The sequence below is a fragment of the Engystomops pustulosus genome, chromosome 3, assembly GCF_040894005.1.
Source record: "Engystomops pustulosus chromosome 3, aEngPut4.maternal, whole genome shotgun sequence".
In the NCBI taxonomy this organism is placed as follows: Eukaryota; Metazoa; Chordata; class Amphibia; order Anura; family Leptodactylidae; genus Engystomops; species Engystomops pustulosus.
The window spans coordinates 145,406,831-145,478,919 of record NC_092413.1 but is presented as its reverse complement, the minus strand read 5'-3'; the positions used below and the strand labels follow the sequence as shown (position 1 = coordinate 145,478,919).

General features: G+C 41.6%; 1 protein-coding gene across 1 annotated transcript; it reads right to left on the bottom strand.

Annotated features, from left to right (window-relative positions):
- Positions 1-37,924: 37,924 nt before the first annotated feature.
- On the bottom strand, positions 37,925-54,825 carry B3GNT7 (UDP-GlcNAc:betaGal beta-1,3-N-acetylglucosaminyltransferase 7). Its single transcript, XM_072142453.1, has 2 exons — positions 54,653-54,825; positions 37,925-40,226 (listed from the first exon to the last, which is right to left on the bottom strand). Exons 1-2 carry the CDS (start codon positions 54,661-54,663, stop codon positions 39,044-39,046), a joined length of 1,194 nt encoding a protein of 397 aa, XP_071998554.1. The 5' UTR covers positions 54,664-54,825; the 3' UTR covers positions 37,925-39,043.
- Between the last annotated feature and the right edge of the window lie 17,264 nt (positions 54,826-72,089).

The following is a 72,089-nucleotide window of genomic DNA, read 5'->3' as shown; positions in this document are numbered from 1 at the left end:
ACCAGCCAGAGCCGAGAGCTAAACTGGAGATACTTGAAAATGGCTTCCAGCAACGTTTACTATCTAATCGGAGGGAACTGAAGAGGATCTGCAAGGAAGAATGACAGAGGATCCCCACACCCAGGAGTCAAAAACTTGTTGCATCATTCCCAAGAAGACTCATGGCCGTACTAGCTCAAAAGGTGCTTCTACTCAATACTGAGCAAAGGGTCTGAATACTGACTATGTGATATTTCAGTTTTTCTTGTTTAAGAATTTAGCAAAAATATATTTTTTTCTGTCACAATGGGGTGAAATGGGGAGTGTACATTAATTAGTATTAGTATTACAGAGAACACTACCTTTGAATTCTTTACCTAAAGATATGAAACAATTTCTTTAACCTCTTGGCGCTCAGCGTTCGATATATCAGACACTGAGCTCAGTGACTTAGCGCTCAGCGTCCAATATATCGGATGATTCCGGTTCAGCTCTAGATCTGAGCCAAACCGGCATCGGGACACACGGGTGCTGGCTATAACTAATAGCCGACAACCCAGTGTAACACACGGTCAGAGTGAGCTCCAATCACGGTTGTTTAACCTGTTAAATGCCGCTGTCAACGTGACCGTGGCATTTACCATGTCTTTGGGGGTCTTTCCTCCACAATCGCCCCCCCGGCACTGATTTCGGGGGCGCTGATCATTGCTATGGCAGCCCTAACAGATGGCGTCTATGACATCATCTTAAAGGCCCAGTGTCGGCCTATGCATTTGCATAGGCTGACACTACTAATACCCTGCAATACATCAGTATTGCAGAGTATTATCATGAACAAGCAATCAGATGAATAAAGTAATAAATCAATAAAAATGCCCATAAGCCCCATAACATGTAAAAAGATATATAACACTAAAAAAAAGGTCTAAATCATAAACCAAACTCCACATATATAGTATCACCGCGTCAGTAACAACCTCTAGAATAAAAATAAATAAAAATTAAAAGATAAATAATAAATAATAAACCTGTTAAAAACCCGCCAAAAAAATGTTTTACCTATTGATTCACACAAGAAATGCAATAAAAAGTGATCAAAAACATATGTACTCCAGAATTATACAACATGTCCCACAAAAAACAAGCCATCAACCAGCTCCATAGTCAAAAAAGTAAAAATGTTATGCCACTTTGAAGACGGCAATGCAAAAATGATTTTTCCCCACATTAGGTTTTATTTTGCAAATTTAGTAAAATGTAAGAAAAAATATGATATACATAACATGATTATTAGGCTATATGGTGAACACGAAAAAAAAAAAATTTAAAAATCCAGTACAGAATTGATGCTTTTCTACTCCTGCCCTCTTTTTATCTTTTGGAAATGTGTAAATTTTAGGGCTAAATGAGCGTATAACCAACAAAATTTGACCATTCTAAATTTCACCTCCATTTTGATGTAATCTCAAGGGGTTAACAATCCTCCTAAAAGCTGTTTCTGATAGTTTGAGGGGTGCATATTTGAAAATGGGTTGGTTATATAGGGGGTTTTGATGTAAAATATGTAAAATTTCATTCAAAACAGTATTTATCCCCAAAATAGTCAATTCTGAAAATACGGAAAATCGATATTCGATTTGTGAGCCGCGTGACATCAAAGTAAATTATCCAGACATTTAAAAAATTCTGAAAATGTAAAGTAGACATATTGGAAATGTTATTCAGCAACTTATTTATTTAGGTGGTAAATCTATCTGCCTGAAAACGCAGTAATTTCGAAAATGGCAAATTTAAAAGAAAAATCATCATTTTTTCTTTTTTTGTAAATAAACGAAAAACTCAACAGCCAAAATTTACCACTAAAATGAAGTACAACATGTGAGGAAAAAACAATCTCAGAATCGCTTTGATAAGTAACAGTGTTCAAAAGTTATTACCATATAAAGCGACGCATGTCAGAATCCAAAAAATGGGGCTGAGCCTTAAGCTGTAAACTGACTGTGTCCTTAAGGAGTTAAAGTTATTCTTCAGGCAATACATGTGTATTGCAGTGTAAAGGCTTGGACAAGCGATTGGATGATTGGATGAACGCTTGTTCAAGCCTAGAAGTAGAAAATGTAAAAAAAAGTTAAAAAACCAAAAGTAAAAATAAGCCCTCAACTAGACTTGTCAACTGAAAAATACAAAAGTTATTCCCCTAAAAAGTTGGGGATAGTAAAAACAACGTAATTTTCTCCAATATTGGTTTTGCTCAGTAAAATTGAACAAAGATAAGAAAATCTATATGAATTTCAAAAAGGTAAGTGAACGCAGCACATCCTTAAAACAATGTTGACTTTTATTCGAATTTCTTTAAAACATCACAGGTGGTAGAAGTATCGCCTACGCGTTTCGAGCACGTCCGTGCTCTTAGTCATGGCATATATTCTACTGAACAAGTAAAACATTTAAAACCATCAACCACCAATCACCGTAGAGGAGGTGTGTGCACATACGTAGTGAATGACGTCACAGGGAGTGAATACTTCCCGCGGCGTCATCACAGGGATGTCATCTCCTAAATAAACAATATATTCAAGTTGCAACATTGTATAACAAGAAACGTTATTCTTAGCTGGAGGCATGATTATCAATACGAGGGAACATTAAAGAACAAAATATATAAAAAGATTATTTACCAGAAAATACACTAGAAACATATCAGAAAATGACATATGCAAAAAACATGTCAGAAAACAACATGTACAGGAGAAACTATATATGCATCTCTATGTCCTTTTGTGCAAACAAAATGGAAAAGGGGATGAATGGAAGAAAATACCTTTTTAATGGGGGGAATCGGAAGATGAATGTATGTCCTAATAAAAGAAAGAAAGATCCGATTTTAAATTCAAACCTGAAGGGGCCCTTGTGGCTAGCTTGAAAATCCACAACGCCTCACATTTTAAGAGAACACTGCGCATGTCCCCTCCTCTCTTTCCTCTGTGGATTTTTTCCAAGCCAAATAAACGGAATGAGGAGACATCTCCTGTATGAACAGTGGCAAAATGCCTGGATGCTCCCGACATGTTATATTCTATATTTTTGGAGCAGTCCCGTAGATGCTCCGCAATCCGTGTCTTTAATTTTCTTGTGGTACATCCTAAATAGGACAAATTGCAGGTTTCACATGTTATTACTAGAGATGAGCGAGCACTAAAATGCTCGGGTGCTCGTTATTCGAGACGAACTTTTCCAGATGCTCGAGTGCTCGTCTCGAGTAACGAGCCCTATTGAAGTCAATGGGAGACCCGAGCATTTTTCAAAGGGACCATGGTTCAGGAATAAAATGTGTTATTTAATTGAAAAAGAATGTCTTCTGATAAGTTAGCAGATGTATGCAAACATCTGCAATCTATTCTTCACTGTTCCGTGCGTATATTATCTCCCGACAAGTTAACAGATGTGAAGGATAGAATAAAAACAGTGAACACAGGATCATTTAAGTGAAAAACGCAGTGAAAAACACAGTGAAGAATAGATTACAGATGTTCTGCACATCTGCTTACTTGGCGGGGTGATACGCTGTCCCGGGATCCGCTCCTCTTCTTCCACTGAAGTCTCCCCGTGCTGCCCGATGTCTGTCTCCCCCGTGCTGCCCGATGTCTGTCTCCCCCGTGCTGCCCGATGTCTGTCTCCCCCGTGTTGCCCGATGTCTGTCTCCCCCGTGCTGCCCGATGTCTGTCTCCCCCGTGCTGCCCGATGTCTGTCTCCCCCATGTTGCCCGATGTCTGTCTCCCCCGTGCTGCCCGATTTCTGTTTCCCCCGTGCTGCCCGATGTCTGTCTCCCTGCTGCTTGATGTCTCCCCGCTGCCTGATGTCTCCCTGCTGCTTGATGTCTCCCTGCTGCCGTTCCGCGCATATCTTCCGACAAGTAAGCAGATGTGCCGAACATCTGTAATCTATTCTTCACTGTGTTCTTCACTGTCTTTTTCACTTAAATGATCCTGTGTTCACTGTGTTCACTGTTTTTATTCTATTCTTCATTGTTCTTCACTGTGTTTTTTTAATTAAATGCTCGATCTCAAGCAGGGGAAATACTTGTCCGAGCAACGAGCCGTTTCGAGTACCTTAATACTCGAACGAGCATCAAGCTCGGACGAGTATACTCGCTCATCTCTAGTTATTACATAAACTAAAAATGTAGTGTCACAGTTGATAAAAGTTTTAATCAAATGTGGTCTCACATCAACATTGAGTGGTAAAGAAACTGTATGCTTGGCATATTGACATACATTACAACGTGCAGACCCACAGCGATAAAAACCCCTTGTACTTAGCCAAGTTCTCTTGTTATCATTATTGGTATAATTCTGAAAAAGGCTAGGGGATAATTTTGTACCTAAAGTGGGACCTTTTCTGGAAATAAAATTGCAACCATTTTTGAGTATTGAGTTCAATCTCTCATCTTGGTATAGAATTGGAAGGTTCTTTTTTAGGATTCTTATTATTTGGGGAAAATCAACACTATACTGTGTTGAAAAGGTAACCTTAGAATAGAAAATCTATATAATAATCGTACTGAACCAGAGAATAAAGATAAAATATTATTTTTATGTTATGGCGAGCAGGGAAAAAAAAGTGCTAAAAATCCAAAATAAAAATGGATAATTTTGTTTGTATCCCCCTTGAAATAGTTAATAAAATTTCATCAATAAGATATAAACCCCCAAAATGAATTAACTATACTTGTATCTCACTCCTGTATAGTGTGTACATTGTGACAAAACAAATCTGCTGTGAATAGCGCTGCTTTGATCCCATGCCCGGCCGTGTGCTCATACAGCAGGTTACCACCACATATGGGGTGCTGATACATTTGGGAGAAATTGGGCATCAAACTTTCCAAAGCATTTTATCATTTTAGTCATTATGAAAGTGTCATTTTTGGCCTAAATTAATTTAAAAGAAAAAAAAAAAGTCAAAAGTTTCTAAATCGCACTTCCATTTTGTTTTAACCCATACGTTGAGGGGTGTAGTTTCTATAGTGGGGTAATTTATGTGGTTTTACTATTATTTAGTAAAATAAGAGGAAACATAAAATATCATCTCAACATGAAGCAGACATTCCGTAATTATTAGCTATCTATCTTTTTGGGTAGTTTTACTTTCTGTCTGGAAAGCAGAAAATTAAGAATTTTTAAGAACTTTTGCCAAATTTTTTTTCGGAATGCAAAACTTATCACTTAAATTTTACAACTAACTGGCGTTGATGATAAGGGTTTAACAACATTGTTAGAAATAATTGGTTGCCATGTGCAACTAGAACAGTATTGCTCTCAGACTCTTTGATAAATCACACCCATTCATAAAGAACTACCTACAACTTCAAAAAAACAAGTTATTGACGTAATGATATGGCCCCTACATAGCCCCAATTTCCACAAAGCCCTAATCTCCACATCACAGAGTTTGCCTGGAATTACATGGTGAGACACAGCAATTCACAAAGTCTGCATTCACAAACATTAGTTCTTCAGGATTCTTAGAATAACTATCATTCCAAGTTCCTTCAAAAACTGTGTGCAAGTATACCAAGAAGGATTGATGCTAGCTAACTCCTTGTGAATTGTATTTTGTTTATACCCCTTTTTTTGCCCTCCAGGGGTTCAATTGGCGGATATTCACATAGGCCCTATATGAAGATCCGCCATCAGTCTTTAAAAAAAATCTTCTTCTCCCCATGGCACCGTCTTCTCCTTTTCCTGTCTGGGTACATACACTATGATGCGGTTGGGTGACGTCATAGTGTGTGCGCGCGCCTCATAGGCGGAAAGAGGTGGTGACGGAGCCGCGAGGAGAAAAAGCCAGAGGAGAGTATAGAGGGTTTTTTTTCCAAGATGGTCCTGCTGTGGATATTTCATTAATAGGGGAGGAATCTCTTCCGTGGACATTATGTAAATAGGGAGGTCTGCTGTATAAATGTAAAGGGGGGCATCTGCTGTGGACATTTCATTAGAGGGGGCATCTGCTATGGACATTTCATTAAATAGGGCATCTACTGTGGACATTTCATTAGAGAGGGCATCTGATGTAAACATTTCATTAAAAGGGGCATCTTCTGCGGACATTTCTGTAAAGGTGACATCTGCTATGGACGTTTCTTTAACCCCATAGCACAATAAGACGCACCCTTATGTCTTGCTGCGCATGGGGGAGTATGAAGAGGACTCACGGGCTGAGCCCTCTTCATACTCACCGGGCATTTGCTTGCACCGATCGCAGGTGTTAACCTTTTGATCACCGCCGGCAAAGCTGCCATCTTGGCTCCGATCGTCACTCCCCGTGATGTCACCGGGGAGCGGCGATCCGTTGTCATGACAGCCTCGGATCACACTGCATTTAGAATTTTTTTCCCGCTTCCCAGTACACGGCATGAGATATTTAATACCATCACTATTGCACTAGTGCAATTTGTTATGCAGAAAATAAGACATAACACAGCTCTGTACATTGAAAAATAAAAAAGTTATAGATTTTTGAAGGTGGGGAGTGAAAAATAAAAACGCAAAAACGAAAAAAGGGCCTGGTCCTTAAGGGGTTAATGGGGGCTCTGCTGTGGACATTACATTAAACGAGGCATCTGCTGTGGACATTTAATTAAAAGGGGGGCTCTGCTGTTGAAATTTATTTAAAGGGATGCTCTACTGTAGACATTTCTTTAAAGGAAAGCTATGCTGTGGACATTTCTTTAAAGGGGGGCTCTGCTGATAACATAACATTAAAGAGGAACTCTGCTGTGGACATTTCTGTAAAGGGGGCTTTGCTGTGGACTTTTTATAAAAGGCAAACTCTGTTGTGGGCATTTCATTAAATGGGGAATCTTCTGTTGACATTTCATTAAAGGGGTCATCTGCTGTGGACATTTCATTAAAGTGGGCATCTATTGTGGACATTTCATTAAAGGGTGGCTCTACTGTGGATATTTTATTAAAGGGAGTCTCTGCTGTGGACATTTAATTAACCCCTTAAGGACGCAGCCATTTTGTAGTTTAAGGCTCAGTCACATTTTTTGTATTCTGACATGCGTCTCTTTATATGGTTCTAACTTTTGAACTCTGTTACATATCAAAGCGATTCTGAGATAATTTATTCCTCACATGTTGCACTTCATTTTAGTGGTAAATTTTGGCTGATAAGTTTTGTGTTTATTTACAAACAAAAAAATGATGAATTTTTTGAAAAATTTGCCATTTTCGAAAGTCGAAATCATCGTGTTTTCAGGCAGATAGATTTACCACATAAATAATTTGCTGACTTCTTTACATTTCTTCTTTACATTTTCATAATTTTTTAAATGTCTGGATAATTTCTTTTGATGTCACACGGCTTACAAATAGATTATCGATTTTCCATATTTTCAGAATTTACTATTTTGGGATAAATACTGTTTTAAATGAAATTTTACATATTCAACATTAAAACCACCCTATATAACCAACCCATTTTCAAATCTGCACCCCTCAAACTCAGAAACAGCTTTTAGGAGGATTGGTAACCCCTTGAGATCTTGATAGTAATTGAATCAAAATGGAGGTGAAATTTAGAATGGTCAAATTTTGTTGGTTATACGTTCATATACGGTTGGTTATACATTCCTAAAAATTTACACATTTCCAAAAGATAAAAAGAGAAAACCCATCTAAAAATATGTTATGCAATTTCTCCCGAGTACAGAGACCCCCCGCATGTGCCCGTTACTTGTTTTATGGTCACACAGCGAGGTGAGAAGGGAAGGAGCACCCTACAGCTGCCAGGATTTTAGTTTCCTCATTGGCCCCTTTTGCAGGCTATAAAATTGTAGCTGTGATGTGATGGCATTTTTTTTGCGGGAGGAGATGCTTTTTCCAGTGTTACCATTTTGGGGTTTTTCCGTGTTCACCGTATAGCCTAATAATTATGTTATCTTTATTCTATGGGTCAATACGATTACGGGGATACCAGACTTGAATATTATTTCTTATGTTATGGTTGATGGCTTGTTTTTTGTGGAACATGTTGTACTTTGCAATAGTATCATTCTGGAGTACATATATTTTGTTGATCACTTTTTATAGCATTTTTTGTGGGATTCAATAGGTAAAAATCATAATTTTGGCAGGTTTTTAAAGTTTTTTTTACGGCGTTCATCGTACGGGTTCAATAATTATTTAATTTTATTCTATGGATTGTTACGGACCCGGTGATACTATATACACTCACCGGCCACTTTATTAGGTACACCATGCTAGTAACGGGTTGGACCCCCTTTTGCCTTCAGAACTGCCTCAATTCTTCGTGGCATAGATTCAACAAGGTGCTGGAAGCATTCCTCAGAGATTTTGGTCCATATTGACATGATGGCATCACACAGTTGCCGCAGATTTGTCGGCTGCACATCCATGATGTGAATCTCCCGTTCCACCACATCCCAGAGATGCTCTATTGGATTGAGATCTGGTGACTGTGGAGGCCATTTGATTACAGTGAACTCATTGTCATGTTCAAGAAACCAGTCTGAGATGATTCCAGCTTTATGACATGGCGCATTATCCTGCTGAAAGTAGCCATCAGATGTTGGGTACATTGTGGTCATAAAGGGATGGACATGGTCAGCAACAATACTCAGGTAGGCTGTGGCGTTGCAACGATGCTCAATTGGTACCAAGGGGCCCAAAGAGTGCCAAGAAAATATTCCCCACACCATGACACCACCACCAGCCTGAACCGTTGATACAAGGCAGGATGGATCCATGCTTTCATGTTGTTGACGCCAAATTCTGACCCTACCATCCGAGTGTCGCAGCAGAAATCGAGACTCATCAGACCAGGCAACGTTTTTCCAATCTTCTACTGTCCAATTTCGATGAGCTTGTGCAAATTGTAGCCTCAGTTTCCTGTTCTTAGCTGAAAGGAGTGGCACCCGGTGTGGTCTTCTGCTGCTGTAGCCCATCTGCCTCAAAGTTCGAGGTACTGTGCGTTCAGACATGCTCTTCTGCCTACCTTGGTTGTAACGGGTGGCAATTTGAGTCACTGTTGCCTTTCTATCAGCTCGAACCAGTCTGCCCATTCTCCTCTGACCTCTAGCCCACAGAACAGCCGCTCACTGGATGTTTTTTCTTTTTCGGACCATTCTCTGTAAACCCTAGAGATGGTTGTGCGTGAAAATCCCAGTAGATCAGCAGTTTCTGAAATACTCAGACCAGCCCCTCTGGCATCAACAACCATGCCACGTTCAAAGGCACTCAAATCACCTTTCTTCCCCATACTGATGCTCGGTTTGAACTGCAGGAGATTGTCTTGACCATGTCTACATGCCTAAATGCACTGAGTTGCCGCCATGTGATTGGCTGATTAGAAATTAAGTGTTAACGAGCAGTTGGACAGGTGTACCTAATAAAGTGGCCGGTGAGTGTATATGTGGGGTTTATGTTATGATTTAGACTTTTTTGAGAGTTATATGTCTCTTTATATGTTTTGGGGCTTCTGGGCATTTTTTATTGATTTATAAACTTATTTTTTATTGAATAACATTTTTTTTTTACTATTTCCACCATGGTGGAAAAGCAATCATCTGATTTCATAGGCTGACACTGTGCCTTCAAGATGACGGACCCCAGAGATGCCATAGCAACAATCGGCGCCCCTGAAAATGGCGCGGAGGGGGCGATCATAGGGGAAAGACCCCCAAAGGCATGTTAAATGCTTTCCTAGGGCTTATACTCAAGTCAATAACTTTTCCCAGTTTTTGGGGGGTAAAATTTGGAGCTTTGGCTTGGGGAGTTCAGCTTTATAGAGCACAGATGCTAGGCTAGCCAGGTGCAGCAGTGCAACCATTGGCTTTACTAAATAGATAGGTTATAAGAGCGATTGAAGTTCATTATTAAATTATCTTTGGGAACAGTACAAGATTAAGGATATAGAGTATTGTATGTAGAGGATATAGAGTAGTACTTAAGTCCTAACACCCTGGCACATTGGTTTGCACGCTGGGGGCGATCCCTAGTCGTGTGGACAGCGCAATGTCATGGGACATTTAATCCGCCACTGCAGGTGTTCTACACTTTTATCTTTTTATATGTAATATGTATGGTATCCAGGTTTTCTGTATCTTTGTTTCCAGATGTTTGCTGTCCAGAAAGTTGTTGGGTTTATATAAAATTATAAAAACTGAAAAATAAAGAGTTGAAAAAAAGGATTGATGCTGTGTTAATGGAATGCGTTCATTTGTCCTATGTCCTATGCTGCAGCATTTTTTCCCACCTAAAGCTTCAGTACAGTACTGTATAAGGACAGTTTTAAGCTACATACATTTACATGCATCGAGTAGGCATAATTTATAAGTGAATTAACCCCTTAACAACACTTGTTGAAATAGCACAAGACACCGTTGTTAAGATGTATGTTGATGGCTTACGGTCTGCACTCTATTCATACACATGTCTCATTATACAGCAAATACCCACCATTAATACCGTGAGTAAAGCCACTTGTGGCACTTGAATGCCGGTGGAACAACCCCATTACTACCAGGCCTGAATTTGACACTGCCACAGACCTACAAAAACAGTAAAAAAATAAATAAAAAGTAAAAAAATTAAAACAAACGCTAAAGTTCAAACCACCCTACTTTCCTGATCTATCAAAACATAAAAATAACTGCTCCAGTAAGTGAAAACGCGTGAATGGCTAAATAAAAACATTTTTCTCCATTTTGTATAAAGCATAAGCACATGAAAATGTTAATTATAAAAGTCAAAAGCTTATACAGTCTTCAAAATGGTAGCAATGAAAAAGGCCTGTTTAAAATATGGCACCTTGCACAGGTGTTTACACTCAAGTATGAAAAAGTTAAAGAAAACAAAGAAATTGAATTTTTGAACAAAAGATTTAAAAAATGTTTAAAAGTATTAATAAAACATAATAAAAACCTATATACATGGTATCTCTGTGATCATACCAGTCAAAAGAATAAGTGGGACATTCTTATGTTAAATATACACAAAAAACAAACCCTCATAAATCTCACTAATGGAAATTTAAAAAGCTGTGGATTTTAAAAGGATGAGAGCAAAAAACTAAACTGCAAGGGGTTCATACACTTGCCCTACTAACAAAAGAATTGGAGTTTTTACGACAAAGAATGTCACAGTTGCCAGTCACTTTATCTCCTTTATGTTGCAATCTTTGGTAACTTGTTACAAGATGATCACACATACCTTTGAATCTATTAGTCCTGAATGACTAAAGTGACAGCATTAGAGAAAAAACGGGTTTTATCACTTGTAATCCCTTAACACCAGGATGTGCTTAATACCTTGACATTATTAACTGCCTTACTCAGGAATCTGAGAATTATGCAACTACATGACCCTAAATACTCCTGAATCACATGGTAATGAACCATAAAAAGCTATCTTAAATACGATATATGGGGGAAGAAAATAATTGACTCAATTAACTTTCTGGTCCAACTGCACAGAAAGTGAAGCTTTTTTTTTCTGTCTCAGCACACTATGGGGCTCATTTTCTAAGGGTCGCACTTTTGTCGGACTTTCCTTCTTTTTCGGGATTTGTACGGCTTGGACAGGTATTTAAGAAATGTCTGCTCTGGCATTGTGTCGTCCTCAATCATTTTTTGTCGCAGCTGCGCTGGCTTCCATGCGACGCCCATGGGGGGGGGGGGGGGTGACGTCGGATGATCCAACTGATTCAGACTGAGTGCAGGATTTAACTTTCAAATTGTGTTGCAAGCCCATGCACTTACATTCACCACTAAAAAGGTGAACTCCATCGGACCTGAGCAGGGAAGACAATGCACTTTCAATGAACTCCGTCTGAGGAAGTCACCGAATAGGTGACGATACACATGGGGTCTGCTTATCTCCCTCTCTCTCTGACCATGCCTGCTCGCCTCCCGCATATGGCTTTATGGATTCAGCCCGGTTATTGTATATGTTAGGCTTGTGGGAAACACTGCAATAGGGCTCTTTTTGCACAGGTCACTTTTTTGCCTGATTCATTGGGGCACATTTACTAAGGGTCCGCAGACCGCATTACCGACTATTTCTGATTTGCGCTGCATTTAACAGGGGTTTTTGGCACACGCGCCAACATTCATGCAACAAATTGTGAGCTGTGGCCGTTGGAGAACCCGACTGATTCGGACTAAGCGCGCAATTTAAAATTCAAATTGTGTTGCAAGACATGCATTCACATGTATATACCGGGAAGAAGATGGTGATCTCTGGCGGACCTCAGCGGGGAAGCGACACATGCAGGATCTTGGTGAATCACGCCGGACTTCACCCTTGTCGGACAGTCCGGATCGCGACAGGACCGGGTAAATGTGCCCCATTGTGTTTTTTTCGCATTGGAGCCATATCTTGTTATTTAATGTTTATGAATTATTGTATCACTACTATTAAGGCAGATTGAGACAGGGAGTCCAGCGCATATTTTTGCCCTTGGCACCTATGTACACCCCTTTGGGTGTACTTTTTAAGTGTTTTTATTTTATTGTTCTCCTGTGGTTATTGTTTGTCTCACTTTTGATATAAAAATAAACTGGACATTGTGGGGCAGATTTATCAAGTGTCTGAAAGTCAGAATATTTCCAGTTGCCCATGGCAACCAATCACTGCTCAGCTTTCACTTTACCAGTGCTCATGAATATTTCAAAGGGGAGCTGTGATTGGTTGCCATGGGCAACTGGAAATATTCTGACTTTCAGACACTTGATAAATCTGCCCCGTAATGTCCAGTTTATCTAGATCCAACTGTTGGTCTATATAAGTGTTATGGGATGTGTGGACGTTTCATCATTATTTCACATTGGTAGTGCCTGTCTTTACTTAACATCCCTATTAACACCCACTTATTCCCCTCTGCCACTCAGCTTTTATCACTAACTACCTCTCTAGGACTCTCACAACTCTCTGATTCTCCTACTCACCAGGAGGGAAACATTCTTGATTTGGTCTTTGCCCGACTCTCTACAGTTTCTGACTCTATCTTTCCTCTCTCAGACCATAACCTTCCCTCATTTGCTGTAAATAGCATTTCCCCAGTTAAGTTACTGCTGTCCCCCATCTCCTCTCTCTTCTGTCCTTACCTAGCTCCTGGCACCACAGAGGTCAGCAACCCTGGCACATGCCACAAACCCATTTTCTTTGGCAATGCTGTAAGAGTGCCAAACGTCTGTAGAGAAAGTTAGGCAGCTCTGCAGACTTTCTCCACTTCCATTTATGCAACAGACAACTCAGCCCTTCACATGGCCAAACAGGTCTACTTCACAAATCACATATCCTCTCTGGGGAATGTCCTTCCCCAGACTGTCAAACCAATACCCAACCCCCAAGGTTTCAAACATGTTGTTAAAACCAATTTCTGTAGGCAAGTCTTTCACACTAACTAACCGCGTGAAATTTCAACTCTCTTTTCTAATCAATCCTGTGTCTTCCTCCCGTCTGTTATCCGCTAAACACCAGATTCCAGGCTTCTTTGCAGTCCCATTGACCTTGGATTTTGTAGATAATATGGTGGCTGATTCAAGAAACAGCATGTTCATGACAATAATAGGAATGCTAAGCTAGCTTAGACTAATAAGTTGTATTCTCTTTCACAATATGGTTTTACTCTTAAAAGATCATTTCAAAGGAATTCAACCGCATAAAAAACATACAAATACTCATTCTCATTCATCTTGACCCCGGCGCTGTCCTTTGCTCTTCTTGATACACCAGGATCACCTAGAAAAGAAAGTTATAATTAGCAGCACAGAGCACAGGGAAAAGATGTCCAGTGCTCAGGACTGCTAAGCAAGCACGTCTCGTGTGATGTCACCTTGCTCTCTCTTGCTCCTAGCATGGGAGAGGGAGGTGACGAGGTTGAGCATAATTAGCAGCCTGGAGCACCGGACATCTTGTCCCCGCGCTCCTTCCGGCATACTGTAACTTTCTTTTCTATGTGATCCTGGCATGATTAGCGATGGACAGCAGGGGTTAGCATTTGTATGGGTTTTTTTATGTTTTCATGTGGTTGATTTCCTTTACGCTTTTATAGTTTTTTATGTACCTAGTGTTGTCCAACTTACAAACTCTCTATATTCTAGGACCGACAGGGGAAATTTTATTTAAGATCTCAGAAATAATAGGGATGTTCTTATTTTTATGTCATGTATTTTTATTGTTCTTATCTTAATGTCTGGTCATGGCAACCAAATTTCACTTTGGGGATAATAAGTAAATGAAATAAATAGTTTATTTATTTAACCTGTCTGATAAAATGAATTCTATCATCAAATTTTGAGTCACTTACAGAAGCATTTGGGCTCTGGCTTCACACGCTTTTATATGACCACCCTCTAGAGCACTTATTTAAACTCCACCCCACTGCCCCAAACCCACTGTCTGCTGAAATCCTGTGTCTGTCAACTTCAATTGTCACTGGGTTGCTATAGCAGTGCATTGCTGAAACTGGCGGAGTGTGTAGATGGTTAAAAAGTGCTCTAGAGAGGGTGTGTAATAGCCTGTGAAGCCAGAGCACCTCACAGTGTTTGATACATTTCATTTACCATATTTTTAGGCCTATAAGGCGCACTGGAGTATAAGGCGCACCTCTAATAAATGCCTGCTAAGACATCTAGGTTCATATATAAGGCGCACTGGAGTATAAGGCGCAGGATCAAATGCAGTACCTAAAAATGAACAGCAGGTGGCAGACCTGTGCACAGTTCAAGCCAGCTACACTTCCCGGGAAACTTGTCTTCAGCGTGTCAGAGAGCTCCGATCTCAGAGGTATGGGCTGCTGGGGGTTAATGCAGGGTGATGCAGCAGCGGTCTCCCTCTGCCCCTTCTCCTTCCCTCCTCAGCCAGGGTGTTATTCCTGTGGGGTTCCCTGTGGCTCCTTCTCTTTCCCCTGTTACAGGGCTGTCAGGTATGGGCAGGGCCGCTTCTGCCATGAGGCGAGGTGAAGTCCCCGCCTCAGGCGGCAGATAACGGACCGCATTTAAGAGCGGCATTTTGCCGCTGATAGCACGGACTTGCCAATGGCTGGCAGGTCCGTACCACCTGCAAAATAAATTACATCGCCGCCTTTAAGGCGGCGACATAATTTATAGGCAGAGCGCTGCAGCACATCCCGCCTGTGCGCACCGCTCTGCAGGACACAGGTCGGCGTGATGACGTCACCACGTGCCGACCTGTGTCCCTTTACAGAGCGGCTGCTGGCTGGAGAAGACGAGGGAGCTGCGTGGGAGCACAGCACTGAATGGTGAGTGCAGTAGGGAGATCGGTAGAACATCCTCTCATCACGATGTGTATCCTCAGGACACACATCGTGATGAGACCATGTGTAATCACTGCTTTCGCCAGCAGTAGCTTCACCCTCCGGGAGTATAAGTCCCCCGGAGGCTGAAGGCTGAAGGACCTTTGGTGATGTCATGGTCACATGACCTGCCAAGGAAAGCAGTGACCACACAGCGAGAGCTGCATCTGTGAGGTGAGGTGAGGGGGGAGACATGACAGGGGAGGGGGAGAACATGTGGGGCTGTGTGAGCACATTACTTAGTGGTGGGGGCTGTGTGAGGCACATTACTTACTGGGGGGCTGTGTGAGGCACATTACTTACTGGGGGGCTGTGTGAGGCACATTACTTACTGGGGGGCTGTGAGGCACATTACTTACTGGGGGGGCTGTGTGAGGCACATTACTTACTGGGGGGCTGTGTGAGGCACATTTCTTACTGGGGGGCTGTGTGTGAGGCACATTACTTACTGGGGGGCTGTGTGAGGCACATTTCTTACTGGGGGGCTGTGTGTGAGGCACATTACTTACTGGGGGGGCTGTGTGAGGCACATTACTTAGTGGGGGGCTGTGTGAGGCACATTACTTAGTGGGGGGCTGTGTGAGGCACATTACTTAGTGGGGGGCTGTGTGAGGCACATTACTTAGTGGGGGGACTGTGTGTGAGGCACATTACTTAGTGGGGGGCTGTGTGTGAGGCACATTACTTACTGGGGGACTGTGTGAGGCACATTACTTAGTGGGGGGCTGTGTGAGGCACATTACTTACTGGGGGGCTGTGTGAGGCACATTACTTACTGGGGGGCTGTGTGAGGCACATTACTTACTGGGGGGCTGTGTGAGGCACATTACTTACTGGGGGGCTGTGTGAGGCACATTACTTACTGGGGGGCTGTGTGAGGCACATTACTTACTGGGGGGACTGTGTGTGAGGCACATTACTTACTGGGGGGCTGTGTGAGGCACATTATTTACTGGGGGGCTGTGTGAGGCACATTACTTAGTGTGGGGCTGTGTGAGGCACATTACTTACTGGGGGGCTGTGTGAGGCACATTACTTACTGGGGGGCTGTGTGTGAGGCACATTACTTACTGGGGGCTGTGTGTGAGGCACATTACTTACTGGGGGGCTGTGTGAGGCACATTAATTAGTGGGGGGCTGTGTGAGGCACATTACTTAGTGGGGGGCTGTGTGTGAGGCACATTACTTAGTGGGGGGCTGTGTGAGGCACATTACTTACTGGGGGGGCTGTGTGAGGCACATTATTTCCTGGGGGGCTGTGTGAGGCACATTACTTAGTGGGGGGCTGTGTGAGGCACATTACTTAGTGGGGGGCTGTGTGAGGCACATTACTTAGTGGGGGGCTGTGTGAGGCACATTACTTAGTGGGGGGCTGTGTGAGGCACATTACTTAGTGGGGGGCTGTGTGAGGCACATTACTTACTGGGGGGCTGTGTGTGAGGCACATTACTTACTGGGGGGCTGTGTGAGGACTTTACTGGGGGGCTGTGTGAGGCACATTACTTAGTGGGGGGCTGTGTGAGGCACATTACTTAGTGGTGGGCTGTGTGAGGCACATTACTTAGTGGTGGGCTGTGTGAGGCACATTACTTACTGGGGGGCTGTGTGAGGCACATTACTTAGTGGGGGGCTGTGTGAGGCACATTACTTACTGGGGGGCTGTGTGATGCACATTACTTACTGGGGGGCTGTGTGTGAGGCATATTACTTACTGGGGGACTTTGTGGGCACATTACTTAGTGGGGGGCTGTGTGAGGCACATTACTTACTGGGGGGCTGTGTGAGGCACATTACTTAGTGGGGGGCTGTGTGAGGCACATTACTTAGTGGGGGGCTGTGTGAGGCACATTACTTACTGGGGGGCTGTGTGAGGCACATTACTTACTGGGGGGCTGTGTGAGGCACATTACTTACTGGGGGGCTGTGTGAGGCACATTACTTACTGGGGGGCTGTGTGAGGCACATTACTTACTGGGGGGCTGTGTGAGGCACATTACTTACTGGCGGGGCTGTGTGAGGCACATTATTTCCTGGGGGGCTGTGTGAGGCACATTACTTAGTGGGGGGCTGTGTGAGGCACATTACTTACTGGGGGGCTGTGTGAGGCACATTACTTACTGGGGGGACTGTGTGTGAGGCACATTACTTACTGGGGGGACTGTGTGTGAGGCACATTACTTACTGGGGGGCTGTGTGAGGCACATTACTTACTGGGGGGACTGTGTGTGAGGCACATTACTTACTGGGGGGCTGTGTGAGGCACATTATTTACTGGGGGGCTGTGTAAGGCACATTACTTAGTGGGGGGCTGTGTGAGGCACATTACTTACTGGGGGGCTGTGTGAGGCACATTACTTACTGGGGGCTGTGTGTGAGGCACATTACTTAGTGGGGGGCTGTGTGAGGCACATTACTTAGTGGGGGGCTGTGTGAGGCACATTACTTAGTGGGGGGCTGTGTGAGGCACATTACTTAGTGGGGGGCTGTGTGAGGCACATTACTTAGTGGTGGGCTGTGTGAGGCACATTACTTAGTGGTGGGCTGTGTGAGGCACATTACTTAGTGGGGGGCTGTGTGAGGCACATTACTTAGTGGTGGGGGCTGTGTGAGGCACATTACTTAGTGGGGGCTGTGTGAGGCACATTTCTTACTGGGGGGGCTGTGTGAGGCACATTTCTTACTGGGGGGCTGTGTGTGAGGCACATTACTTAGTGGGGGGCTGTGTGTGAGGCACATTACTTACTGGGGGGCTGTGTGAGGCACATTACTTACTGGGGGGGCTGTGTGAGGCACATTTCTTACTGGGGGGCTGTGTGTGAGGCACATTACTTACTGGGGGGGCTGTGTGAGGCACATTACTTAGTGGGGGGCTGTGTGTGAGGCACATTACTTACTGGGGGGCTGTGTGTGAGGCACATTACTTAGTGGGGGGCTGTGTGAGGCACATTACTTAGTGGTGGGGGCTGTGTGAGGCACATTACTTAGTGGGGGGCTGTGTGAGGCACATTTCTTACTGGGGGGGCTGTGTGAGGCACATTTCTTACTGGGGGGCTGTGTGTGAGGCACATTACTTACTGGGGGGCTGTGTGTGAGGCACATTACTTACTGGGGGGCTGTGTGTGAGGCACATTACTTACTGGGGGGCTGTGTGTGAGGCACATTACTTAGTGGGGGACTGTGTGTGAGGCACATTACTTAGTGGGGGGCTGTGTGAGGCACATTACTTACTGGGGGGCTGTGTGTGAGGCACATTACTTACTGGAGGGCTATGTGGGGCACATTACATACTGGGGGGCTGTGTGTGAAGCACATTACTTAGTGGGGGGCTGTGTGAGGCACATTACTTACTGGGGGGCTGTGTGTGAGGCACATTACTTACTGGAGGGCTATGTGGGGCACATTACTTACTGGGGGGCTGTGTGTGAGGACATTACTTACTGGGGGGCTGTGTGTGGGGCACATTACTTACTGGGGGTGTGTGTGGGGCACATTTCTTACTGGGGGGCTGAGTGAGGCACATTACTTACTGGGGGGCTGTGTGAGGCACATTACTTACTGGGGGGCTGTGTGAGGCACATTACTTACTGGGGGGCTGTGTGGGGCACATTACTTACTGGGGGACTGTGTGAGGCACATTACTTAGTGGGGGGCTGTGTGGGGCACATTATTTACTGGGGGGCTGTGTGAGGCACATTACTTACTGGGGGGCTGTGTGTGAGGCACATTACTTAGTGGAGGGCTGTGTGAGGCACATTACTTAGTGGGGGGCTGTGTGTGAGGCACATTACTTAGTGGGGGGCTGTGTGAGGCACATTACTTACTGGGGGGCTGTGTGTGAGGCACATTACTTAGTGGAGGGCTGTGTGAGGCACATTACTTACTGGGGGGCTGTGTGTGAGGCACATTACTTACTGGGGGACTGTGTGAGGCACATTACTTACTGGGGGGCTGTGTGGGCACATTACTTACTGGGGGGCTGTGTGTGGGCACATTACTTACTGGGGGGCTGTGTGTGGGCACATTACTTAGTGGGGGGCTGTGTGTGAGGCACATTACTTAGTGGGGGGCTGTGTGTGAGGCACATTACTTACTGGGGGGCTGTGTGAGGCACATTACTTAGTGGGGGGCTGTGTGAGGCACATTACTTACTGGGGGGCTGTGTGTGAGGCACTTTACTTACTTGGGGACTGTGTGAGGCACATTACTTAGTGGGGGGCTGTGTGTGAGGCACATTACTTACTGGGGGACTGTGTGAGGCACATTACTTAGTGGAGGGCTGTGTGAGGCACATTTCTTACTGGGGGGGCTGTGTGAGGCACATTACTTACTGGGGGGCTGGGGACGAGGCTGTGTATACAGGGGGGTGGCTGTTCAATATAGGGTGAGGCTAAATTAGGGCACCTAATTGAATTGCTCAATATACTCTAATTTGGGCGACTAAAGGATGTTTTATGTTGGGAATAGTTTGTTCAGTCATGTTGTGAGGATAATATATATTAGAATCACAATCCATTATACTGTGACTGTGGTATTTTTTAGGGGCGCCATGGGGAGTTGTGCTGCATGAAGTTGAAGACTTTTCTTTGTAAATTCAGAGGAAAACAAAGGCCAGAAGAAAGCGTAAAGAAGTACCCTTCCGGATGGAGTAAATGGTCACCTGTAAGCAGGGCCGCATCTGCCATGAGGCGAGATGAAAATCTCGCTTCAGGCGGCAGAATGCGGGTCCCTGTAAAGGGCGGCGAAATTCGCCGCTCTAAAGTGGGCGATTCGGGCGTCCATTAACGCCCGAATCGCCCACCAGCTAAATAAATCGCGCCTGTCTCTTTAAGACACAGGCGCGATTTATATGCGGAGCGACGCAGCGCCTTTCCGGCAGCTGCGTCGCTCCGTTCTAAGCAGTGACACAGGCGCCATGACGTCATGGCGCGGCGCCTGTGTCACTGTGCGGAGCCGCGTCTCACAGGAGAGCCGCGCGAACACCGGAGCCGCGCCGAGGGAGCAGCTGCCTGCAGGTGAGTATGATTTTTATTATTTTTCATGTATTTAATTAATTGTGGCTAATAATTAATACTCCGGGGGGGGGGGGGCTATATATATCATATGGGGCCAGAATTATTTTAAACTGGGGGGGGGGGGGGTCATGGAATGCTATTTTATTTGGGGCTATAATTATTTCTTTATTACTGGGGGGGATGCAATATATATTTATATTATTTGGGGCTATACTGTAATTATTTTATACTGGGGGGAATGCTATATATATATTATTTGGGGCTATGATTGTTTTATACTAGGGGGATGCTATAGATATTATATGGGGCCAGAATTATTTTATACTAGGGGTGGGGGTGGGGGTGGGGGTTCTGTATATTTTATTTGGGGATTTGGAGCTATAATTATTTTATACTAGGGGGGGATGCTATATATATTATTTGGGGCCATACTTATCTTATACTAGGGGGGGATGCTATAGATATTATTTGGGGCTATAATTATTTTATACTGGGGGGGATGCTATATATATTATTTGGGGCTATAATTATTTTATACTGGGGGGGGATGCTATAGATATTATTTGGGGCTATAATTATTTTATACTGGGGGGATGCTATAGATATTATTTGGGGCCATAATTATTTTATACTGGGGGGGATGCTATATATATATTATTTGGGGCTATAATTATTTTATACTGGGGGGGGGATGCTATATATATATTATTTGGGGCTATAATTATTTTATCCTGGGGGGGGGATGCTATAGATATTATTTGGGGCTATAATTATTTTATACTGGGGGGGATGCTATAGATATTATTTGGGGCTATAATTATTTTATACTGGGGGGGATGCTATAGATATTATTTGGGGCTATAATTATTTTATACTGGGGGGGATGCTATATATATTATTTGGGGCTATAATTATTTTATACTGGGGGGGATGCTATATATATTATTTGGGGCTATAATTATTTTATACTGGGGGGGATGCTATATATATTATTTGGGGCTATAATTCTTTTATACTGGGGGGATGCTATAGATATTATTTGGGGCTATAATTATTTTATACTGGGGGGGATTCAGTATATATTATATGGGGCCAGAATCATTTTATACTGGGGGGTGCTGTATATATTATATATCACTATATCACTAAGCTGGGGGGATGTATATGGGATACAGTATATTACTAAGCTGGGGGGATGTATATGGGATGCAGTATATTACTATGCTGGGGGGGGCTGTATATCGGGTACAGTATATTACTTAGCTGCAGGGGCTGTATATGGGATACAGTATATTATATGTATATAGATTTTATCCCTATATAATGAAGGGATGTGTTATATGTGGGGTAGCGTGCGGTCAGTTGTGTTGTGAGGGGTATATATTATTTAGGAGCGCAGTGTTGTTTTCCAGGAGACTTCATACTGTAAGTGACTGTGGTATTTTTAGGGGCGCCGGGTGGAGATGCTGCACGGAGCTGAAGGTATCCGGCCGTGAATTCACCTTTGATACGTCATGGATTGGAGAACCCGGAATAAAGTCCTCCTGATGGAAGAGATTGTCATCTATAAGGTACTAGATGCCACTAATGTCTCTCAGATCCTGTAGTCAGTCACACAGTGTCAGGGAGCTGTCTGTAGGGTTGTTAATTGTTAGTAAAGTTTTCAGCATTTACTTAACAGGGAGCGGGGGGGGGGGGGCAGCATTTTAATATTCGCCTCAGGCAGCAAATATGCTAGAATCGGCCCTGCCTGTAAGGTACTAGAGGTCACTAATATCTGTGTCTAATGACTACTAGTGTGTAAGGTAGCATCAGCAGGGGCACGCACGTGCGCGCGTACGCGTGTGGCGGGAGGGGGGGGGCAGCATTTTCAAATTTCGCCTCAGGCAGCAAAAAGGCTAGAATCGGCCCTGGGTATGGGGGATTGTTTACTGATGATGATCATGATGATTGCACTATGGCAGCTCTGGTCTCTCCGTGCTAGGGGAGGGCAGGATGGGCACAATGTTAGTTGTGGTGCCAGGGCACTTCAGGAGCCAGGGACCCTGTATACTGTGTGGGAAGGTGCAGGACATTTCTGGGGATGGAGCTATTAAACACTGGTAAATGTACAGTACATCTTGTCTGTAGTACATTTCTGTATAAGTTCATATATAAGGCGCATCTTTGATTTCTGAGAAAATTAAAGGATTTTTGGTGTGCCTTATAGGCCGAAAAATACGGTAATAATGCTTAACTATAGATTTATACCACTAAAATTCTGACATTACTCATTTCTCACTTTATCTATGGATTCTACAAGACTTGAGAATTGAAGCAATTAATGATTACCCTGTGCCACATACGACAAGTTAGAATAAATGTGATGGACCAATGGAACAATGATGGTCAGTTGTTCCGGTACTCATATACTTCTACTTAATATGTATGGCTAGCTTTATAGTTGAAAATGGAGTAAATTTTGGATTTAAGTTGTTGCTGCAGATTTTGACACCAACCCTGATTAAACAAATGGGAATAAAGGAAATTCAAAATTTACCATAAGTGTTGCACTGATATCCCAATGACCATTAATGTTTATTTAAGTGAATAAATGAGGGTTGTTCATAATTGGGAAATAAAGCAATTTATTGCAACATTCCTATTAGCTTAAGGAGTGTAGAGATAAATCGGTTATGTATTATGTGGTTTAGTGATTTGGCATTTCTCTATTAACTCTTTTCTGACAATATTGCTGTACACAGATGTGATGCTTCACCTTCATTCCAGCTCTGGACAGGGTACTGAAGATTCAGCTTATAAAACAATTATTGCTAATGATACGTTGTGATCTTTAAGACCACATGTGTCATTGGATGTTTGCTAAAATTACACTAATTAACAAAGTAAAATAAAGGACAGTACTGTAGCAATCTATAATTACCTTTCATGAACAAAAAGCCATTGACATCATGAAGTGAACAGCGGCATCTATGACGTCCAAGATTTTAGTTACATTCCTTAAAAGTCACCCTAAAAGTGCTCTTTTTATTTCTGGCAGTCAACATCAAATTCAACAGTGTGTACCTGTAACTGATGGGAGATTATATGACGGGTCAAAGTCTGCTTTAAGAGTAACGGGTCATGAGTCAGGTCAGGTGATTCATCTTAGACAGTCCTACAAAAATTTAGATTAAACACAGTTATGGGGTCATATTACCATACTGCATAAGTGCTTGGCCTTCCATCGTGGAGTAGTGGTTCCAGAAACTTAGACCCAATCGAAAAATGGTGGAATTGATAACCGAGGATACTGCTGATTCCAGCCTGTCCCTGTTCATTTAGTTACCCTGCAAGGTAAATTACCGACTTCCAGTCCCATTTCTCTATCCTGTTAGTAAGAATCATTTAGGGATTAGGACAATGCTTTTTAATCATAGTTTTTTCAAGCAATCAAAAATTTGTTAATGAGCAGACAAGGGTTGACAAATATGCATGGTGTATCGTAATATTCATAATAATATGAGACTGGTAACAGAAGACTCGAACAATAGTGGAAAAAAACTGAGTCGTGCACTTTGTGACAAGCTTGGCATATTCTCCAAAAATATGTACGCTTCATGCTACACTTCTCAGTTGGCCAGGGAGCTATAAGAGTCAAGACATATATTCAGCAGAACACATAGAAAAGGGGGAGGACATCGAAGGGTGCTCTGATTATTCAAGACTTTAGATATGGTCATACAAATTTCCCAGCCGCCTCGCCCTCAGTAACACAGCTACATACAGCCGCCTCATCCCAAGTAACACCGCTACATACAGCTGCCTCACTCCCAGTAACACAGCTACATACAGCCACCTCGCCCCCAGTAACACAGCTACATACAGCCACCTCATCACAAGTAACACAGCTACATACAGCCGCCTCATCCCCAGTAACACAGCTACATACAGCCGCCTCACCCCCAGTAACACCACGACATACAGCCGCCTCGCCCCCAGTAACACAGCTACATACAGCGGCCTCATCCCCAGTAACACATCTTTATATCTACCTTCTCCCCTACCAGATATGCATTCCCATTTAACATACACCCCAGCACGCACCAGATATGCAGTCCCGCAGTTTATACAATTACACACATGGTTCTACACTCGTATGCTTGCACCCATATATACTTGTATGTATATATATATATATATATATATATATATATATATATATATATTGTGAGACACTGAAGGGGTTAACTGTGGATGGGCAGTATGTTTCCCCTAGGTTTTCATACTATGCAAGGCCTGAGTGCTGAGGTTGTGTTGTCCAGCACCTTGGACACAGGTGGTGGGAGCAGCCTAATCAGTCTGCATAAAGCTGCTGAGCAGAGCTGAGAGCGTTGTCTCTCTGAAAGGAGGCTGGAGAGCACACACAGCCCTGACCTCTGTGCCTGGAGCAGCAAAGTCTTTTTTCTTAGTGGTGAGTTAGAGAATCACTGTATAGTTAGCACCCTGACGGGTAGGTTATTATTTGTTTTTGATGCCTGAATGTGAAGGCTGTTTTATTTTGTTCCTGCTGCAATAAACGCAGGCTAGACCTGTTTTGGACTGTACCTTGGTGTCACTGTCTTGAACTGCATCACAAAACCCCGCTACCACGGTCTCTACTGGGCCAAATCTCCCACATAATATACACTCACCGGCCACTTTATTAGGTACACCATGCTAGTAACGGGTTGGACCCCCTTTTGCCTTCAGAACTGCCTCAATTCTTGGTGGCATAGATTCAACAAGGTGCTGGAAGCATTCCTCAGAGATTTTGGTCCATATTGACATGATGGCATCACACAGTTGCCGCAGATTTGTCGGCTGCAAATCCATGATGCGAATCTCCCGTTCCACCACATCCCAAAGATGCTCTATTGGATTGAGATCTGGTGACTTTGGAGGCCGTTTGAGTACAGTGAACTCATTGTCATGTTAAAAAAAAACGGTCTGAGATGATTCCAGCTTTATGACATGGCGCATTATCCTGCTGAAAGTAGCCATCAGATGTTGGGTACATTGTGGTCATAAAGGGATGAACCTGGTCAGCAACAATACTCAGGTAGGCTGTGGCGTTGCAACGATGCTCAATTGGTACCAAGGGGCCCAAAGAGTGCCAAGAAAATATTCCCCACACCATGACACCACCACCACCAGCCTGAACCGTTGATACAAGGCAGGATGGATCCATGCTTTCATGTTGTTGACGCCACATTCTGACCCTACCATCCGAATGTCACAGCAGAAATCGAGACTCATCAGACCAGGCAACGTTTTTCCAATCTTCTACTGTCCAATTTCGATGAGCTTGTGCAAATCGTAGCCTCAGTTTCCTGTTCTTAGCTGAAAGGAGTGGCACCCAGGGTGGTCTTCTGCTGCTGTAGCCCATCTGCCTCAAAGTTCGAGGTACTGTGCGTTCAGAGATGCTCTTCTGCCTACCTTGGTTGTAACGGGTGGCGATTTGAGTCACTGTTGCCTTTCTATCAGCTTGAACCAGTCTGCCCATTCTCCTCTGACCTCTGGCATCATCAAGGCATTTCCGCCCACAGAACTGGCGCTCACTGGATGTTTTTTCTTTTTTGGACCATTATCTGTAAACCCTAGAGATGGTTGTGCATGAAAATCCCAGTAGATCAGCAGTTTCTGAAATACTCAGACCAGCCCTTCTGGCACCAACAACCATGCCACGTTCAAAGGCACTCAAATCACCTTTCTTCCCCATACTGATGCTCGGTTTGAACTGCAGGAGATTGTCTTGACCATATATACATGCCTAAATGCACTGAGTTGCCGCCATGTGATTGGCTGTTTAGAAATTAAGTGTTAACGAGCAGTTGGACAGGTGTACCTAATAAAGTGGCCGGTGAGTGTATATATATATATATATATATATATATATATATATATATATACACAAGTATACACACATTTATGACCCATATACATTTATACACTAATACACAGAGTACACACAAACTCAAAGTATATACACACATACAGTATATATACATCACACATACGGCATACACATTATATACAAAAAAAAAAAAATATATATATATATATATATATATATATACACACATACAGTATACACTGACTATATATACATATACATGCAGTATAAAAACACCACATACACACATGCTGCATATACATACAGAATATACACACATACAGCAAATACACACACATTCAGCATATACAGCATTTTCCCACACATACGGGAAATACACACATACACATTCAGTATACAGAGCATATACATAAATACCATATACACAGCATATAAACATAAACATACATCATATATATATATACATATATATTTAAATCTGCACATATATATGCTTATACAAATATATGCATGTATAAATACAGTATATTCATCTATACACAGTATTTACAAATATACACAGTAGATGCATATATACACAGTATATACACATATACACAGTATATACACATATATACAGTAGATGCATATATACACAGTATATACACAGTATATACACAGTATATACACAGTATATACAAATATACACTTTATATACACAGTAGATGCATATATACAGAGTATATAAATATATAGACAGTGGTGCATATATACACATATACACTATATATACACACAATATACATCATATATACACACACAGATAAATACATATGTAATGTATACTTACCCTTTTAGGGTGATCGGCTGTCGCGTCAGGAAAGTGTTCGGAGGGTGCTTGTTGGGACCGGGATGTCGGTCGGTTGCTTGTTAGGACGGGATGGGGAGCGGAGGATGGCTGCGCTTGTTCCGGCTGGGGGGTAAGGCTGCTTGTTCTGGCGGGCAGGGAGGCGGGAACCTGTGCCAGGAGGCTCGGCCATGCAGCTGTAGGGCGGGCTGACAGATGGTAACTTGTGCCGGGGGCCGGACAGGTGGGCGGGGAGGCCATGCAGGGGGGTATGCGGGGAGGCGGTCACCTGTGCCGGGCAGACGGCTCAGGGAGGTGGCGGCTGAGGAGTCAGGGCCCGGGGGACGCAATATGGTGGGGGCCCCCTGGGGGGGCAAGATGGTGGGGGCCTCGGGGCTCGAGCCCTGGGAGCCCCGCCTATATTCCGGCCCTGACTCTTAAAACATTAACCTTTCTGTTCATAATCTTATTAAGTATTAATAATTCCTAGGCTCCCACGCCTTAAAGGGAACCTCTCGCCACATTTTTCAGCTAGTGCCCGGCTCCCATAGAGCCCTATTAACTAAATGCTAGACTTCTTCTAGAGAATAATTGTTTCCCTCACATCCCCATGAAATCAACTTTATGTTATCTTACCTGGCAGCAGAGGGGTTATGTCCTGCTCAGCCGTACCCTACAATCTACTCCTCCCCATGCCATATGCTTCCTAACCATTCAGCACTTCATGTCATGTAACCAGGATGATGTTATCTATACACAGTAACATTTGCAAAGTCTACCCCATATGTATATCTGATCACATGAAATCACATGTATCTCCATGGAGGCATATTGTGATTTCATGTGATCAGATGCATACATGAGGAAGATTTAGCAAATGTTACTGGGTAAAGGAAAGGACCTTAGATGACATTACCCTGGTCACATGACATAGAGTGCTCAGTTATTTAAGAGAACTCACTTTCAACCAACATTCCAGCAAGGCACTGTGTAAAACATTTGAAACAGAGCTGTATATATTTGTACTTGAATATTGTCAAATGATCCTTAAGTACTAGTTCCATACAGCAGCATTTCTTAGCAGTGAGACCTGTCAATCAGGAACAAGGAGACAGGGCAATGCAAGTACAATTTAATATGCAGGACTACATTAATATCATTGGAATGACCTTTAGTTGCATATATGTTTACAAACTGTTTTTTTTTTAACATTGCAGCAATGGAAAACAATCATTTAGGGATTAGGACAATGCTTTTTAATCATAATTTTTTCAATCAATTAAAACTTTGTTAATGAGCAGACAAGGGTTGACAAATATACATGGCATATCGCAATATTCATAATAATACAAGACTAGGTAACAGAAGACTCGAACAATAGTGGAAAAAACTGAGTCGTGCTCTCTGTGACATGCTTGGCATATTCTCCAAAAATATGTACGCTTCATGCTACACTTCTTATTTGGCCAGGGAGCTATAAGAGTCAACACATATATTCAGCAGAACACATAGAAAAGGGGGAGGACATCGGAGGGTGCTCTGATTATTCAAGACTTCAGATGTGGTCATACAAATTTTGCAAACCTTGGGGATGTCTGAAAATCAATCCATGTTTGAAAGAAGGCCGCATGTATGTTCTCCGTAATAGAGAAGAGTTCCCACATGCGTTGGAGGTGAAAGATTTTCTTGGAACCATTCGGATACTGAAGGGGCTATGCGGCACTTCCACAATCTCAGAATTAATGTGCAAGCATAAAACCCACTAGGGAGCACTTTGCCTTGGGGCAGGAGTGTCAGTGCGGAGTGTCAAGGCCAATACTCCATGCTTCACATTTGCTGATGTTTATTTTCCATTTGAAGAAGTAGCCAAACGTTTGTAGCCAATGCTCCACGTTATTGGCAAACGGAGCATTTTTGCTGTCGAACCCCTGCCCCTTGATGTCGGTATTGGATTGTGTTGCTGCTAACAAGGGTACCATTAATAGTGAATAAAGCAATAGGAACAGGGGACATCCCTCTTGTGTGCGTTCGGTATATTGAACAAACCCAAGAAGGACCCATTGACACAAACTTGCAACGTAGATGCACAAAATAGAGATTTGATGTTTGCAAGCACACAGGGTCCCCAAACCAGATGTACGCAGGTCACCTCCAAGAATCCACAGTCCAACCGGTTGAATACCTTCTTTGGATCTAGGGACAGGAGCAAATAAGGTGCCTTTGATTTACAATCGTGATGAATCAGTGTTTTAAGCATATTATCCCTAGCTTCAGTGGCCAGAATAAAACCTACCTGATCCGGGTGAACCAGGATGTCCAGGAGGCAACCCAGGCAATTGTCCATAAGCTTCACAAACAGTTTTGCATCCATGTTTATTAAAGAAATCAGGCTATAGCTTGTGCAAAGTTGGGGATCCTTACCATATTTGAGCAGTATGGTGATATGGGCATGGAGAAAGGCAGGGGAAAAATGTTGTTCCTGAGGAATAGAGTTAAATGCGGATAGAAAACGGGGGATAACACTTTGTGCAGCAGCTTAAAGAAGGGGGCCGCAAAGCCCTTTTGGCCCGGAGGGTAGTTTGTTGCAGATAAGCATCCAGATTGAGTGTCAGCCCAAGGAAAAAAATGTCATGGAGGGGGCAGGTAGATTATAGAAGTCAGTATAGAAGGACATAAGGCCTCTACAATCTTGTAACTCTTATGTACTTTCAGGCAAGAACTGTGGGTATGTAGGATGCAATCTGCCTGTCTCTCAGTCAGCAGTTATACAATCTCCTTCTGCGTTTTGGATGTAGAGGGAGTGAATCACTGGTGGATGGTCTGATAGATAAATATTAGATAAATAGGGATCTCCACCGTGAGCAATAACCTATGATGTGTAAAGATGTAGTCATTCCGACTATAGAACTTGTGTATCTGAGAGAAGAAGGGATAGTCACATGTGTCTGGGTTCTTCAGACGTCACACAGCTGCAGGGTGTATAAGGAATTCCTAAGCCTGTTGAGTTTATTGTAAGAGATTGTGGACCTGCTACAGGACGAATCGAGCAGTGGATTTATTGGGATATTAAAGTCCCTTCCAAGAGTCACTTCCATGTGGCCAGTTATACGAATGTTATTCCTTCTATTACAGTTTTCCACGTGATCCATTTGGGAGGCAAGTTGTCACTGCTGCAGAACCTGCAAATCCAATTTAACTTGTAGGTTGTGCAGAGTGGCGGATACTTCAGTCCAAGTCATCCTCCCGATCTTGAAGTCACAACCGCCGTCCAAATTGTTTCACATCTTGGTGCTAAGCCTTCTTCAGGTCATTTGCTGAGTGGTCCACGTCAGCTTTAGATGGGAGAAGTGCGAGAAGTGCTTGGATCTCAGGGTAACCCTTATGCATGTTAACCACTTCAACAAGGGGTGGCAATACAGTGCGCTGCAACTGCATTCCAGTTTGACTTTGTCTGTGATTAGGAAAGTCCAGGTTGATATCAGCTGGCCTCTAGTCATCAGGGTGCACCAAAGCCTTTGTACTACCTGTGGGATCCCTGCCTGAGAAGAGGAGTCAGGCATAGTAACATTGGGCATCTTAGATGGAGGGCTGGAGGAGCCTAGTAGCTTGGCCTGCGGTGGAGGCAGGCATTAGGAAAAGCTCAGCTGCAAAGACAGTGTTCTCAGTGAACAAGTGGGTACTTTGAGGCATGGAGCTGGGGATACAGCTCCTGCACATACAGTTCATGTTGGGGGAGGGGGGGGGGGGGTTCTTGATGTCTTATGTCAGAACTGGATAACAGGCCAGAGGCTTGGTTCCCTGGCTGCTCCCTCACTGCAGGAGGTCGTTGAGGGTCTGAAAATGATTAAATATTGGTGTCACGGAGGAAGATTTGCCAGTAGACTGCTCGATACCGGTCTGTGGCCGGTTTTCCCCATGGCTGCAGAGGTCTCTTTTGGCTGTAGACAGAGCTCCCCTTAAATGTAACTGGTCGTCATCTTTGTCAGGACCTGCCCCTTATTCATAGTTTTTTAAGAAGTATTTATTTTGGTATTTATTTGTAAAGTGATACAGAAATTGATGGCACTATATAAAGATTATTATTAATAATAATTTGGTGGGTTAACCCCTTAACGCTCTACGGCGCAGAGGTATAAGGGATGTATGAAGAGGGCTCACGGGCTGAGTCCTCTTCATACAAAGGTGGGGGTTTTTGCATAATGCATAAAACCCCCACCGCTAATAACCGCGGTCGGTGCTAGCACATTGCAGCAAAGACTTACCAGTAACACCCGCTATCGATGCTAGCACCGATTGCAGGTGTTATCTCGGCATCTTGCCTCCGGTCTCGTTTTAACCCATTCATTACAATGAACTAATTGCACATTGTAATGTAGGAGGTTACAAAACCTAATTAAAATCCCCCCCCTTTCCCTAGAAGTTATATAAATAAACAGTAAAAATCATAAACAAGTTAGATATCGCCGCGTCTGAAAATGCCCAATCTATCAAAATATAATAACATGTTTAACCCTGTAGCGGAAAATATCGCCCAAAAGTCAAAAATGGCACTTTTTTGCCATTTTGAAAAATAAATAAAATTCAATAAAAGTGATTAATAGGCTATACAGTCCTAAAAATTGTAGCATTGAAAATGTCATCAAAAGTTTCAAAAACTTACACCACCCACATCTCCACACACCAAAGGGTGAAAAAGTTATTAAAGCCAGAAGATGGCAAAATTAAAAATAAAAAAATTGTTTAGGAGCTTTTAAGTTTTGTAAATATATGAAAACATTATAAAACCTATAAACCCATGATCGCACCGACCCAAAGAATAAAGTAGAAATGTCATTTGCATATGGAATTTTCTTCCTGCTTCCGAGTACACTTAATGGAAGATTAAATACCATCACTATGAAGTGCAATTTGTTTTGAGGAAAACAGGCCATCACACAGCTCTATATGTGTAAAAATAAAAAAGTTATAGATTTTTGAATTTGGGGAGAGATAAATGGAAATGAGAAAACAAAAAAGGGCCAGGTTGTTAAGGTGTTAAAAGAATTCAGTAGACTCGATATACAAGCTTTGGAAACATTGTCATGAGCGTGTTGCAGAGAAGAGGCTACTCATCAGCTTTCAGTAAATTTTTATTTTGTTGCCACATACAGCAAGTAACATTTTGCATTGTTTAATAATCATGGTCATTGTCTTTACAAAGAACTGTGTAATACACCTCCTGTATCCCAGAAAATTAATCACTGATACCAATACACAATAAAATTATTAATATTTACTTAAAATAACTTAAATATTTAATAATACAAATAAAGTAGCATGGTTTCTCACTCATTTATCTCTCTGAAAGCATTACAGAATGTTTAAAAAGATTTTTATTCTCTTTGAAAAATCATTAGTACAGGAAAATTTTTATTTTTCCCAGTGTAGCTAATTAAAATTAACCTCAATACTTACAGAACGCAGAAAGATAGGAGCTAGAAATGTCGCCTCCTTATCTCCTTACAGAGATAAATTATCAAGTGAAAAATTCACTATTTGTGTAAGAGGTTGAAGCCCCTACACTATTGATTTCTGAAATGGAAAAAATTGATTCAAAAGTTTAGTTACACTTTAAAAAGGGAACCCGTCACCACATTTCCACAAATACAGCTAGTGACAGGTTTCCATAGAGCCCATTAACTAACACCCTGGTTTTAGCTACAAATTATTTACCCTAGATTCCTACAAGTCAACTTTATCTTATATTACCTGGCATCAGAAGGTGCATATCCTGCTACGCCGGTCCCTCCCATCTACTCCTCCCCATTTCCCATGCCTTTTTTCAGCACGTGATGTGACCAGGGTGATGCATCCAAGGTCCTTAACCCAGTTACGTTTGCAACATCTACCCTATGTACAGTACAAACCAAAAGTTTGGACACACCTTCTCATTCAAATAGTTTTCTGTATAGATTCACACTGAAGGCATCAAAACTGTGAATTAACACATGTGGAATTATATGCTTAAAAATCTACACTTAACACAAAAGTGTGAAACAACTGAATATATGTCTTGTCTTATATATTTTTTTTTTTTTTAAATCAGATTGATCTTTATTTATTTTTACATTTTAAGGCAAACAGTACAGCTCCAACAATACCCAATTGGGGGAAACAAAAGAAAAACCCAACCCCCCCCCCCCCCCTGGTTCCGGCCCCCAAAATCTTCACCTTCAGCAATTCTGGGATGGACCTTGTCTGCCCAATGTTATTACTTATAATAAGTTGAGCAATGCCCCAGCCCTACAGCACCTTCCCAGACCAACAAAATCATTCGTACCCCGACATTCATACCCCCCACGCTAATCCTACCTCTCAGCAATGCTTGTGACGCCAGCCCCGGTGTATCCAACCACTCACTCCACAATTTCTCAAATTTCTCAGTTTTCCCCCTTTCTTGGAATACCGCCAAAAAAAGGCAAATGTGTAGAGAAAACCATATCAAGAAGATCCAACACTCCTGACCAAAAGGATGACAGATGTGTGCAGGTCCACAACATATGAGCCATATCTGCGGGAGCTTCCCCACACTTTGGACAGTTATCATCAGGACGGATACCTATATCATGCAATAGTTTAGGCGTACGATAAGTGCGGTGTAAAATATAGATTTAGGATAGTCTACCCGATTCACTAATGGACATAGACGGGATCTCCTCCAGTATCCCTTCCCATTGCTCATCCGTGATATTACCTACGTCCCTTTCCCACTTCTGCCTAACCCTAAGGGGGTAGCTGTCCAAAAATGTATCCAATAAGAGACGGTACACCAAGGATATCAATCCTGGTAGATAACTTGTCTTATATTTTAGGTTCTTCAAACCATCATATATTTTTGTGTTAAGTATATAATTCCACCTTATTTCATAGTTTGATCCCTTCAGTGTGAATCTACAGTTTTCATAATCTTGATAATACAGAAAACTCTTTCAATGAAAAGGTTTGTCCAAACTTTTGGTCTGCACTGTATGTATCTTAGCCTCTATCTTCCATGGAGGTTGCTGTGATTTCATGTAATCAGATACATACATGGAGTAAACATTGCAAATGTAATAGGAACTTAAATGACATCAACCTGGTCACATAACAATGATGTAACAGAGCTCTTTCTTAACGTTCCACACAACAGCAAGTCCTAGCAGTGAGATCTGTCAATCAGGAACAAGAAGGCAGGGCAGTGCAGTGAACACTGCATATACTGGACCATATTATGGTAATTGAACTCACATTTATTATTGCATCCATGAAAAGGAACCAATGGGCAATGCGTTCAGATACACAGTTGCAGTAAGTTTGCAAGCTCTTAATTCAGCCCTTATTACCTGGGAAAATGCTTTTCTTGTGTAAAATGCTCGAGGACGCGCTTCAAAATTTCTCAGATAACCCTGAACAAAACAATAGCTTGACAAATCTTTAATTGTCTGAACCCAAGCCAACTCTTCCAATCATGATTTCACCATTTATGTGAAACCACAATATTTGTGACAAAATAAGGGTTAGACTAAAAACACTACAAGGGCAGAGAGACATTTAATCGAAACAAATCGCTGCACCTTGCTTGGCAAGGATGCCATTTCGTACATTTATGAATGTTATCTCAGCCACTTTATCTGACAAAGCAGAACATTTTACATTTAATCAGTCATTTTATTGTTTTTATTTAAAATGAGAAAAGGGTGAGAGTTTCATGGAAATCTAGATAGCGTAAAATTAAAATGTTTTCTGAGATTGATGTGGTAATAAAATATAATAAAGATTTCAGATTCAGAAAATATGGATCCCGTTCTATACAAACTACTTAACCTCTTGTTTATTTACTCTACACATGAACTGTTCAGAAAAAGTACACCCCATAACTGACTGAGGCTCTATTTACACCCCAGATATACTATTTACAACATATGTGGGAATAACTGTTTAACTGCATTGCAATGTTTCCATTGACCCTATGCCCATCTACTAATTTGATAGAACTGGCAGGCATGACCTCTACCCGCCTGACTATGACTTTACCTACCAATTCAGTAAACTCCCTAGTGTCTGGTCAGCTCTTGATAATAGTTCTGTTGTTAATCCGTATTGCAAAGTTCAGATTCCGCTGTTACTTTTATCGCCATGCAAAATCTATAGGCAACAGCGGTTCCACAGCCACTATACAGGACCAATTTGCCATGCTTTGTACAGCGCTGTGTAATCTGTAGGTGCTATATAAAGAATTATTATTATACAGGTGATAGAATGTATCAAGGTTCTGAATATTTCTATAATTTGACTGTACACTATTTGACACCATTCATTTTGAACTTTATTAGCCTGATGTATTTAGATCATCTTTTGATCAGTTTTACGCTTTCTGTGTTTTACTATTTATAACAAATAGCAGAAGAGCAGTTGTTCTAGGTGGTCATACTCAAAAGATTTTGGGCAGCCAATTTAGACTGTTTTTTGTGCCAACAGTCAGTCCCTTTAGTGATCAGCATTAGAGGTGCAGTCCAAAGTCAGACATCCATAAAAAATGGATCTGTAACATTTACAAATTTTGTTGTTGGATGCTGCAGTTAAAAAGGCATTTGAGCCAAAAACAAAACCCAGACTAGGCAACAGATCACGAATCGGTGATTTTTAATAGATGACATTTTCTTCCATACAATTTCTGAAAATTAAAACATTTGAAATGAGAATTCTCTGAATCAGTACAAGATTACCAGCAATTGTGGGCTGCAAACAATGGGCCCATGTTCTGTTTGCACCCTATTTGTTATCTATGTGTGAGATGCACTCAAATGCTGATGGAAAAAACTGCCCAAGCCGCAAAAGGAGGCCAGGTAGTCAGTTCATATCAGGGTTGTAGAAAGCACGGCAACGTGCATGAGTCCATGAAAAGACATGGGAACATATACTAGCACTGAGTCCCAAAACAATGTTTGCGTTGAAGAGGCATATGAGGTATAAAACAGTGATACACATACGATTTTTTCCACTTTTTGCAATTTGAGACTAGTTCCCGATAATCTGAAAAACAAATGGAATATTTGTCCAAGGATGGGATTTAGTCCCTATATATAGTAGATTGTTGGTCAGTCTTGCTAAAATCATTGGGTTGTCTACGTGTTAGTAGTCTATGGTTAGATCAAAAGTATATAAACTGATAACTGTAGTGACCTGAGAAACCTGTCTAGTATGTGCAGTTATAAACAGATTTCACAATCAATGGTCATCAAGGGGAGCGTATGATAGAGGCCACGACCCCCTCGTTGCACCGCATACATCAAGAGGCTTAAGCTGTAGAGCAAAACTACTCCAGTTTGGACCTGGCGAAGTCTTACGTAAAAAAGCGAACTAAAGTTATGGTATCAAAAATAAAACTTCTAGCCTTCCTTAACAGAAACAATAGTATATAAGGAGTTTGACAAGATGCACAAATATTTGCATACTCACCTTTCTTCTTTTCTCCTTTGTGCTCTATCCTCCTCTCCAATTTTGGTCTCTGTTTGCCAACAGAGGCTGCAGCCTATTACTGGCCTCAGTGGTGTTCAACTATGGCTAATGTCAACCAGACGTCACTGCTGGAGTTTCTGCTAGTTGACAGAGATCGCACCAGACATGTCACACCTTCCATTTACATGACTTCTAACACAGAATGGCAGTGATTTAAGTATAGTATATTGATCTTCTTCTAAGTAAAACCAACTCCTATTCCTTATTTAAAGGAAACCTGCCATCAGCATTTTTACCACACCACCCTCATCTGGGGTATTAAATACCCCAGGCAAGACATGGGCCATATTTGAAAACAAAAACATTAAGGGGGTTCTCCTATAATTGACATCTTTACCATGGAAAAAAGTGCATGGATGAAAGTTTGGCCATGGGGAAGCGGGGAGTCCCAGAAATTGACTGCAATGGAGCAAAGAAAATGAGGTTTCAAAGACTGCAATGGAACTTCCAGCATGGCTTACAAGCTGTTGGACCGCTGTGAGGACCTGCAATGATTAGGATGCTTGGACCCCTTGCAATATGACATTTATCCAATATCCTGAGAATGGGACAATTCCTAGGAGGAAAGAAGTTAAGGGATCATTGTTGCATTTTCTGAATTTATTGTTCCTTGAGCCAGACATAATGGCTCTTTCAATCATGGAAACAAAGATGTAAAGCTCTTGGCTGTGTCCAATGGTCCTATAGACAATGAATGGAGCGCCAAGGTTTGGCTAGATGCTGCCAAGATGTTTGTTATGTTATTGTTTTTATACATGCAGTTTTGTAAAAATTTGTCAAATACATAAAAAGGCTTTTTGACTTGTCTCTAAATTTTAAGTGGCATGTGCTGGGCTTGCATACCGATTGTTGTGCTAACACTTCACCAGTTACAGCAGCCTTTGGGTATCTGCACACAATGCGCATTGTGACAGGAAAAATTTGCATCCAATATGCACAATATAATTTTTATGTTTGCTTTTCATGTTGATTTTATGCAAGCATTTGTTTTTTTTTACCCTTTTGTTTCATCTGATCATTTCAAGCAAAAAACTGCATCAAATTCGAATCATGGTGAAAATTTTATGCAGAATTTCACTCTCCCATAGACTTCAAATTAAAGAAATGCACGCAAAAATCCAAAAAGAAACACAAGAAAAGCAACATGATCATTATTTTATTTTCCACACTGAACAACAATTTCCATGCTGGAAAAAAAAAAATTATCGTCCACTTTTTCCAAATCACATTAAAATCCGCAATGTGTGCAGATAGCCTATAAGGTTCATAGTGCTGAGTAAAGACAGTATTTGACATACATATACAGTTTCAAATACACTTAGGCATTTAAGAATTAATAGATGCTCAATATTTTAATTTAAACTTTACTTTCATAAATTAACAGTTTTCAGAACAAAAAAACCAAACATTTTAAAACAATCATGTGACACCATATAATCATCAAAACACCTTGAATATAAATATTCTAAAACAATTATGGTTTCAAGAGTTTAGAAGTCAGCTTTCCAGAGCCTGCAATAAAGATATGTGCAGGTCTCCATGGAGAGCCATACCCAGGACAAGGACCACAAGACAGCACCATTCATTGTAGAGAATTGTGTTCAGGAACTCTGAATGGCTTTTCTCCATGTTACAGCTATACCCAGTGTTAAATTCATATTGTATAGAATTTACTTTTGGTTAAATAAAATCTATCATCAAAATCAAGCATGATAAACAAGAGACACTTACTCATAGATCAAATCACTGTGACTGTGCTAATCTTCTTATATTTGATATCCATGGCCTCCTTCCATCTAAAATATACATTTAATATTATGCTAACAAGGACTTCAGGGTGCGTTACCAGAGTTCCTTCATGCTGCAGCTCCACAAGCTGTTACACTGCGCAGGAGCACATCCCCCTCCCACCGTGTGCTGAAACTTCCTGTGCTGTAGTGAGATGAAGGGGAAGTGGAAGGGGAAGTGCTGAGGGGGGAGCAAAGGGGGAGAGTGAACCGTCTAACAGCCTGTGAATCTGCAGGGTCCTGTTAACTCCCCCAGTAGCCTTTCCAGCTTATAAGTATAATTTTAAAAGTTTATTTTAGAAGGAAATAGGCCATGGACAACAAATGAAATAAGATTACTAGTGCCTGGATCTATGAGTAAGTGTCCCTGGTCTATCATGCTTCATCTTGATGGTAGATTTAATCTCCCCCATCCCCCAAGGATTTGCAATATAAACCTAATTCACATTAGATATAAAAATCCAGAGCTTTAAACAGGCTTCCATTCAAAACACATAATTTATCGTACCTAGAATAGGGTTTTTTCAAATCTTTTAACAAAAAGGTCACCAAAGCATATTGCCCATATATACATAACCTAAGAAAATAAATCTTATGACGCGTTTTCTCCCGAAACCTGCCAGGAAAACAGTTATAAAAATAAAAGTTTTTTCAGGATTTTTCTCCTGACATCTTCCAATCACTAAAGGATATTGACCTTCCGAGAACACGTTAAGTTACTATGCACAAGGTCCCACATTTGTTGTAGTTCAGCAGGAAGAAGCTTGTGCACGACAAGCATATGGCGATAAAAACATGGCTCTTTGTTCATCTTGCTGTTTTTATTCTTTACAATGCCAAATGTTTTAAACCCTTCATGAAATACGGGGTTAACCTTAATAACTTCTAGACACATTCCCAGAAAGACATCATCAATAGGATACAGATCCAAGGTTTCTGATGCTTTGAACAATCTCTTCACCAAAGAACCTGCCATGATGAATCCACCACCCCCAGCATATGGAGGATAAAAGTTCTTACTATACAGAGAGTTTGGAATATAGTATTTATTTTCTTTTTTCCTGATGGGTCGTGCTTTGTAGAGAACATCTCCTACAAAGAGATCCGGCGTGGTATTGCCATCTAAAAAGTCCAAAATGTTATTGGGGCTGACAAATACATCATCATCCCCTTTAAAAATATAGGCTACATGTGGACAGTATATGGTCATCCACTTTAGAAAGTGCACCTCCTTTAGAGTCAAATTAAAAAAGGAATCTAGAAAATCCCACTGTATTATATCTCCATATATCTGGTTCTCAAAATCCAACAGTTTTTGGTAATTGGCTCTCTCCTCTTCTTTCATTGCAGTCCCTAGAAGAAACACAGTTCTGATTTTTTTGCCATTAACCTCTTTTTCCTTTCCCCAAGTTTTACGAATGACATCCCTTCGGTCATGCTGGGTTATTATTGACTTTACCACAATCAAGAGATGAACGTCTCCCCTGCACTTCTGCGGATTATTGATGATCATGGGGAAATAGCGGCAGTGACTGTACAAAAGAAACTGCTGAAAGTTCGGTTCCAGTGTCTTGAACCAGTCCAAATTGGTCAAGTTCCAATTTGCAGTGCAGTTGATGAAATTAACATCCCATTCAGCAGAATGTGTATCAGTAACAGACTCTATGGTCGCCTGTTTCTCTGTTTTGGCTGCCCAAAACCCATCTGGGACTGGATAGGTGTCCCTTTTCACTTCACTCAAAAGCTCCCGTGAATCCATACTACTTTGACTGAAAAGAAGTCCAGGAGATGCCCCCCTCTGGAAGATGGTCAACATGATTACCAAGCAGAAAGAGATGCACACGCTTTTGTAGACTCTCTTTTTCCTGAAAAAAGATCAGATACTTTTATTAGACTTTTCTGTAAACAGAAGGTGAAGAAACATGATTAAAAGTCTATACATTGTCCCATACAGGTTCTATATTAAAGCTTCCCTCACACTGGAATTGGCTGCTTGCCATAAAAAAGGCACTAGATGAACAGTTTTCATTCTTGGTATCTCTTATAAGTGTCATAATTACCTGCATTAAATAATGTGCAAATTGTTTTATCAAGGAAGGTAAAGCACAATGCACCAATGGCAATAGGCGATTATATACAAATTTTATATAAAAAGTTCATTTTGGACTAGCATATAAGCACATTGGGAAATACAAGTTGGATTTCGACGTAGACATTCAATAGATTCTGCATGAAATATGGAAACTATCAAGTAAAGTAGAATGCTCTTGTATAAGTGCTCTTAAAAAACTCAAAAACACAACTAACATGGATATAAAAAGGTACTTGAGATGCAGAGAAACTCTCAAAATGCTACATTTATTAGTTCAGGATGTGTTCTACTGGTTCTCATGTTTACTTTGTACTTTTTATTCCACTATGAGAAGATTCAGGAGCAGTTGGGGGAAGTGAGAATTTGTGAGAGTGAATAGCAGAATTATCAGCATGCACTCCTGATCTTAAATGGATAGAGGCATGAGAGGTTAACATGATTCGGATCACCTTCTGGACGCCTCTCGCACACCCTGCCTGGCACGTTTACATTACAGAGAAGCCTCTTCAGTTTCGTGGCAATTAAATGGGGCTTTGCAATGAAAGACGTCTTTCTACTCCATAAGCAGTAAAATGCTGGTTAACGGGAAGGGAATAAGACATGGGAATCAAACTAGTCTTTGTAAGCTGTCTGGAAGAAGGACACATGCATTTGTATATAAACCTATATAGAAACATGCTAAAAATATATGAATAGGGTAGGGGAGATTTAAAAAGAATAAATAGGCAATTGGAAAAACTATCATTCAGTAGTCTGCATATATCTGCTACCTTACAATTATAGCTACCGACAACGTGAGAGTTTTCTTCATGCTACGACCATTATAAGTTTATACTTAGTCATTATATTTCTCACAAGCATCACCATTCATATTGACAAAATGTGTTTATACTGTTTGAATGCACGGAAAGGTCTCAAGCTAAGATTTATAAATGACCTATCCAATAGTTGGGAGAGGGCCCGACACGTAGCATCCCACTGACCAAGTGTTCACAGCAGTCTCCAGCACTGGAAGCAGAAAAGGAAAGGGATGTGAGGTTGTGTGTGTTGTGGTGGAGCTGGTCAACTACAGCTCAGCTCCCATTCAAATGAAGGTTAACTCAGCTGCAGTAACACAGCCTGACCTCTAATTTATGTATTAATATGTAAAAGCATTACTATAAGCAAATGTATTGCTGCCCACTATGTGTGCCTATAAGATGCAATCACATCAATAATACAGCACTCTGCAGTCTGTTCTTTATGGAACACAGGCGGTTTAACTTCTGAAGGAAACTATATGAAAGATGAGCTAAGAAACTCACTGGTCTAGTTTTGACCAGTAGGACTTAAAATCTGGCTCCAAATTATAAAGAAAAAAAAAAAAAACTTAATGAATTTATGATCTCCACACAATTTTAGAAGAAAAACATACATCATAAAGGTCAATAGAAAATGCTCCTACACATGGTATTACATTTTTGCATATTGTCAAGTCTTAAATAAAAATAAGCATCTGGTAGGTACAGTCTATCCCGGTATACACTCTTGTAAAGAACATACTGTGCCAGTTTGTTGCAATAAAGAAGCCATTTGATATGTCTATTGTTAATGGAAAAGGTGGACAATCATATACATGAATGTATGTGAGGACGTGCACCTGTGTGATCCAACAATGATTCTTTATTAGTCAAGTTCCAGAGATCAAATTTCTTTTTACTGAGGAATGTTATTACTGCATGGTCTCTATTCTTCTGTCGCAAGTGCTCATTTTCTATATTAAATGTGCCTACTGTGTTATTTGTAATAGATCACACACAAATACCTGCATATGTAGCAGCTTAGACCAGTGCAAAGCCATTACACATGGGAGAAGCGTTGTAATTGGAAAGTGATGACTAGAAAAGTTTACTGCACATATTCATGGGATATGTAAACTGGCCATGTGATCACTGGACAAGATGTCACCCACCCCAGTACCCCTATAATGAGCAATTTTTGAAAACTACTTTTTTTTTTTTTTATAAAAAAAAAAAAAAAAAAAAAAAAAGACTGCTATCACACTTGACAACAAGTTGATAAAACTGCTTTGAGCAGACAAACCAATATAACTCAAACATTGTGCTGTACTGATTAAATGTACAAAATCCATGATCCTTCTAAAGAGGTTTTAAAGGAAACGAGAAGAGCAAGGCTTAGAAAGCAATAAAGATATGTAGAATGTTTTATAGATGACTGCTTCTAAACAAAGATAGAAATAAAATTATACACCCGTCTGCTCAGCTCCTCCTTCATAATGCCTGGTGCACACAGGTCAACATATTTCTTTTTAATCGTCGAGAACCATCTTCAATCATAAATTGAGACTTGGGTGGTGGATGCTAGCTGTCTGGTAATCTTGCAGAACCCCAATTGACTCCTTTCTGCAATCACAACAGTGAAGCAAAAAAACTAAACTTCCAAGTCACTGTAAAAGGAAGATGTCACTTACTTTGCAACTGCAGAAAGGAGGTAAATTATTTGTAGCTGAAGTGAACAAAAAGTAGCAAAATGACTGCACTCATGTTGCATGGTTTCTGGTGACCACGGTTTCCTTTAGTTCAAGGTTACCAACCCCAATTACACCCAGGGCCATATCAATCCAATGGAAGTATTTAAAGGGCTGATTGTACTATTCCATTTTTTTGTTCCCCAAATTCTCAACTTCCCCACTGTTAGAAACGCATCAGGTGGACTTTTTGTGCCCTTGCTGTACCTTTTATGAATGTGTTTGTTACATTACACTAATACAGAAGAATCATTTATACTTTTATTTTCTTCTGCTTAAAAGTAGCCAATGCCTTACACCCAACAAACCTCCAGCTTGCTGATGATCACGGTGGCAGCCTAGCTGACATATAAGGACCGCAAACCAGCTTTATGCGCTAGGCCATTATGACCCTATAACAGGAACTGAAATGAAAACCAATCAATTGCCACATAAAATAAGGTGGTAGACCTTATGGTTCAAAACATGTGAGAAGACCTTAACTGACCAAACAGATGGCTAGCAGTCAGCTAAACGCTTATTCAGTTGATGGCTATGAAAACCAAGTGGACATATGTATAAGAGGGATCAGCACTAAAAGCAGTGAAAAAATATCTATGTATTGCAAACAGACTCTGCCATGTGAAACAGCAACTCTTTTTAAAACATCACAAGAAAATAAACACTACACAAAATTGATACTGTTATATGTCCAGAGCACCCCAGGGCATGACAAGAAAGATAGTCCACATTGGATATAAAAAAAAAAAAAAAAACTTAATCATCTTCTTTTGTTGCTATAGAAAGGAATGGCAAACATCTGTAAGTGTTAGGCCAATGAAGTGTAATAATTACAGATTTTCTGTATCGATTAACTAGCAAAAATTCCATTGCATGTGCATCAAAATCTCTGTCAGGCAACAACAACTGGTAACCCATATTTTTGCAGTGGTACAGGGGCAGGGCCCCATCTTGAACTAGTCTGCACCAAGAACCACACAAAATAATTGCAGATTCTAAAATAATTTGTACTGCAATTTTTTTTCCGGTTTTAGCAGAATGGAAATGGGATATGTAGAAACCCATCCACTAGGCTTCTATAATGGATTAAAAAGAAAACTTTCAAGGAGGTAGGAAATATTAATACTCCTGCCGCTAATTTTAGTGCTACTAATAAGAATATATCCTCCAGTATTCACATTCATAAAGTCAGTTAAAGGGATCACATCAGCACGAATTGACCAATTAAATCACTACCTGTTGTGAAGCAGTTTGAATGAGTATTCCCACAAAGACAAGATTTTTAAATATACTCAGGATAACACAACAGCAGCGTGCGGAGACTTACTCTACAAGCTACAGACAGATAAGGTCTTTATAGCAGAGCTGACTGAGTGTTTTATTGATTAGGTTATTTAGAAGAGCTGTCATTTTGTTTTAAATTCATCTCATGGAAGTCATCATCTCTGATCTGTCTCATCTCTCTATGTCTCAGATGCTAGTAGAATGTTCAGAAGCTAAATAAAATGAAGATAAACCTGGACTCTCATAATCCAATAACATTGTCAGCACACAGCATCTCATAGCACAGTGGAATCATGAAGTGTCTGCTTAGAGAAGCCCCGCCCACACTCTGGAATATTACACTGACCAACTCCGAGTTAGAGGAGCTAAAACAGCAATAAAACTGAGTAAAGTTGTAAAGTAAAATTATCTTTATTGTGTAAAAATCACTAGGGGATTAACCCCTTTCTGCACCTTGACGTGATACTATGTCATAGGATGCGGGTCGTTCCCGCACCTTGACGTAGAATCACGTCATGGCAATCGCCCAGGCTCAGAAGCTGATCGCCGTGGGATCCCGGCGGTACGCGGTAGCCGGGATCCCGCAGTAACAGCCAGGATCGCGACTATTGCAAACCCGGCTGATTAACCCAATAGACGCCGCGGTCATTGTGACCGCAGCGTCTATGGTGAATCGGCACGACGATCGCCACCCTCCGTGCATGGCAAGGAGGTGCCGATCGTTGCCATGGCAACCCTGAAGCCCGATAAGGACCCCAGGGTTGCCTTCACTAGAAGCCTGTTAGGATCGTGCTTACAGCTTACAGGCTGACTATGCAATATGCTGCAATCGATTAGTATTGCAGTATGTTACAATGAACAAGTGATCAAATGATCACTTGTTCATGTCCCGCCCTGGGACAAAATAAAACAGTAAAAAAAAAAAAAATTATTAAAAAAAGAATAAAAGTCCCTTGAGGTTTCATCTCATGCAATAATCCAATAAAAAATAAAAAAAATGAAAATCACCAAAAAAAAAAAAAAACACAACATATTGGGCATCACAACGTCCGTTACAACCCTTACATTAAAATAAAATTGTCACTGAACCCGTACGGTGAACAGCGTAAAAAAAAAAACACAAAAAAACTTGCAAAAATTATGAAATTTTCACATCTGACCTCTTAAAAAGCGCATAAAAAGTCATCAAAAAGTAACATTTACCCTGACATGATACCAAGAAAAAGTGCAGCTTGTCCTGCAAAAAATAAGCTCTAAACTAGCTATGTAAACAAAAAAATATAAACGTTCTGCCCATTGTTACATGGTGATACAAAAACAAGCAAATTTCTCACAAAATTAGTTCTACATTCTGCAAAACAAGTTAACCATAAAAAAGGCATATAAATGGGGAATCGCAGTAATCGTGATGACCCATAGAATAAAGAGAACACATTATTTTTATGGTATGGTGAACGTCCGGCAAAAAAAATGCTAGAAACCATAAACAAGAATTAATGATTTCTTTAACCACCACCAAGAAAGAGTTAATAAAATCTGATTATTAGCTATTGAGCCCCCGTAAATGATGTACCTGAAAAGTGGATCTCATCCACAAAAAAAATAATCTCCCATATGTCCAAATTACAAAGAATAAATATTTTATAGCCTGTAAAATGTGACATTGCAGATCTGTTCTGAATGGCGCAGCTTCCCTTCTATGCCCGGTTGTGCGCCCATACAGCAGTAACCACCACATATGGGGCATCCTTATACTCGGGAGAAATTGGGTATCAAACTTTGTGGAGTTTTTTGTCATTTAATACTTTGTAACGGTTTAATTTTTGGCCAAAATTAATATATTGTCTAAAAAAAAATTACAGCTTGTAAATTACACCTCAATATTGTTTTAACCCATGTGAAGCATCTACAGGGTTAACACACTTCTTAAAGTTGATTTTTTACACATTGAGGGGTGTAGTTTCTAAAATGGCATGATTAATGGGGTTTTACAGCTGTTTAGGCCTCTCAAAGTCAGTTAAAGCTGAGAAGGAGCCTCTAAATAAAAGTTTTGGCGATTTTCATAAAAATGAGAAAAATTGCACCCAAAATTGTGAACCTCCTAACAACCTAGAAAAGAGAGAGGATGCATAAAACCCTATGCCAATATAAAGCAGACATTCCAGAAATGTTAGTTACAAAGTTACTTGGGTGCTATGACTATCTGGCTGAAAAGCTGAAAATTTTGAACTTTGAAAATGAATAATTTTAAGAAATTTTTGCCAAATTTCAATTTTTTTTCATAACTAAACACAAAAGAATTCATTAAAATTTTTCTATTACTTTGAAGTACAATGTTTGATGGTAAAACAATCTCAAAATCCCCCGGTTAATTTAAAGCATCACAAAGTTATAACCATCTATAATGACACAGGGCAAATTTTTAAAATCAGGCCAGATTCCATTAGAAGCCAATGGGTCCGCAAAAAAAAAACCTAAAACTATTGGCATTTGTTTTTCACTGATGAGGTTGGGGAAGCAGAAGTGTTACCCTCTAATTAATCAAAATGATTTGTTTTTTTACAGAAAAAAAACCTGCAATACAGGCATGAAAAAAGAAAAGATTTCAGAAACTATGGACACAAAACAGACTGTCAAAGGTCAGTTTCACAGTGCCATTGTTGTTCCGTGAACCAACAGCCAGATCCTGTTCCATGGACTGCCCACAATAGGATTCCTTGCATCACAGCTATATGTGAAGATAGGAGTCTCTACTTCCTCACTAAACAGCAGCACTGACACTTTAAACACAATTACAACAGTTGTTAAGCAAGCCTCCCATCTGCAGATTGTGGTTGGTCCGTGAAACAGGACTCGGCATCATCAACCGTTCACTGACTGATCATGATATGTGAAACAGTCCTATAAAAGGGTCAGTGTGCTGTCCTAGCAAATCACGGATAGCATGCGGAGAAAAAAAATCTGATTGTGTGAATAAACTCTTAGATTCACGGCAAAGGCAGTGGGAAATCGGAGAACAGTGTGGGGTTGTGGACTTCACCTACCTGAAATTAGTAACCTGCAGTTCTGTGTTTCACAATACAATAAAAAGCAGAAATACAAATGCCTTTTGAATGACAGCTATTGTTCACTTCTCACAAAACAGTACAAGATGTTTCTCACCTCACCCCAATGCATTTTTCATTATTCAAAAAGACCTGGTAAAGACCGAACATGAACCTTCAAATTTACTCCCTTCCAGGGCCAGGACGAGGGGTAGGCAATCACCTAGGGCGCTACCATCGCCGCCCATCCGGGGCACCATGCCAGTATCTTTAAGATACACATATCGCTGGAGCTGGTGCCCGGCTACCAGTGACCTTGCTCAGGCGCTGCCTGGGAGCTAGAGGGCGCCGCAACATGGGTAGGACCATGTGGTTTGAGGGAGTGCAGGTAGACAAGTATTATATTTTTTGGGGCATGGTTCAGACTATAGGGGGGCATGCTGTCTACATTCTACAGGGTAGGCAGGATGGCTCTATACTACAGGGGAGGCAGGATGGGTCTATACTACATGTGGCTGGCTATATACTGAGGGCATGGGCTACCTATATACTGGGGAAGTGTGCTGGGGATACCGTATTAATGAGGGAGAAAATATATAGCAGTATATTTTATAGCATATTGATGGGTTGCAGTGTATTATCTGTATATGCAGGGGTCATTTAGCTGTTAGGGGACATTATATTGTTTTCAATGATTTTTATTGAAAATTTTTGAGAAAAAAAACATTTTAAAGATATTTAACATTGCTTGTCAGATATTTAGCATCAGGGGACATTATATTGACCGTGATTTTTTTTTTTTTGGGGGGGGGGGGGCGGAGTGTGGCGAGGTTCTTCAGAGGTCTCCAAAGGTGGCAAATTTTGAAGAGATAAGTCACGACTTTGAGAAGTTTCCATGACATTCTCTACCTGATGGAGAAGGATTGGCAGCTAAGAGGAGACCAACACAGACATAGAAGGAGACAGCTGCAGCCTAACAGTAAGTGATGTTTGTGCCCCGAATACAGCCCAGATGTGCAGTTCATGTAATGCTGGTATATATTGTTGTATGTAGAAAATACATTTTTGGTCTATATTTATAAGTGCAGGATATTATTATGTGCTGTTTATTCATTACTTGTAAATATCTATATGTGCGGCCCAGTCATTGGTATCTATGTGTTTGTGTACATGAGGCCTAAGATAGTTTTTTTACGCCGGTTGAAGTGAACTGCACTAAATTTATTAAATAATGCAGAACCCTTAATAAACCTGGGTCATGTCCTTAAAGGGGTTGGCCACTTTTCAATAAATCTATTCCATTAGACATCTCTCTGCATGTACATGTACCTCCTGTGAGAGCTTCAGCCTATGCATGTTCTCACCATGCTGCCCTCTGCATATACACACAACTTCCTGGTTCTCACTCCTTCAATCCATCCTAATGGCAACACCCATTGCGCCTTTTTCTCTCACAGTCTGTCTCACTGACAGACACAACGGCAGAGGGGAGGTCAAGAGCAGGATGAGTCCTAACTCTTCTGCTTCAGCCCCTCCTATTCATCAGGCAGCAATAAAGTAAGTAACTAGAATGCTAAATCGTTTGATGAACATTCAGTTATTATTGAGGCAGCAAAGGAACATGGACAGCTTATGTAAAAGAGTGACTGACCCCTTTAACGTCACAAATGATATCTACATCTTAGTCATCTGTACTTTCACTATATAAGCTACCGACTGAATTGCCTATCCAAAGCAAATGTAGGAGGAAAAGTGAACAACGGTGCAAGGCAGTGATTTGCTGCTGCCACTGTTCAGGTCCCTATTGACATAACTGTTCATATATGGACAGTGACAACACTGAGGGAGCACCCATGGTGCACATTCAGCGGATGTCCGGGGATGGACACCATACAGTGGAATCTACAGTATCTTGTATAGCCTATGCTGAAAAGATCCCTTTTTCCAGAAGGAGGTATTAAAAAGAAGTTTACTACGCTTTTTCATCCGGTGTTTCTTATTCAGCATTTGCACCAGGAGCTTTACCAGCATACATACACTGAACATGTAAAAAAAAAAAAAAAAACTAAATGTGAACATACCCCGACATGGAATATTGGCTCATATTTACCAATATAGTTTAGTCACAGAGTTCTGTCAAATGTTACCACATATGCGCTACAAATTGCGGTAAACTAATTAGGCAAAAGAGATGTGGCTTAACAAGCAAAAATATGTACAAAAACTGCATCAAACTGCTGACAAAAAAAATGGACAAAAATAGCCATGTGGTGTATTTTAAGATTGATTTAATGCAAAATTAGACTAGACAAACAAAGGATTATTAATACTGCAGAAGTAAAAATAATGTGTCCTCCCATGCCATTTCAATAATAATATACTGTAATCACTGTGCTTTTTCCACACATAAAAATAATAATTTTATTTATATAGAGCCATCAAATTCTGCAGCACTTTACATATCATAGGGGACATATACAAATATTATATTACATTACAGAGTACAAACAGTCATATGGAAGGGTATGAATAGGAGTCAGTGATGACTGTCTTGTCGGACAAGTAAAGAAGCCAGTAAGATGAGACACTGGGGCATATTTATCAGGACCTGGCGTGAGAAAGCGCCGGTGTATGATAAATATCCCCCACTGATTCTACAAGTCTCTTGCTGCGGACATTCTTATGAAGATGCACTGACATGGTGCAAATGATACTAGGTGGTGCTACCACATCACTAAGTGCTAGACGTTAATACAGATTATTTTTATAGTATAGAATTACTAGAAATCCCTTCACCAAATTGATCAGTTTGATTTTATAATATTAGTCCTTGTTCAAATCACATTTTTCTTTTATTTTAGTTTTCCAAAAAGAATCAGTGTACAAACCCAGGAATCAGAATGATCTGAGACAATGTACAGGTCAGAGCATCTGGGTGAAACAGGTTGTCAAGTGTGAAAGTCTCCAACCACCCAATAGAGTCCCTGGGGGCTGCGTATCCAGGCCGATCGGTGATGACAACCCCCCTGGGACAGCATAATGATATGGGCATAATTACTACAGTAAATAGGAAACTGCTATCCTGTCATTCAAGTCAAACAAATAATCAAAGATCACTGACCTTCAAAACTGAGGTACAGTAAGTACCAAGCATGTTTTTTATGTGCGGTCCGTGTTTTTACACTCCAAATGCCAACCCTGCCCCCTCAATCGTCTCCCCAGCAGTGGGTTGGAAAGTGTGATGAAAACAAATTTTGATGATGTTTAGCTTTTATTTTATTTGTCATAAAAAGTAAAAATCCAACATTTTTAAAATCAAATTGTCACAGAGACCAAAAAAAAATTTGGATGGGGATACAATTATAAAATATACAGTTCCGAATTATACAAATTCAACTTAAGAACAAACCTACAGAACTTATCTTATGTAATCCAGGGACTGTCGGTATATGCAAATCTTCCTGTGCCGTCAGTGGATTTTATAGAGCCAGTGCACGGTGAACAGAGATTACCGTTTAATGAGAAGAAATTACCAGTACTACCATAGACATTGAATGAAGTGGAAGCGAAGTATGCGCTCAGTGGGGGCTATGGACGACTACGGGGAGTGGATGCATCGCTGTGCGCATAGGCTGCTTAGCAGGACCCGGTTAATTTAGGACATATAAGGACAGTGACATCAATGTACACTCCTACCCCCACACTCATGTGGGTGGGGTCACCGGGCAACATACCCACTGTATAGGCATACAGTGGGATACGTCTGTGACATATGTTGTAATGACACGTAGGAAGAATCCTCCTGAGGTGCCCTTACAATGTATGGCACAAAATGTGATGTGAACCCAGCTCAAGCATGCATGCCTGACCTGCCACTCCAGCTGTTAATGAGAAAGGACCCCTGGGGATAGGTGATAAGAATAAACTTGGTAAATACCTTTAATTGTTGCATATTCTTTCACAGTTATAGCTCTCTCACAATATATATATTGAAAATCCTTTGAAATAGAAACAGTTTTTTTTGCATCCACTATATGCCTTATTAGCCTTTTGTACTAATCTTTTTCAATGCCCACTGGACTTGTATTGACAGAATGACTCAACTAGAAACTTGGATCACCATGAATGACACACTGTATCCAGGTGACAAGCTATACACACACAGATAATGGGTTATTAGGCTTGGAAACCTGACACAATGACACATAGGTGGCCAAACTGGCCTCCAACAGCCATTGTTTTATTGCAAGGAAAACATGAACTACATCCCATAATATCAGGGAATAATAAAATAACAAAATGAAATCCAAGAATACAAAAAACAAGTGGCTATTCTTTACCCTGGATAGAAAACCGGAGTAAGAAATACCAATAACACTATCTAAGGCTAACCATACATGGAACAGTCCATCCCATTGCCATTTAATGTGTAGACATTGCCATACAGGGGCAGGGTTGTTTTCAATAACACTTTTATCACTTACGCTTTTCATAAGGATTGTGCATGACTGCTAGGGTTCAGAACACTGAGATTTGGGGTCCATGAACACCCCTTATGAACTGCCGCAGCTCAAAGGGGGGGGGCACACAAGGGCACTACCATTACATTTCAATGTGAACCTCCTTGCTCGTGGGCAATGAGCATATGGGGAGGGGGAGCCAGGCACATGTCACATTTCAACACACTTAATAGTTTGTTCTTGCAGGAGCTAAGATGCCAGAGAGATCTGTCACCAGTTTATTGCCCTGTCCCCACAAAACTAAACTGGCAGCAATGCATAATGTTTGATATACAGAAGTCTATTAGGGTGGTTTCACATTAGCTTTATTTCCAGATCTGTGACTTTTCACTGAACCCATTTTAGCTTATGGACACATACAGTAATTTTTCACTGATATCTTACTGAACCATTCTTTTCCATGGGCTTTATCACACTGATACAATGTTGACAGTGAACACAAATAGAACGGGTTCCAAACGGATTACGGCCGGAGCACACCTCCCCGCTGCATAGAAATTAGGCTCTATCTTTTTTGTGGCCACAGCTGGGAATGGTGAGCACCTATGGGGGACGAATATCAGCCGGATAGGTTTGTGTGAATGCAGCCTTAGTCTAGCCTATTATATCAATTTAAAAAATTACAGCATTACAAATCAATCTTAAGAGTAAGCTACACATCACTCCAATAGTTAGGGAGTGTTTAGGTTTTTTCACATTCACGTTTTTGCATGCAGATTTTAAAAAGTGAATGGAAAAAAATGGAAATTTCCACATATCATTTCTAAGTTAAAAGTAAATCTACCAACAAAATCAAGAATGATAAATCAGGGACACCTCGATCCAGGCACTTACTTGTTTTGGTCTCATTCCTTCTAAAATTAGCTTTTATAACTATTCTAATGAGCGTGAAGGGCTCCTGGGATGTTACCAGAGCCCCCCTCATGATGTAGCTCCACATGCCATTACACTGTGCAGAAGCAACCCCATGCGCTTTGTGAGATTACAGCAGGCAAAGGGACGGGGAGATGATCTCGAGTGACATCTAGCTGTCCCTCTGTCTGCTGTAATCTCAAACAGTGGGGTGGGGGGTGCTCCTGCACAGTGTATAAGCCTGTGTAGCTACAGCATAAGGGGGGGGGGGCTCTGGTAACACCCCCTTGAGCCCTTCATAAGAATAATTTTAAAAGTTGATTTTAGAAGGAAGGTGGGCATGGAAAACAAATAATTATCACAGTCACAGTTTCTGGATCTATGAGTAGATAAATGTCCCTGATTTATCATTTTTGAGCTTGATGGTAGATTTCCTGTTATGACTCACTTGGTTTAGGGCAGTGGTGGCGAACCTATTATGTGGGCACCCAGGCCATCACCAGAGAGGACTCCAGGTATCTTCCTGCAGTCCCAGAGAGCCCAGGACTTGCTGTGCACAGAGCTATATTAAAGTGACAGCTGTACTTGGGACTACTGGAGGAGTGGGAAGGTGTGGACAGATCTGAATTATCATTGTAACTCCTGCTCCGGCCCTGACAATTCTTCCTGTTTATGGGACCCTGAAGAGAATCTACAATGATCATCCAAATTTCTTCTATTTTCTGCTTTATTGGTGCCTGCAGGGTGCTGATATGAATGAAAGCTGTGACAGAACAGGGAGTATAAATCGCTAATTAGATTTCTTTGTTGGCACTTTGCGATAAATAAGTGGGACTTTGGGCACTCGGTCTCTAAAAGGTTCGCCATCGCTGGTTTAGGGTTTATAAACTGCATGCAAAACATAAATCTCACTACAGATTTTTCACAAGAACATGGAGTTTTTTTGTGCACAAATTGCACTATAATTTACACTGGGATGTTAGATTGTGGCGCAGGGGGTTAATGAATTGGCACAGGACCGAAAAGGTTTAGAACTGTCTGCACATTCATGATAGAACTCCTTCGACTAGCTATTTGCAGCTATAAGTGGGGGCCAAAAATTGCGCCAAAAAACAGCAAAGAAACTCAAAGCACAGGAAAAGTGTCAGGATTTCACAGCTACGTCCCAAAAAGGAAAAGGCGTGAGTTTCGGAAAAGGACAAATATTTTGTGCAATAGGCACAGCAAAGAAAAAAAAAAAAACACATTCTAGTTTTCTGGTGGAAAGTTAATGATAGATGCCCCCCATTTAGGAAAATGTAAAACAGAGATTAAATCAACAAGAGATTAATAAACAAAGTTTTTGATTTGGAAACTTTTTGTAACTTTTGATTAATCATAAGTCACAGAAATGTGTTTTGATCCAAAGAGTATCATTGTAAAAACCAGTCATGGAATTGGATTTATGTAAAAAAAAAAAAAAAACAAGAACATTTCAAGATTTGAGTCTGTGCAGCCATCAGTAATGGGGTGTAGCATCGGGTACCTCGCCCGCAGATGCCAGGCACATTGCTCTAAAACCCGGGTTATTTGGTTCAGCGTTTTTTACATAAGACTACAGGTAAGTGGCAGTTCATCAGTCTCATAGCCCTGCCATCCTGTCATGCCAGGGATGTCCTGCATAGAGACCTGCCAGTGCCCACAACCGGGAGTTTTTAGCGGATAACCGATCCGCGAAAGCAGCCGCCACCTGCCAGTGTGAACAGTTGTCTAGCTGCATATTATGTATCAGTGACACCGTGCAACCCGCGGTAAACCGCAGCCCCCACACTGCACCGGGGGGTCACCCGGACATCATATAGGGAGATAGGTAACGGACAGCGTGCGGCAAATACACAGTGTATTCATGGGGAAACATCCAGTCAGCGGAGTATAGTGAGTAGCTCAGTAAAGTTTGGCATCCGCCATGTGTACCCCTATAGAAAGCACTCACCACTGCGACATCGTGACTGCACTGCGCGGCGCCAGGAGACAAGCCTGCTGTGTGTGAATGAGGGAGAGATCCAGCAGGGAGTGGATGGAATGACGAGGGCGGGAGGAGGAGGAGAGCGCGGCTGCTATCTACAGAGGTGGAGCCCGTGACCCGCAGGTAACTGCTGCGTGTACCGCACATAACCACCTATATGTAACACACACACAGCCTCTACATGTATATAACCTCCTATATGTACCACACACACAGCCTCTACATGTATGTAACCTCCTATATGTACCACACACACAGCCTCTACATGTATGTAACCTCCTATATGTACCACACACAGCCTCTACATGTATGTAACCTCCTATATGTACCACACAGACCCCTCCATGTGGGTTTACTGCAACTGTTCTTGATAACAGGTCCCCCCTGGAATTATTACAGAAGCCACACTTTTTTCCACCATTTTTTGGGGGAGTAGAAAGACCGCTACTTGCAAGAACCTCTGAGGGCGCATTCACACGATGTGTTGTGTCACATTTTTCGATGTGTTAACCCCTTAAGGACGGAGGGTTTTTCGGCTCATTTCTCGGTCTCCAACTTCAAAAATCCATAACTTTTTCATTTTTCCGTGTACAGACCTGTGTGAGGGCTTATTTTGTGCGTAACAAATTTTACTTTCCCGTAATGTTATTTATTTTAACATGCCGTGTACTGCGAAGCTGAAAAAAAATTCCAAATGTGGAAAAATTGAAAAAAAAACGCACGTGCGTCACGTTCTTGTGGGCTCAGTTTTTACGACTTTCACTCTTCGCTCCAAATAACACGCCTACTTTATTCTTTGGTTCGGTGCAATCGCGGTGATACCAAATTTATATAGGTTTTATTGTGTTTTAATACATTTTCAAAAATTAAACGAATGTGTACAAAAAAGAAAAAAAATTTTTGCCATCTTCTGACGCTAATAACTTTTTCATACTTTGGCGCACGGAGATGTATGAGGGGTCATTTTTTTGCGAAATGAGGCGACGTTTTCATTGCTACCATTTTGAGGTCTGTGCGACACTTTGATCATTTTTTATGTTATGTAAAAAGGTGTAAAAGTCGCATTTCGGACATATGGGCGCCATTTCCCGCCTCGGAGGTCACCGCCGCCTGTAACCGTTTTTATATTTTGATAGATCGGGCATTTTGGGATGCGGCGATACCTAATATGTTTGTGATTTTTACTGTTTATTATGTTTTATATCCGTTCTAGGGAAAGGGGGGTGATTTGAACTTTTAATATTTTATTAATTTTTTTTATTTTTTAAACTTTTTTTTTTCTATTTTTTTTCACTATCTTTTAGACCATCTAGGGTACATTAACCCTAGATGGTAAGATCGCTGCTACCATATACTGCAATACTTCTGTATTGCAATATATGGCATTTTTGCAGCACATTCATTACAATGAGCCACTGGCTCATTGTAACGAATCTGCAGCTGCCAGATAGCCTCGTGTCAAAAGAAGACACGAGGCTACCATGGCAACCGATCGCCGCCCCCCCGATGACGTTCGGGGGCGTGGCGATTGAAAAAAAGATGGCGGCATAATGTGGGTTTTATGCATTATGCAAAAATCCCCACCTTTGTATGAAGAGGACTCAGCCCGTGAGCCCTCTTCATACATCCCTTATACCTCTGCGCCGTAGAGCTACGGCACAGAGCGTTAAGGGGTTAAGGTTATATTGCGTTTTAGCAGATGCAGTGGAAACGCAAAGTAACCTTAGCATTTGATCAAGTTGAAGCCTTTGGAATGCGTCAAAAAAGTATCAAAAAACGCAACACATCGTGTGAATGTGGCATCACAATGTTTGGACGACATCCATTCCCACATTGATACATAACATTATACACAATAAGACTCTGCACGTGCCCAGTCAGTATATAGACAGCTCCTGCACCTACCCACCCGGTATATGGACAGCCCCTGCACCTGCCCACCCGGTATATGGACAGCCCCTGCACCTGCCCACCCGGTATACGGACAGCCCCTGCACCTGCCCACCCGGTATACGGACAGCCCCTGCATGTGTACCTTCAGTATATGGATAGCCCTACCAGCCTATTGTCCCCTTTAATGAAATGTCCACCCTAGACGCCCCCTTTAATGAAATGATCTGTCAGATACCCCCTTTAGCTTAATGTCCTGCCAGATGCCCCCCTTTAATGAAATGTCCTGCCAGATGCCCCCCCCCCCCCTCCTCTTGAAAAAAAAATTAGATCTATACTGACCTTCGGCGTCTTTTCCTTGCGGCTTCCAGCCCAGGCGCATCACTGTGACACAGGGTTGTCGCGGCCACATGACGTCATAGTGTAAGGGCCCATGCGGCGCATACACTATAACGTCAAACTGTCGCGTCATAGTGATGCACCAGGGCTGGAAGAGGAGGAGAGGGAGCTGCGGGCCCTGGGAGAAGAAGCCGAAAGGTGAATGTAGTTGTTTTTTTTCTCAGAGAGGGCCGGCCCAAGAATGGGAGGTTTAGTGGGATCTGTGAGCGCCTCAGCCCCCACCCCTTTTGATTGGAAAACGGGGGGGGCCCTTGAACACAGTCCCACTAGACCTCCCATGACTGCGAACCTTCACAGCACTTACATTACATGTGTGTAACCTCTTATATGTAACACACACAGCACCTACAGATGAGTAATCTCTTATATTTAGCACATATATAGCCCTAACGTGTGTAACCTCTTATATACCTGTTGCTTTTGATAGGTCAAATAAAGTAACCTTCTTGAGACTGTGATACCTTTTAATGGCTAACTGAAATATAAGATGTTACAAACAAGCTTTCAGGACATCTTAGGTCCCTTCATCAGCATGGTACAGATAAAGGAACCTAAGCACCTTCATCTTCATCACACAGCACCTGCATGTGAGTAATGTCTTATATGTAGCACACACATAGCCCTAACATGTGTAACACACCCCTGATGTAACACACCCCACCACATGCATGCATTAATAATTAATCTTTCTATGGTGACATTACATTCTGCACTGTTTAGAGATCATATGGTACATATTCAAATAGAATAAGAAATTACAGAGCAATAACATAGTCATATGAAACATTAGGGCCCTGCTTGCCGTGCTTACAATCTTTAAAGAAGAAGAGGTGACAGAGGAGGTGTCAGTACTTGTTTAGTGTTCAGCCATTCTTTATAAGGAACAAAATAAATATTAAAAAAACACAAATTAATAATGCTGCATGAGCCATATGTCAAATGTTTGCATTGCATTTCTAAACGCAATGTAAACGCCCCATGTGACCACACCCTAAACATTCAGATAATACTGTTTTTTTCTTTTTCTTGAAAGTATCATATCAAGTATTGTGATGCGTATCGCACTCAAAATTCTGGTATCGGTGCAACCCTACTGTAGTATAGAGGACAATAGTTTAATAGAAGCACTCACAAATGATACAATATCCTTTTCTATATTGCATACATAAATTTAAAAAACAGCTAATTATGTGTTTTAGCTTATGCACTATATCATAAATTTCAGGCTCGAGGGTTGTGGATCCTCTGGACCACTGTAGACGATGACACAAGCCACTACCTGGGACCGGAGTCTAAGTGGTACCCGGTTTCCACAAGAGCCGGCCGCAAAGCGGGTTGGACTGGCTGTGGCATGGTACCACCAGGTCGTTCCACAGGCGTGACTTTGTCTGCAGTGGTGGCCAAGGTCGAGGTACAGAAACGGCAGACAATCTCGCGGTCAGGTCCAGGCACAGGGTCAGGGCAGGCGGCAGAGATGCAACGTCAAAGTCCAATCCACGGTCAGCAACGGGAGGTCCAAGCAGATGGTTATGGGAACACGGCACACAGGACAGCAGCACGTTGGAACACAGGTAGACACAGGAACACAGAGGGACTCAGGAACGCAGGAGACACTGGAACGAAGCTCCGAAGATGAGGCACAAAGATCCAGCAAGGCAGTAAAGAAGGTGCTGAACTTTTAAAGGGGAAGTGATCTGCCAGCACACCAATCAGCGGTGCGCTCGCCCTTTAAATTTGCATGGAAAAATGCACCGAGCTCGGGCCGAGAATCCGGAACGGGGGAAGGTGAGCTGCGCTGGTGCCGTGCCTGCGAGCCCCAGGGAACAAGGGTGAGCCCGCGGCCCACGATATGGGTCGCGGGACCACCTATGACAATAAGATCATCATAATGTGCTGAAAAACCTCACCCAGGCTTATACACAAATCAATAAAAAAAATAAACTTGCTCACCCTCATGCTCAGTGCAGCTCCCGATACTCGGCGCGGCTCCTCTTCTGTCTTCTCTTTGCTGTATTAGCCGGCAGAGACGCGTCCATGCGATCTGCTGGCCGGCACACACTATGATTGCAGCCGCTGGTGACATCATAGTGTGCGCCGGCCGGCAGAACGCATGGACGTATCTCTGCTGGATGTTAGAGCAAAGAGAAGAAAGAAGAAGAGCTGTGGGGACCGGAGCATTGGGGAGCTGCGCCGAGCATTGGAACCGCCGAAGGTGAGTTTGTAAGTTTGTTTTTTTTATGCGCTTGGCAAACTGCGGGCTGACTGGCTGTATACTACAGGGGGCTGGGCAGGCTGTATTCTACATGGGGCTGGCTGGCTGTATACTACTGGGGGCTGGCTGGCTGTATACTACATGGGGGCTGTCTGGCTGTATACTACATGGGGGCTGTCTGGCTGTATACTACATGGGGGCTGGCTGGCTGTATACTACATGGGGGCTGGCTGTATACTACATGGGGCTGGCTGGCTACTACATGGGGCTGGCCGGCTGTACACTACATGGGGGCTGGCCGGCTGTACACTACATGGGGGCTGGCCGGCTATACTACTGGGGGATAGCTGGCTATATACTACAGGGGGCTGGCTATATACTGGTAGGCTGTGACCAATGCATTTCTCAACCTCGGCTTATACTCAAGTCTATAGGTTTTCCCAGTTTTTGGTGGTAAAATTAGGGGGTGCTAGTCATAATAAATACGGTACTTCTTTATAAGGTTAACAATGTAGCATTTACTCATATAACATGTTCCAGTCTTGGGATCATCCATGTCTTACAATTAGTCACATGCATCTACCTGACCACAAATTATGTGAGAAAATGCTATATCGAGACTTATGTAAGTCCGTATACTTACCTTACTTGGATACCATATATATACTGTAGGCTACTGTATACTGGAGCAGGATAGTGCGAGGTTAGTTCATGTGTACAGAGGCTAAAGCAACCATAAATAAAGCAGTTTGTCTTTACATATATAGTAAGTGGCATTTACACTTCTCAGAAATATATTGGGGGTCATTTACAAAGGGCCCAATTCGCGTTTTCCCGACGTGTTACCCGAATATTTCCGATTTGCGCCGATTTCCCCTGAATTTTGGCGCACGCGATCGGATTGCGGCGCATCGGCGCCGGCATGCACGCGACGGAAATCGGGGGCGTGGCTGAATGAAAACCCGACGAATTCGGAAAAACCACTGCGTTTAAAAAAAATGTGTTGCGAAAATTGCACTTACCTTCACTCAGCCAGGCTCGGTGTATTCCAGCGCGTTCCAATGCTCTTCAGCGCAGCAGCGCCACCTGGTGGATGGTGGAGGAACTGCCTTAATAAATCCCGGCCGGACCTGAATCCAGCGCAGAGAACGCGCCGCTGGATCGTGAATGGACCGGGTAAGTAAATCTGCCCCATTGAGTACAGGTGGCAATTGAGTACAGAACTTCATGGTGACTTCTCTGGACTATAACGTGTTACTGCTGTATTTGCACCCCAGATATCTTCAGCTCTGTAAAGCACTTCTCCACACTTTGAAATCCTATGAAAACTGAAAATATGACAGTCAATTCAAGTATATAACCCATATAACATTTTTCGCAAACTGTACTCCTAAGTAATCTAACTCCTCATACAACTTATCCCCTACTTTGTTATTTTTATATAAAAAGAGACCACCATTTTAAATCTCATATATTACCCATATAATAAAAATATATATGGCTGTAATAATAAAATATATTACTGCAATAATTCTAGACCCTTCATAATTTACAGGGTTCTCAATTTATTATGGTCGCAAGATAAATTATTATTTATTATAGGGGGTTTTAGTACAGTGGTTCTACAGTAGCCAATATAGTCACAGTTCATGCCCCCACAGTAGCCAACTCACTGTGCCCCCAGAGTAGCCAATATAGTCGCTGTTCCCACAGTAGCCAATATAGTCGCCCAATAGAGTCACCGTGCTCCCACAGTAGCCAACACGGTCGCCGTGCTCCCACAGTAGCCAACACGGTCGCCGTGCTCCCACAGTAGCCAACACGGCCGCCGTGCTCCCACAGTAGCCAACACGGCCGCCGTGCTCCCACAGTAGCCAACACGGCCGCCGTGCTCCCACAGTAGCCAACACGGCCGCCGTGCTCCCACAGTAGCCAACACGGTCACAGTGCTCCCACAGTAGCCAACACGGTCACAGTGCTCCCACAGTAGCCAATTTAGTAACAGTGATTCTCCCATAGTAGCAATATAGTCTTGGTTCCGGTCCCTGCAGTAACCAGGTCACATTGCACTCATAATAGCCAAGTAACAGTGCCATTACAGTAGCCAATATAGTTACATTGCCCGTTCCCACAGTACTGTACTGCAGAAACACTTGTATCCACTCCCATGGTACTCAATTGTACCAGTTGATTAATTGTTAATACTTCTTTAACGCTGAGGCCCTTTTTTGTTTTAGGGTTTCCATTTTTCACTCATTGTAATGAATAAGTTAAAACCAGGCAGCTGCATCTCTTCAGAAGACCCGAGGCTGTCGTGGCAACTGATCGCTAGCACCGATTCGGGTGTTACCAGTAAGTGTTTGCTGCAATATGCAGCAAACACTTACCGGCTATGGAGAGGGCTTAGCCTATGAGTCATCTGCATTCACCAGCAGCCGAAGCGTGACGTACTAGGGGGTTAATGCTCAAGGGGTTTGTAATGGCACATATAGTACTAAAGTAAACAATCCCAGTACTAAAGAGATGGGGCTCCCTACCACAGCACCACCAGCAGTGCCCTGTTTATAGAATCCAGTGTGTATGAGCCTGCAGAGTCACCTGTATCCAAGCCTGTGGAGTTTGTAAGCCAAACCCCTGACTCTTCAATTTCCCTAACTACAATTCCCACATAATTGGGGCATGTTTAAGTGATACATTTACAATAATAATAAGGCTTTTTATCACCATTATCATACAATAACCAAGTTATTTAGGTACAACATAAAAAATATTTTTTGGAATACAACTATAACTTTAATAAATTGTAATAATGCAAAACACTTGTGGAAAAAAAACAGTTTCAAAAATGTACTGAATAATATTTGTATAGTTAGTCTATGAATTTGTTTTTAAGATTTCCCTTCCATCAGATCCTCCTTCATAGATGACTTCAAGTCTGACCTAATTATTTTAAGGCTAGAGAACAGCCTCTGTACACTGACTTGGGTTGGTGGCAATGCAGTAACCACAAGGGCAACTTCTCTAACAATTTCCGCATATAGAGGAATAGTCTCATGAAAAGTCAATTTTGATGAAGCGTTTAACTTTCAATATCAGGCTTTTCTCTGGGAACAGCCCACTAAGTGTTTCACATCATAACGCTGCACAGTTTAGCAGTGCTGGATAACATGAAGACTTGACTTCTATACCTATAGTACTTTTTCGTTTGCGTGTTTCTGTATTTCTGAATTTGAGATGTTTGAAAACAATTTTTCCCTCATATTCTATGTATAGTAACATAACCTTAGTGGTCACATGGAAGAGGAGAGGGTATATACTGTATAAATCAATATCATCTATATCTCCATAACACATCTCCTCAATTTACCTCCTTCTACTTTTATTGGCCATTGTTAAGCATACACCTATTAAAGAACTTGGCCAATTTACTAAATACAATACAGAGACAGACCTCGGACAGAGGGCGGCGATCCCTCATGCGGGGTGTGCCCGGCATTTAGAGCATACAAGATATCAGGGGTTAGTTCATAAATCCTGATTGGTAGTGGCTGCAATATGAAGGGATATGATCCGTTTTCTATGCACTAGCATTTTGTACATATCTCTGGATATTATGAGAGTAACTTGATCACTATTGCACTAGGCACTTTAAATTTGGGAGTTACACGAGTGGAGCCATGTGCTACACTCTAGGTTATGTGCATTAACATTTAATGTAACTTGTCAGCCTATCAATAAATGAAATCTTTTGTAATATATGTGTCCCTTGCCCCTGGCCCCTTTACTACATCTTCATGGAGTATGTGATATCCTGATGTGATGGTTCCTCATCCTCCACTCCCATATATACCTGCAGATGTTTTATTGTATTTATTTAATTTTTGTATTTGTGGTTTGTTTATAATTCAATAAAAATCTAATTAGTTTAATTTTTTGAGTAAATTGGCTGAGTTCTTGAATAAGTGTATTCTATGTATAGTGTATAGAAGCCATCAGAGCATCTAACCTCTACAAACATGAACTCAGAGGTAAAGTAAAATAAAATGTAATGCAGTATACAGAGAGAAAATACACTGTGCAATCCTGCCTTACTCCAGTTTTCCTGATCATTCTAGCAGTTCCAAGATAAGTGCAGACACTTCTCCCCCTTTGATCTGTAGGGGAGGAGCTTCACTACTGAGCAGGAGCAAAAGATGCATCCACATTCATCTCCACTAAAACCCTACATCAGGAATGGAACAGACATTTATAGGACATCCCATAATGTCCCCAAATTCTGATTTAAAAAATACACAGCACATACTGCATTGAACTTATTGGAACAACTTATTAAATATTTTTGGAGTCGGAGTCTGACCATTTTATTCGACTCCACCAAAATAGTTTGCAACTCCACAATTCCGCCTCCACAGCCCTGCTTGTATCAATTGCTTAGGTATAACATAAAAGTGCTTTTCAATAAATTAGAATATCAGTGAAAAGTTATATTATATAGAGTCATTACACAATGAACGTTTTCAAGTATTAACTTATGTTGACAATTATGGCTTACAGTCAAGGAAAACCCAAAATTTAACAATCTGTCTCAGGTTCCACAAGTTTCTAACTATGAAACACTAGTCTTTTGCTGCACCAGATTTGTCAGTGTGATGATAAATTCTGGTGCAGTATAAGACTGTTGGTTCCTACTTTAGACCTAGTTTCACTTGGTCTAAACTGTGCAACAGACTTTTTGGCATACGGATGAATTTACAATGGCCATGAAGGTAACACCCTCTTATTTAGACAAGTTAAAAATTGCCAAAAAAGTTCTAAAAACCTTGATAAATGTAATTAAAAGTCATTTTAGACAGGTTTTTTTTAGTGAAAATCTGCCATAATTATGGGGCAAGTGCTTTAATAAATTTACACTATTATCTCAGGCTGCCTAAGCATTTTAAAGAGGACCTGTCACCCTAAAAATGCTTTAGGAGCTGCTTACTAAAGTAACATTAGCACTACCCGATTATTAGCAGTGTTAAACTGCTAGCTTTATACCCTGATAACGCCGGACTCATGAGGGGGTCGGTCTGAGGCACTGCTTCTTCCCAGGACCGCCTCTCCCATGCCATAGGCAGCCATGAAGCCTGGCAGTCACCGCCTCCTCGTACCACCCACCTCATGAATTTTCTGTACCGCAGTAAGGTTTCAGGGTATAGCAGTGCAGTGTTCGTTAGCTTTACCGGAAGGTTCAACCCTGCTAATAATGGGGTAGAGCTAGGGCATTTTTTAGGGTGATAGGTCCTCTTTAAAAAGTCCCTTAGTCTGGTTCAGTAGGCTACACAATCGTGAGGAATTCTGCTGACTTGAAAGATGTCCACCAGAAGGCAGTCATTGACATACTCCACAAGGAGAGTAAGCCACAAAAGGCCATTGCTAAGGAAGCTTGTTGTTCACAGAGTGCTATATTAATGGAAAGTTGAGTGGAAGAAAAAAATGTGGTTGAAAAAGGTAAACAAGCAACTGGCACAGCCACCACACGCATAGACTTATCCAGGACATGGGCTACAAGTGTCGTATTTCATGTGTCAAACAACTCATGATCAATAGACAATGCCGAAAAAGTCTTACTTGGGTCACTGAGAAAAAGAACTGGACATTTGCTGAGTGGTCGAATGGTATGACATAGCGTAAAGTTTCCGCGATCAGTGATCATTTGTGGAGTCATGTCATCTGCTGGTGTAGGTCCACCAGGTTCTATCAAGATCAAAGTCAGCACAGTCATCCACCAGGAAATTTTAGCACATTTCATGCTTTCCTAAGTCAACCAGCTTTTTGGAATTTTCATTTTCCAGCAGCACCTGTCCACACTGCCAAAAGAGAAAGTAATACATAGATAATGAATGGGGTAATGTCAATAGGAAGATGAGAGAAACCAGTCCCAATAGTGTAGACAAGGTGAAGGCTGCTATCAAAGCAACCTGGGCTTCCATTACACCTCTTCAATGCAGAGCTCTTCGCCTCCATGCCACGCCGCATTGATGTAGTTATTCATGCAGAAGAAGCCCCGGTATTTACTGCACATATTTTTTTTTTTTCATTTAGCCAACATTTCTGTGTTCAAAGAAATGTGGTTTTATATAAAGGGGCACATTTACTTACCTCGTCCCCGGAGCTCACAGTGCATTGTCCGACTAAAATGCACGGTGTGACAGATTCACTAAGATTGTGCACCCGGTATCCTGCATGTGTCACTTCCCGACTCCGGTCCGAAAGAGTTCACCATCTTTTTAGTGGTGCATGTAAGTGCTTGGCCTTGCGAGACAATTTGAAAGTTAAATCCCGTGCTCAGTCCGAATTAGTTGAAGTTGTGTAGCATGGAAGTCAGTGCAGCTGTGCCAAAAACCGATCACGTGCAAGAAAATCCCAGCACAGACACTTCTTATATACTTGTGCAAGCCGTGCAATCCCCAAAAACGGTACACAGTCCGACAAAAGTGTGCTCCGCGACCCTTTACTAAGTACACGTTTACTTAGGACTTTGCCCCAGTTTTCTGTCAGACTTTGCAAATTCTTTTATGTGTACATGTATTTGTGTCGTGGCTGCATTTTTCTTCACGCAAGACAAATTTTGTAATTGAAATGATTGGACCGTGCACCAAATTTTTTTCTTTTTCTAACTGTGTATTGAACAATGTACAATAAAATCCTTGTGGTCAATAAAGTATTGTTGTAACATATCCACTTGACAATCATTTGTTAGCAATCAATAGCATAACAGTAAGCTACCTTATAGTAGTAATTACAGAAGCAAGGTATCGACATAGCATCTCAGTAAATGACAGATACAGGGGGTGATTTACTAAGGGCCCGAATTGCGTTTTTCTGACGGGTTACACGAATATTACCAATTTGCACTGATTTTCCCTGAATTGCCCCGGGAATTTGGCGCACGCGATCGGATTGTGGCGCATTGGCGCCGGCATGTACCCGACGGAAATGGGGGGCGGAGAAACCGCCATATTTTTAAAAAAAATGTGTCACTTGACAAGCGCTTACCTCCACTCGGCCTGGCTTGGTGAACTTCAGTGAACTCCGACAGAATTCAGCGCAGCAGCGACACCTGGTGGACATGGGGGGAACTACCTTAGTGAATCGCCGGAAGACCCGAATCCTCCACAGAGAATGCGCCGCTGGATCGCGAATGGACCGGTAAGTAAATCTGTCCCATCGTGTCTAACCCGCTACTAACTCTAGTAAGAAAACTAGAAAAAAAAACATGCCTGCTTAAACAAATAAGAAGAGAAAGCTTAGTCTCACACAAAAAAAGAAAGGAATACCTGTTTGTGAGGGAAGCGGGAAGGATGAGCACCTGCTTGGATACTCGAGCAAGAGAGCATAGTATTTTTTTTATATTTAGTTGCAGTTCGGGAGGGGTGTATGAAGTCAAAGTCACATGATTTGCACCAACTTTATTAAATTTAAGGTTGTACACTATATTTGAATACTATCTTTTCAAAGGGGATGATTTGGTTGACCAGTCTTTTCTATTTTGAGCAGGAGGGGGGGGGGATACACAGAGCAATGGACTTGCTCTAAATAAATAAGGCTTCCTTAATAAAAAAAAAAAAAAGATGCTTGTGATGGTCTAAACCTTTTCGTTCAGTATGCCAAACAGACATATCAAGGGGGTAATGGGTAAACAGCGTGATAATATACAGACGGTCCCCTATTTAAGAACACCCGACTTACAGACGACCCTTAGTTACAAACGGCCCCCTGGATGTTAGTTATTTACTGTACTTTATGCTTAGGCTACAATAAAAAACTAACAGTTATCACATGTGTCTGCAATTAAACTTTAGTGTTAATCCTGGTTCTTATGACAATCCAAGATTTTTAAAATCCAATTGTCACAGAGACCAAAAAAATTTTCTCTGGAGCTACAATGATAAAATATACAGTTTTCGACTTACATACAAATTCAACTTAACAAACCTCCAGAAACTATCTTGTATGTAACCCGGGGACTGCCTGTATTAGATATAACTTCTACGACTGAAACCAACTTCCAATAAAACTGTCTAGTCTAACTCTGCACTGTCTAACCTTAAGACACTTTTTATAAATCTGCCCCAATGGGACCTAAAAAAGGTTAGACACTGCAGAGTTAGACTGGACATTCTGATTCTCCACCAGATTTATAAAAGTGTCTAATGCTGGATGATAAATCTGTCCTGGTAGAAGACTGTCTAGTGGTACTCTGCACCTCCTATTAGTTGGCTTACTTAAGGCCAGAAAATTTATGACGAGTTAACAGTATTTCTGCCGCACGGACCTTTTGGGCACGAGACTATGACCCCTTTTCATAGGCCAACCCCCTTTTGTGGAGCTAGTCGTAGGAGAGCCAGAAAACTGTCTAATATCATATTAAGTAGTATTATTAAGTATTATACATTCTAACTCCATTTTTAAAATATAAAAAATGTATCTGCCAATTAATACATTAAGGGATTTTATAAACACTTAAATTTGTAATGCTAATATTTCTCATCCTGAAAATATTTCTCATCCTGCAACACATCAAAGCTGGTGCTATTCTAGGCTGAATTTTCAGCTCTTCCCTACTATAGAAGTCTATGAGAAGGTGAAATATATAGATGCAACACAGGTGTAATCTGTGTGCAAACCAAAATTGCAGATTTGATAAAGTGCACTTGGAATAAAATAATCTACGACCAGGAATGTGGACAGGGCCGCATCTGCCATGAGGCGAGATGAAAATCTCGCCTCAGGCGGCAAAATGCGGGTCCCTGTAAAGGGCGGCGAAATTTGCCGCTCTAAAGTGGGCGATTCGGGCGTCCATTAACGCCCGAATCGGCCACAAGCTAAATAAATCTTTAAGACACAGGCGCGATTTATATGCGGAGCGACGCAACACCTTTCCGGCAGCTGCGTCGCTCCGTACTAATCAGTGACACAGGCGTCATGACGTCACGCCGCCTGTGTCACTGTGCGGAGCCGCGTCTCACAGAAGAGCCGCGTGAAGACGGATGATTATGAGTATGATTTTATTATTTTTCATGTACTTTAATTAATTAAATGTGGCTAATAAGTGTGTGGGGAGGTGTCGTGTTATACTATATAATTATTATATACTGGGGGGGATTCAGTATGTATTCTGTGGGGCCAGAATCATTTTATACTGGGGGGTGCTGTATATCACTATATATCACTCTATATCACTATATCACTAAGCTGGGGGGCTGTATATGGGATACAGTATATTACTAAACTGGGGGGCTTGTATATGGGATACATATATTACTAAGCTGGGGGGCTGTATATGGGATACAGTATATTACTAAGCTGGGGGGGCTATATATCGGGTACAGTATATTACTAAGCTGCAGGGGCTGTATATGGGATACAGTATATTACTAGCCTGGGGGGCTGTATATGGGATACAGTATATTACTAAGCTGTGGGGGGGGGGTATATGGGATACAGTATATTACTAAGCTGGGGGGGGGGTGTATATGGGATATAGCATATTACTAAGCTGGGAGGGGACTGTATATGTGGGGCAAGATTTTATTTAAGCTGTAGGGGATCTGTATATGGGAGCTGTATATAATTTAATTGGGGGGTGAATAAATATATGAGAGCAGGGCTATATAAAAATAAATTTATATATATATATTCATTAGGGGGTGCTATATATTTGATTAGAGGAGCACTGTATGTAAAATCATGTAACATAATAACAGGGTGGGATATATTAGTTATAGGATACAATAGATTACTTTGCATCATGTAAACCAAATGTAAATAAATTGTATATTAATTGGTGCTTAGCATGCTATAATTCCAGTAGAATATATATATATATATATATATATATATATATATATATATATATATATATAATATAATATAATGAAGGGATGTTTTGTATGTGGGGAGAGTGTGATCAGTTGTGTTGTGAGGGGTATATATTATTTAGGAGCACAGTGTTGTTATCCAGGAGACTTTTTCCCGTAAGTGACTGTGGTATTTTTAGGGACGCCGGGTGGAGATGCTGCACGGAGCTGAAGATATCCGGCCGTGAATTCAGCAGTGATGCGTCATGGATTGGAGAACCTGGAATAAAGTCCTCCTGATTGAAGAGATTATCATCTATAAGGTACTAGATGCCACTAATGCCTCTCAGATCCTGTAGTCAGTCACACAGTGTCAGTGCGCTGTCTGTAGGGTTGTTAATTGTTAGTAAAGTTTAAGGATTTACTTAACAAGGAGCGGGGGAGTGCAGCATTTTATAATTCGCCTCAGGCAGCAAATATGCTAGAATCGGCCCTGAATGTGGAGGACCTAATATTGCTGGAATCGGCCATGGACCTTGGAGCAATAGGCAGACAGCGAACCCAAAGTGTGGCCAGTTCAGGGAGTCCGCTCTGGGAAGCTATCTGCCTAACAATTCAAAAACCTAGGATATGGTCAGCTAAAAACAAATCTCCCCCTATCCAGAGTCCAAATTTTTTCCTGGTTTGAAACTTAAATGTTTTTATTTTGACAAAATCTGAATACTTTGTAAAATTCAGTCTGTGCTGAATTTATTTGATGATCTCTAGTAATAAATGTGATGATCCAAAAGTCATAGTACATGAGCCAAATTAACACTAGCTTGTGGTGTAAATGGTAGTAAATACAGTATTAACCGGTTAAGGACCGGGCCCTTTCACGTTTTTTCATTTCCATTTTTCACTCCCCACCTTCAAAAATCTATAACTTTTTTATTTTTACACGTAAAAAGCTATGCGACGGCTCGTTTTTTGCGTAACAAATTGCACTTCATAGTGATCGCATTCAATATTCCATGCCATGTACTGGGAAGCGGGAAAAAAATTCCAAATGCAGTGAAAATGGTGAAAAAACGCATTTGTGTCATATTCTTGTGGGCTTGGATATTACGGCTTTCACTTCACGCCACAAATGACGCATCTAATTTATTCTTTGGGTCAGTACAATTAAAGGGATACCAAATTTGTATAGGTTGTATAATGTTTTCATACATTTACAAAATTTAAAACCTCATGAACAAAAAATGTTTTTTTTATTTTGCCGTCTTCTTGTGCTTATAACTTTTCCATACTTCGTTGTATGGAGTTGAGGGTGGAGTCATCTTTTGCGACTTTTGATGATGTTTTCAATTATATTATTTTTAGGACTGTACGACCTTTTGATCACTTTTTATAGAATTTTTAATTTTTTTTTAAATGGCAAAAAAGTGCCAGTTTTGACTTTGGACGCGATTTTCCATTACGGGGTTAAACGCAGTGAAAAAACGTTATTATATTTTGATAGTTCAAGCATTTTCGGACGCGGCGATACCTAATGTGTTTATGATTTTTACTGTTTATTTATATTTATATCAGTTCTAGGGAAAGGGGGGTGATTTGAATTTTTAGGTTTTTTTATTATAATTTTTTTTTTAACTTTTTTTTTATTTTTACTATTTTTCAGACTCCCTAGGGTACTTTAACCTTAGGTTGTCTGATCGATCCTGCCATATACTGCCATACTACAGTATGGCAGTATATGGGGATTTTACTCCTCATACATTACAATGTGCTGATAGCACATTGTAATGAATGGGTTAACCCGAAGTAGCTTCGGGTCTTCGCGAGACCCAAAGCTACCATGGCGACGGATCGCCACTCCCTGATGACGTCACGGGGAGCGGCGATCCTCGGAAAGATGGCGGCGCATGGGCAACTTTGCCGGCGGCGATCAGCAAAAAAACACCGGTAAGCCTTTGCTGCAATATGCAGCAGAGACTTACCGGCTATGGAGAGGGCTCGGCCCGCGAGCCCTCTCCATGCATCGGAACGAGACCGCCGCCGTTAATACACGGCGGGCGGTCGCGAACCGGTTAAAGGCAATGGGATCACCATCCACTTGATTATTAAAAGAACGTCTTTTGGTTCAAATTGCCTTTAAAACCAAATACATTTCCATTCCGAGGGCTTTAATAGTAGCAGAACTGCTGTGGTCTAATCACTCTGTCTTGAGCTGCTACTAAGTATATATATATATATATATACACTCACCGGCCACTTTATTAGGTACACCTGTCCAACTGCTCGTTAACACTTAATGGCGGCAACTCAGTGCATTTAGGCATGTAGACATGGTCAAGACAATCTCCTGCAGTTCAAACCGAGCATCAGTATGGGGAAGAAAGGTGATTTGAGTGCCCTTGAACGTGGCATGGTTGTTGGTGCCAGAAGGGCTGGTCTGAGTATTTCAGAAACTGCTGATCTACTGGGATTTTCACGCACAACCATCTCTAGGGTTTACAGAGAATGGTCCGAAAAAGAAAAAACATCCAGTGAGCGGCAGTTCTGTGGGCGGAAATGCCTTGTTGATGCCAGGTCAGAGGAGAATGGGCAGACTGGAACTTTGAGGCAGATGGGCTACAGCAGCAGAAGACAGAAAACTGAGGCTACAATTTGCACAAGCTCATCGAAATTGGACAGTAGAAGATTGGAAAAACGTTGCCTGGTCTGATAAAGTCTCGATTTCTGCTGCGACATTCGCATGGTAGGGTCAGAATTTGGCGTCAACAACATGAAAGCATGGATCCATCCTGCCTTGTATCAACGGTTCAGGCTGGTGGTGGTGGTGTCATGGTGTGGGGAATATTTTCTTGCCACTCTTTGGGCCCCTTGGTACCATTTGAGCATCGTTGCAACGCCACAGCCTACCTGAGTATTGTTGCTGACCATGTCCATCCCTTTATGACCACAATGTACCCAACATCTGATGGCTACTTTCAGCAGGATAATGCGCCATGTCATAAAGCTGGAATCATCTCAGAATGGTTTCTTGAACATGACAATGAGTTCACTGTACTCAAATGGC